Raw genomic sequence first — 71,471 nt, forward strand, 5'->3', positions numbered from 1 at the left:
CAGATTCTTACATTCAGGATTTCTCTGGACACATCATACCTCTTAGTGGTACCCTGATTTCCCAGAGTCCCCAGTTGTGTGTTCAGATTAGGTCCCTACAGTTACTCCCAGACACTTGGAAACTGGGAGTGAAGACTGGGTTGCGACCAGCCTTTCTTGGACCTGGTGCTGAGACTGAGTGGGGGAAGGCGAAAGAAGGAGCATGGATGGGGTGCTTCTCCTCCAGAGGACAGATCCACTGAGCAAAAATAGAGGGGTGTGGCTTTGGGGGAGTCACAGGGATCTGAGAGCATGGAGGTGGGGGGTGGAGATACTCTAGTTCCAGTATCAACCCCTACAACTTCTCTGTAAACTGGGGTGCTCTCCATCAGCCAATCAGAGACCTCTCCCTCTGCCCTTGCCAACGGCCCCTCCTCCTCCTTGTTCATGTCCCTCTTCTTAGAACTGCAAATAAATCAATGACTGGGGTAGTTCCCTCTCTTCCCTTCCCTGCCTCCTGGTATAGGTGAAGGTCCACCTCAGAGAGCATCCAGTATAACCTCCCTCATTCTGCAGGTGAGGAGACTGTGGAAAGGACCCTCACGGTACAAAATGAGTCAGCACAGAACAAAGACTAGGTCCAGCAGTCCTGTTTCCAAGGCAGCTGCACTGCACAACTGCAGGGGGTCCCAGTGGCCTTTCTACTTACAGTGTGAACAGCCTGTGTGTCCACATGCAGGGCCCTGTCTCCTGGCCAGGCTGCTTCCCCGTCAGTCAGAGGTGGGATGGACCTCCTTCAACACAGCAGACCTGGGGACCTTCCTGGCCTAGGTGGTCCCACACCCCTCACAAGGCACAAGGAAGAAGATAGACTGCCTAGGGGCAGAGCCAGCCCAGAGGTTCAGAAAACCCACACAGTTCCAGGCACTGATTCTGGGTGGCAGCTGGTGTGAGGGGCAGGTCCTCCTTAAGTGCACTGCACTTTGCAGCTTCTCCTCCAGAGGACAGAGCCGCTGAGCAAAAATTATGTGAGATTGGTGTGATTATCCCCATTTTCCATGTGAGAAAACTGAGGTCCAGAGAGGTTAAGTCATTTCTCTAAAGGCACCCAGTGATGGAGCCTGGATTTAAGCCTAGGTCTGTGGGGTTCCAGTGACTAGGCTCTTGCCACTGTCTCATAATCTCCCCTCTGTCTGTTCCCAAGGCTACCACCATGCCCTCCTCCAGGCAAAGACTGACAGTCTGCCCTGGCTGGTAAGTTCTGACGTGAGTGCCTTGGGCTCACTCAGTTCTAAACTCACTTACCAGGTGTGGGACATGGGACTGTAGGCAAGTCATGTCCTCTCTATGAACCTCATTTTTCCCCCTCTGTAAAATGGGCATAATACTATCTACCTGGTAGGGTTGCTTTGTGGTTTAGCTATGCTGATGTATGTATGCTGCCTGGGCCAGGATAGATGGGCCTCTGTGTGTGTCAAAATGAATGGAACTGACCGCTCACAGCCTGTAACTTTAATTTAATACAAATTCATCATAACTCACAAAATGGGCAACATTTAAAATAAAAACACTGCTGGGGGTGGCCCAGATTCTGGTAGCTGAATGGGTGGGGTGAGACAGAGGAATCCTCCCGCCCAAGGGAGGCCCCAGTGGGCAGCAGTTGTGAGGTGGGAGCCCCCCAAGTTCAGCTAGTCTGGCTCCTTTGAGGTGGGTGTGGTCAGAGACCCCAAGTTCAGAATCTAGGCCCCAGGACTAGAAGGAAAAGCTAAGGCCTGGGAGACATTTCAGCTTGGTCCTGCAGGCCCGCTCCTGGGGCTCCTGTCCCGAACAAGGACAAAGCCACGGAGCAGGACACCTAGAGGCTCTGCTGCTTCAAAGCCAAGGCCTAGACGTGGATTCCAACGGCAAAAACTGAAGGTGGGCTTGTTCAACATCCATTCTAACTTTCTTCTATTGTGCCTTTTTTGTATGGATGAGGCTGGAAAGAAGAAAAGTACATTTCCCAGACTCCCTTGCAGCCCAGGTTCTGGATCTGACTTAAGTTTCCCCACACAGAATCCCTCGTAGACATTTGGATCCGGAAATTGAATTGAATGTGGGGAGGCAGCCCTCAGGACATCCACTGACTGGCGTGGACAGTAGCAAAGTCAGCGTAGTTCTGCAGCCAGCGGCTTCTTGATGCAGGGGCTTCCTGCAGATGGGAGCAGTGTTCCTGGTCACAACAGACATGATGAATTTGGCGGCTGGGAGCTGTTCCTGGAAATTCAGCAGAGTCGGCTCCTCCAGCCCTTCCAGTGATTTTACAAAGCCACTAGGGACCTGGTAATAAATCCTTGTCTAAAGCTAAAGCAGCTCTTGTTTTCTGCAACAGGATCCCAACTGAGACAGATGCCAAGATTGATGAGGGGGGTCCAGCTGACACCCACCCCAGTGCTCAGGGCCTGACTAAAATAACTGGTCCCCACAGCCTCGCTACACCCTAGCCTGGTCACAGAGGCCTGGCTGGACCCTTGTTTGGAGCTGCTGGGGACCTCCACCATCCAGTGATGTTTGTCCTAAGTCGGGGTGTGCCATTATCTGGCCTTAAGAGCTGTGGGCAGGAAGGTGGTGGCACAGTGACTGTAACATGTGGGCTTAACCACTGGGTGCCTTCCACAGGCCACAACATCACTTCTACCCGCAGATAAGTGGGAAAATCATGAAGCTCTTGGTACAGGGATGGAAGGAGAAGGTGGTTCTCAGGCAACCCTGGGACTAGCTACCGCCTGTGTCCACTGTGGGCTGGGATTGAGGATAAAACGGCCCATCACTAGCTTGATCGGGGCAAGTTTTAGGCCTGGAAGCATAAGAGGGTTCTGTGTCTCTTTCAGGCAGCCAAGTGCTGGCAACAACTGACACATCCTGAGCTTAGGGCATGTGGGCAGGAGGGAGACATAAGGACGCAGTCCCCTGCCCCTGAGAGGAGGGGGATGAGGGTTGGGCAGGGGCTGCCCTGAGGAGAAGCCATGTCACATCCTTGGACCAAAGCTGCATCCCCATTAAGGTCAGAGCTACAGAACGTCAATGCTGGAAGAGCTTCGGAATCGTGGAGCACAACCCCCATTTTACAGACAGGGAAATGAGGGTAAACAACTGGCCTGAGATCTCAGGTTGGCCCGGCTGGGCTGGAGTCCCGGCCTCCGCTGTCCGGGGCAGGGCTCTCGCTGGTGGCCATGCTCAGGCCTGCGGTCTCCCTCCGCAACACTAGATGCGTACCGTGTTGATCCGCAGCGGCTGCACGTTCTTGCCATTGGCGTGGCTCTGCCCGGGGCTGAAGTAGGAGCAGAGCTTGCCGGGGAACTTCTCGCGGAAAGTGTACAGCCAAGACATGTCATCGGCGTTATAGAAGATGAGCAGGCCTTGGTCGTAGTCCAGGAAGACGCCCACCTTGTCGAGCTTGTCGCGGACATTGAGCCGCGTCCAGGGCTCGGTGCAGGCGCTGTACTGGTTGCCGTCGTGCATGACGATGCAGTAGAAGCCGCGGCTAGGCTGGATCTGGATGCTGCCCTTACGGCTCGCGGCTTCGTGTGCCAGCCCGATCACCCACTGGGTCTTCTCCGCCACCACCACCTCCCAGTAGTGGACGCCGCCACTGAAGGCCTCAGAGCCCAGCACCGACACCTCCACGTCGAAGCGCTTCGGTGAGTCCTGCAGCGGCTGTGGGTGCAGGTTGCCGTAGGCCACGATGGTGCAGTCGTCGGACAGGATGAGGCGCTGGTGGGCGGTGCCCGGGTCCAGGGTCAGGGCGGCTGGCACTGCCGGGGATGGAGGAGGAAGAGAAGATGAGTGGGGAGAAGGCGGTGGACCCACTCTATGGCGCCTCCCTGAGGACGGGTTCTGGTTGGCCCCCAGGAGGTTGTGTGGTGCTGAATACAAGCCTGCCCTCTCTGGGCCTCAGCTTCCTCCTCTGTAAAATGGAAGGGTGACAGCTAAGGTCCTTTCAGATTTTAACCTGGCTGCAGGGGACAGGAGCTATGGCTGCTTGTTCACTGATGGTGTCCTGGGGCAAGGCACACAGTGGGCACTCCACAAGATTTGTTGAATAAATATGAATGTGGTCCAGAATTGGGTAATTTCAGAGCTGGGAGGGAGCTTAAAGATTATTCGGGGGTTGGATAATCACCCTATGGGGTGCTTTGGAAATTTGTTGGGGTGTTTGGGTTGTCTCAATAGGTGGGATCCAGGGATGCTAAATGCCCTGTATGAAATGCACAGGGCGGTCCCATGCCCCCACTGATGAATTTCAGATGCTCCACCAGATATTCATGTGGATGAAAAATCTTCACAATGACCTGAAGCTACAGCTTAACTCCATTTTACATATAAACATGAAATAACTTTTTGTACAGTTTTAATATATACTGAATGTTTTGAAATGCAATTACCATATAAACTGGGGGAAGACTGAAATTTTTTGTCTGGAATGTCACTGAGAATTGTTCACTTTTTTGGAAAATACATCTCTAAGAAGAACACCATTGACCAATAAAACCTACCTATTTAAGACTGCATTTGAGGCAGAATGGTGTTTTAGCCATGGTGTGAGCACCTGACTCATTCATTATGTTTTCTAGGGTGGTTGTGAGTGAGCATCTACATACTGACATATACAATATTTTATTATAAATAATTTCCTTCTATTTTTCCTTTATATCATAGAGTATATACACTCATATACATATATATGTATATGTGTATATATACTTGAACTTGTGAAAAGGTCATACTATCTTTGAGACATTACAAATTATTTGTTATGAAAAGTAGATGATGGGTCTGAAAAAGTTGAAAACCACTGATTCTAGGCCAACTCTCCCATTTGACAGATGGGGAAACTGAGACCCAGAGAGGAGATGTGACTAGTCTCAGGTCACCAGGCAAACACTGGCAGAGCCAGGACTAATCAAGACCGGGTGGAATCCAGCCCCAGCCCTCTCTTCCTGCCTGCCTCTCACTCAACACCCGCCACCCCACTCAGGCCCAAAGCCTTCGCCCAGACTGTTCCCTCTACCGCCTCATCTCTGCTTGTTGTAATCACACCCCATGAGGCTCAGTCCCAGGGCCCATCCTCAGGGAAGCCTTCCTGGTTGCCCAGCAGGTATGCTCACTCCTTCCTCTGAAATTCCTTAACTTTGTTTGTGCCCCTCTCCTGATACGTGGGGTAGTCTTCTGTGCCCATATCTTACTCCCATGTACACAAGGAGGGCAAGGACTGTGTACTCTCCTACCAGGCTCTCCCTGGTGGGCCCAGTGCCCAGCACACGGCCTGGCATGCGGAATGTTTCCAGAAAGGCTCACCAAATTAAACTTGTGTTGGTCTTTGGGCAGGCAGCACAGGCTGGGGCACCCGGCTCTGGGCCGGCCACACTGGCTTAGCAGGTCTGGCTCTCAAAGTCTCATGAACTCTTGTCAAGGACTCTGTTTACTCTTGCCTCCCTGAGGGAGCTGATGCCCAGCCAGAAGGAGAAACCTAGAATTGGCTCTCATTCGCCTGGATGAGCATTTCCAGGGCAGAGTGAGGCAGAGGGGAGAAAAGGAGAAGGAATCCTGTCACTAGTTCCTTGGAGCAAAGAAAGGACTCCTCCAGCTGGCTCTCTGGTGCTTTCCTCATCTGGCGGAGTGGAGGAGGCACGAGCGCACGTGGCAGAAGAATCATCACCTCCTACTTGAGCCACCTCTGCTGGCTGCACATATGCAGAGAAAGAAAATGCCTCAGTGATGGCAATCATCTCTAACAGGGGGTGACAGCCAGTCCCTGAACTGTGCTCCTGTTCACAGCCCACTGACAAAACTGGCCATTGACTTACAGCAAGCTGCTTCCATGAGCTCTGTCAGGGATAAATTTAGTCTTGAGTTTTACACTCTTCTTTCCTGTTCTTAGAAGTCAGAGGGCTGTATGGAAACAATGAGCCCTGTGACTAGAGGGGTCAATGGAAACACAATTTTCTATCCAGGGACACAGAAGAGGGGAGCCATGAGAAGGAGGACACTGAGGCAGGGTGTGAACGTTTCGCCCTGTCATCTGGTCACAGCGCAGCCTGTCAGACCAGAAGGCTCCTGCCATGTGGAATGTGGGTGTTCCCACAGTGGGGTCCAGAGGTAGGTGGTGGAGGGGATGTAGGAAGTATGTGTGAGGGGGAGCTCGGGAGAGAAGAATCATCTAATCAGACACACATGGGGCCACTCCTACTGGCTGTGGAATGTGGGTCATACTCAGGTGTCTATGGCAGAGGGGCAAGAGGGACAAAGCGGGCACATTGCCAAGGTGTGGGCAGCTGCGGTTGAGTGCCCCACGGTAAACTGGGCCTTATGTCTGAGGTGCCCAGGATGATTTGAGGAGACCAGCGACAGGCAGAAACCGAGGTTAGAAGGACCAGTGGGGAGACTAGCACGCAGGCAAAGGGCTCAGCCCCATACTCTTAAGCCTAAGGAGGGCAACGTGGGCCCTTCCAGTGCCACTGATGAGTGGGGAGGACACCCTAGGAGGCAGGCAAGTGGGCTTTCAGTGGTTCTGAGATTGGGCCTGTAGGACGGAGGAAATCCTCACTGCACTGAGGGCTAACTCCTTGGCGCGGACCCACATGCTTGAAGCCCAGGGGACTTGCCGGAGATAGGACCTGCCACTCATTGGGTGTGCTTAGGGGCGGGGTCTGCCGTTCATTGGTCAGTTCAGGCAACAGAGGCGGGGCTGGGGGGGGTTGGGACCTGATCCACAGGGGGCAGGGCCCAACAGCCCATAGGGTGAGGCTAGGGGCAGGGCCTGGCATTCTTATTAGGCAAAGGGTGTGGCTTGATTCTTAGGGGGCTTTTACACCCCAAAGGGTGGGCTGAGGTCCACCTCCTCATAAACAGAGGTCCTGTCTTCGGGCCTCTCTCAAGTCCTCCCGGAAGCTAGGGCTGACAGGAGTAACAGCCTTTAGACCAGAGAGGTACCCAGCTGGGGACATGGCAATAGCTTTTCCCCCTCTGAGAAGTCAGTCCCTGTGCGGGGAGTGGCAATCCTTCCACCCATCCTTTATTCTCAGGAGAGGTGACAGACTCTCAGACAGATGCAAAACAAATCCCGTCCCCTGGGGTTCACAATTTTACAGGTCAGAGCTCTTTTCTAGGTCCTGGGACACTTTTATAAAAACAGAAAGCAGGCGCTGAGGCAGTCCATCTGGTCTCCAGGTGTGTTCTCCATCCATTTAAGCCTCTCTGAGACCTCAAGGTCAAAAGGCAAGGAGCGTGGACTGCGGGGGGCCCAGGAACTGTCTCCTGGCCACCATCAGCCACATACCGCAGTGGCCCAAGCGGCAGAGAAGCCCCAAAGTCCAGCACCATCACTTGGCAGCGAGTGGCTTGTGCCTCTTTGTTCTCAAGGACAATCAGCTCTTTCCTCTGGCCAGGCCTTCAAGAAGTCTGTCCCCTCAGTCCTCCTGCCTACTCAGGCCCTCAGCTGCACAGTACGGGCATTCGAAAAACATTTTCACACCGTCTAGCTCATGGGACCAGTACAGCAGCTCCAGGAGCACAAATTACTATACCCATTTTTCAGAAGAGGAAACTGAGGCTCCAAGGAGATTTCTCTGAGTTAAGTGGCTTGCTCAAGTTGCCACTTTGGGTGGAAGCAGAGCTGGAACTTGAGCTAAGATCTTTCACACCATGTCCTTTCCTTTATGTGGCTCTAGAAAGCCTGTTCAGCAAGACTGAGGAACCATCTGATGATTCATGATAATCATAAGAAACAGGTATCAAGCATTTACTAAGCTCCAGGATTATTATCACAAATAAATAATCTTATTTAATTCTCCTACCTACCCTGGGAGACAAATCACACCTTCCGCATCCTTGTTTTGCAGATGAGGAAACAGGCTCAGAGAAGACAGACATTTGCCCTGCGTCACACAGCCAGGCAGTGAACATGCTGGGACCCAAAATGATTGGATTCAGATATGCAGGAGGAGGAGAGAGCAGCCCAGGAGAGGGAGGTGGCAGGAGCAAAGGAAGTAGTGTCTGGTGTCCTCTGGACAATGGTCACCTGGCCTGGGTGGGGAGGAAGTTTGTGCCTGGGAGCTGGGGCAATCAGGCCAGGCAGTTGGAGGAGAGTTTCCAATGTCAGCTGAGAGGTGGGGCAGGGGTGTGGGTGGTGGTGGAGAGTGGAGGTTCCAGATCACGGGAGTGACAGGTGCTATATGGAGTTCTCAGGTGACCCAATAGGAAGGCTGAACTGGAAGGGGGGCAGGCAGGAAGCTGTTAGAATCCAGGGCTAGGTCCCTGGGGGCACCTGCCCCTCCCAACTGGACAAAAAGAGCCTTGGTTTTGGTAGAGGAGCCAGAGTGACTTCACAGGCCCTACAGACAAAGGAAGGGGCCCAGCTAACCAGGTCACTGTTCTGTGAACCTCCAGGGGCCGCTGTCCTTGGCAGGATGTTCAGGGCACACCCTACTGCTCCCTCAGCCCCTCTCCTACAGGCAGCTTTCCCTGGGGCAACGGTTCTTAACTGGGGCGGATTTGCCCCATAGGGGACATTGGGCAATGTCTGGAGACAAATTTGGTTGTCACAACTGGAGGGGGTGTGTGCGGCATCTAGTTGGGTAGAGACCAGGGATGCTGTTAAATGTCCTACCATGCACAGGACAGCCCCCAAGACAAGGAATTATCCAGCCCCAAATGTCAATAGTGCTGAGGCTGAGAAACCCTGCCCTGGGGCAATCAGCAAATTCCCACATCCATTTGTTCACTTGTGAGGGAGTCAAGAAGGGAACACTAGCACCCTTATAATACAGATGAGGAAACTGAGGTTCAGAGGGAGGAAGTGACTTGTCCAAGGATGTGCAGCAAGTTCCTTCATTCACCAAATAATTATTGAGCACATACTTAATGCCAGGCCCTATTCTATTGGGTTGGCAAAAAAGTTCATTCAGATTTTTCCATATGTAACAGAAAAACCTGAACGAACTTTTTGGCCAACCCAATAGTAACAGAACTGAGAGCAGGACTCATTCATTTCTTTATTCATTCATCCACAAACATTTACTGTGCTGGCTGCTGGGGATACATAGTGATGAATCAGACTCAGCCCCTGACCCCTCAGAGCTCATGGTCTAGTAAGAGAGACAGCCATGCAGACATTAACAAAACAGTGAGACCAGGAAAGCCCAGGGCTACCTGGAGAAATCCAGGAAGGCTTCCCAGAGGAGGTGTTTATAAACGAAGATGTGAAGGAGAGTAGGAGTTAGTCATCAAAGATTAAGGTTTGTGTTGAGTGTTCTTGGCAAAGGGAATAGCATGTGCAAAAGTGTGGAGGAGAGGGAATATGGCTCATGTAAAACCTGAAGATGGTTCAGTGTGGCTGAGTGTGATACAGAGGGGAGAATGAGGGAATGGCTGGGCCCAGATCTCATATGGCCTTGACTGTCAGGCTGAGGCGCCTGGGTTGCCTCTCTGAGCTGTGGCAGCTGAGATAAATAGAGCTCCTGAGACCATCTGCCTGAGGGGCTTCCCTGGGTCAGGGGAGGGGACAGGACCCTTGGAGGGGCTTCTTGCCTCCTTCAGTTATGCTGCTTCACCCATGTGTGGCCCTCACCCTGCTGGGTCCCAGTGTGCAGGTCTCTCCAAGGCCGGGAGCACACAGAGACCCACAACCCCAGGAGGAGAGCCAAGAGCCCCACCCAGTTGGCTGGAGAGTGGGCCCTTCCCCCAACTACTGCCCCCTTTGTCAATGAGGGCACAGATCCAGATTTAAGGGTTCTAGGAGATGTCCCTTCACTTTTGTGCAATTGGTCATGATGCATCCATCCAATGAGGTCTTCAGTCACCTGGAGGGGAGCCCCATCCCTGTCCAGCATTCACACCCTCAGTGATTGTCGTCAGTCCTTCTCCATCTGTACCTGAAGGCCAATCGTGAACATCCTGGGATCATTCATGCCCCTGCCCTCCCCACCGCCTTTGCCTACACAGTTCCCAATGCCGGGGATTATCTGGAGGCACCTCCAGGCCCCACCCTTTCCTGAGTGGGAAAGCCCTCAGTTTTCAGCACTCAGTTCAAACATCATCTACTCAGTGTTCCCCTGGCTCCTCCCTCACCCCATCCAGAGCCTCCTGTTGTCCCTCTGGGCTCCCATGACCCAGTGTAAGTCCCTCATCATGGCCCTGGTCCCACTGGACTACCAGGGTCTGTTGTCCCATCTGTCTCCCCTGATCCTGAAAGTGCCTCGAAGGACTTTCAGTGTTTGTAGATCGAAAGAATGAATCCAGATAGGTGGAAAGAGCACTGATTGCTGTGTGACCTTGGGAAATCAGTGAGCCTCTCTGAGCCTCAGTCTCCCCAGCAGTCTTCCTGGGTTGGTAGTATGAGGCCAGAGAATGCCTGGTTAGTTTAGTAGGTAAGGGCACAGGCTCTGGGGTCTGACATGTCTGGGTTTAAATCCTGGCTGTACCATTTACAGGTTGTGACCACGACAAGTTCCTAACAGCTCTGTGCCTCAGTTTCCTCATCTAAAAAATGATAATAACAGTGTCTACCTCTTAGGGAGAAGTCTCCTCTATATCCTTGTCTCACCTCTAAAGGACATTGCGCCTGACTCAGGAACACAGAAGTTTCCCTGCTGCCAGTAGGTTCCACTCTGATGCCCTTGTGGGTTGTGTGATCTCGGGAAGGCGTTGACCTCCCAGTCTCAGGGTCTACTAACTCAACTAGAAACCCATTTCAGACTTTCTTCTCTCTCGGCAGATTTCCCACGACCTCCTCTAGCCCATCCTCATCTCAGAGGACGACCTTGCTTCCTGCCTTACTGGGAGAGGTGAAGAGAATTCCCAGGAGCCCCCACCACTGCCCCCTCTGCTTCGGGGCCCATTTATTCTACCTTCTCCTGGCTCCCAGCAAAGGCAGAGGCAGATCCCACTCCTGGCGGTCACCCCAGCAACTCTCTCTCCTTCACCCTCAATTCTGCCTTCTGCTACTGGATCTTTCCCATGCCCCCCACCCCCCCATATATGCTGCCATTTCTTCTATCTTAAACAAATAGCCACTGCCACATTCTCTCTCCTTCCCTTAAATAAAACTCGTTGAAAGCACTGTCTCCACTTCCTCTCTCATTTTCTCTTGGACGGCCTCCAGTCAGGCTTTTGCCTCTATTGCTCCACCAAAGCAGCTCTTGTCAAGGTCACCAAGACCCGGAGAACAGTCAGTTCTGATCCTCCCACACTTGGGGTCACAGCTTTGCCACCACTATCCACTCTCTCCTCCTCGAAACACTTTCTCCACTTGACTTCCAGGACAGACGCAGGTCTTCCTCCTATTCTCTGGCTGTTCCTTCTCGGCCTCCTTGGCTGGGTTCCCCTCCTGTCCTTGACTTCTAGGAGCGGCCTAGGGCTCCATGTGTTAGAGTGGCCCTCTCTCTTTTCTCTCTACCCCCACTTCCTAGGTGACCTCATTCAATACCATCCACATGTAGACAACGCCAGCCCTGACCCACCTCCCGTACTGCAGACGTGTCATTCCCACGACCTTCTCCATGTCTGCACTGAGACTTCTAACTGGCATCGCGAACCTCACATGATTACAACTTCATCCTCCCAGTCACCTCAGCCAAAATCGTTGTAGTCTTCCTTGTCATTTTTTTTCTCACACCTGAGATCCAATCCGTTAGCAAATCCTGTTGGCTCCCTGTTCAAAATAGATCCTAAATCCGATCACTTCTCACCACCTCCACTGCCACCACCCTGCTCCAGGCCACCATCATCTCTCACTTGCATTGTTGCAGTAGTCTCCTAACCTCCACCCTTTACCCCCTGCAGTCTATTCTTAACCCAGCCCCCAGAGGGATACTTTAAAAACTTAAGCCGGCTTATGTCACTTCACTGCCCCAAACCTTCCAATGGCTCCCATCTCACTCAGCATAAAATTTAAAGTTTTCATATGGGCCTCCAGGATCTCATGGTCTGGCTACTGCTACTGACCTGACCTCCTCACCTCCACCCTCCCTCTCACTCATTCCACTCCAGCCACGCGAGTCTCCTTACTGTCCCTTGAACATGCCAGGCTTGCTCCTGCCTCAGGGCCTTTGCACTTCCTATTCCCACTGCCAGGAACACTCTTTTCTCAGATACCTACGTGGCTCATTCTTCTCTTTCCTCCTTCAGGTCTTTACTCTACTGCCTCCTTCTCAGGGAGGTCTTCTAACTGGATCCCCTACTAAACGTTCAATCCTACCTCAACATCCCTTAGCCCCTTTCCTCATCTTTTATCATTATCTAAAAAACTATGTATTTTACTTATTTAATTTTGTTTTCTTTCTCTCTCACACCCTAGGATGTAAGTAAGATGCACAAGGGTAGGGATTTTTGCCTGTTTTGCTCACTGCTATATCTCTAGTACCTAGAATAGTGCCTGGTGTGAGGTAGGTGCTTGATATATCCTGTACTCATAGAGTGAATGAGTGAACCACCCAGGGCCTCAGTCTCTTCATCTAGAGAATGGGTACACTAGTAGAACCTATCTCCTCTTGTGCTGGTGCCCAGCACAGGCCCTGGAACATAGTAGGTGCTCAGCAAGGCACTCTTCTCATCCCTCTGCCCTGCCCCCATGTCATGTGTAGAGCAAGGGGTGGGCTGGGCTGGCCCCCATCTAGCTCCAACCCGTGATAATCCTTGCCTCTTCCTGAGCCCTACTGGAGAGTGGCAGGAAGGGCCTTACCTGGGTGGATGTCCTGGAACAGGGACTTCCAGATGGTGTACTGCAGGGGGCCTGTGTACTTGGAGGTTGGGAAGTCTTCGTAGGTCAGATTGGTCTCATGGATTTTCCCTTTGAGCCTGGAAGGAGAGCAAGAGAGCAGGCCACATTGGGGGCTGGATTCCTGTCCCAGCACCTCAGGGCAGCTGGCATAGGGCGAGGTCATGTGTGGGGAGTCTGCTGGACCCAAGCGCCGACTCAAGTGCCTGCTTGTGCCACTTCCTAATTCTCTAGCTATTGCCCTCAGTTTCCTCATCTTTAAAATGGGTACTATGATAACACCTGCTTCCTAGGCTTGTGAGGATTACATGGCATAATGTATGTAAAATGCTTAGCACGGTACTTGGCTCAAGGTCAACACTGAATACATGATGTTAGCTATCAGTATTGGTCATTAACAAACCAATAATTAAGTGTTATTATTATTAAAGGCAGCTATGGAACTAGAGAGACCTGGGCTTGAATCCTGGCTCCCCCACATACTAGACGAAGGGCCTTGGCCAATTGCTGTAGCTTCTTTGTGTCTCAGTTTCTACATGTGTGAAATGGGGATGGCAGTGGTAACTACCTCCAAGGGGCTATTAGGATTATAATAATTTACATATTATTATTTATTATATATAATATCAACATTATTATAAATAATATAATAGATAATATAAAACACATATTTGTAATATAATATAAAGCACATAAAACAAGTAATATCCTATGTGATTATAAATATTATATATAAAATAATATGAATACATAAAGTTTTTACCCTAGGCTCTGGCACATAGCAAATGTCCTGTGTATTTGATGGAGATTTGAATGAATGAATTCTCTGCTAACCACCCCATCTGCCTCCAATCCCACCATCCCACAAGGGCCAGGGAGGGTATACCCCCTGGAGAAGACCCACAGCAGGCAGGTACTTACCGCTCAGACAGCGAAGCCACTCCGGCCAGGAAGGTGTGCCGGTCAGTTTCAGCCAGCCGCTCCTGCAGGATCTGGGCCCCCTCCTGCACCTTGCGCAGCTGCTGGCTATAGCGCTGGACTTTCTGCTCAATGTCAGTCAGTGTGCGGGCCGTGTCTGCCTCTAGCTCTTCCAGCATGGCCTTCTGCCGTTCCCGCAGCAGCCGGTGCAGCTGCTCAAAGACCTCCCCAATGGTGGTCCGCAGGCTTTTGGTGGAAGACTGTGGAGACAGTCATCAGGGGTCAGTCAGGGAGAGTGGATGGGTTGGTCTCTGGGTGAGAGGAGGAAACCGAGCGTCTTGGCACGCACAGAGGAAAGGGTGGGAAAGGCATGCCGGTGAGGGGATGGCACATGCAAAAGCATGGTGGCAGGAGAGAACTGGCATAGCAGGGACAGCAGATAATTGTTCTCCGTTAGGAAACTAATGAAATGGTCCAGGTGAGACAATGAGGCTTGAACTAGGGGAGCAGCAGATGGACACGGCTTGAAAGACATTTGTAGGGGAGCCTCTTTGACCCTGGTGACCAACTGGCTGGCTGTAGGGGTACAGGAGAGACAGGTGTAAGGATGATGTCTAGATTTCTGGCTTGGGGGTGGGAGGGATGGGGAAGCTGGCAGGAGACGTGGGGGGCAGGGAGAGGATGCTGAGTTCAGTCTGGGAGACAGTGAAAATTTTATTTATTTATTTATTTGGCTGCACCACATGGCTTGTGGGATCTTAGTTCCCCAACCAGGGATCGAACTTGGGCCCACGGCAGTGAAAGCGCCGAGTCCTAACCACTGGACCGCCAGGGAATTCCCTTAAATTTCTATTTTTAAAAAAATCACTCATGGGGCCCAAGCAAAGATGATGAGATCACAGACGTTAAAGAGCTTTATACTTGGCAACGTGCTGGGCAAAGCTTGGTGGTCACTCACCCTGTCCTGCCACCCCGAGACCCTCTGGCCAGGGAACAAGAGCTGGGGGGTTAAAGCCATCGTCACAGGAGACAAGCATGGACTTCCGTGGTTCTCTCTGCCCCCAAGGGCACTGCCAGGCCCAGGAGGGGTTGAGTGGTAAAGGGCACAGCTTTGGTGCCCAATGGCCCTGGGTCTCCAGCTGTGGCAACCTTAGTTGCCTGATATCTCTGAACCTTAGTTTTCTTATCTGGGAAAAGGGTATACAACGACACTGCAGGTCTATGGTAAGTGAGGGAACATTCACAAAGTGCATGGTATTGTTTGAGGTGCAGACCCAGAGCCTGGTTATTGAAACACTGGAACAGCCACAACCTAGAAGTCTTCATGGAGAGATGACTTCTGAGCTGGGGCCTGAAGGACGGGCAGGATGTCAGCTGGGGGGTGTGGGCAGCGGGCTGAGGGGACAGCACAAGGCAGGATGACACAGGGTACACAAGTGCAGCTCGCTCAGCTGCAGCAGCAGCGTGTGGGGCCTGCCTCTGCAATTTGACTTTGTGGGATTCTGGCTGGGAGTTCACGGAGTCAGAGACCCTGCTGTGTTCAGTGCCCAGGGCTCTGTGGGAGGCTCCACAAAGGCTCAATTAGGGCCTGTTCCCTCCCAGTCGTCGCGGCTGCCGGCTGCCTGCGGCAGGAAGAGCTGCTGGCAGTGGGCCAGCCTCCCTGCGCATGCCCACCCAGCACGCAGGGCAGACAAAGGGGGTGGCGGAGAGGCTGGGGATGAAGGGCCAGGCTGCCTGTGGCCTCCCAGAGCCCCCTCACCCAGGCAGGGCCAAGGTTCCAGCAGCGGCAGGTCACGGTGGGGAAGCTGGGGCCTGACCTCCCTGCACCGTCCGCCACTGCCCTCCAAAGAGCCCCAGATCTCATGGCCGCCCCTTCCGGCTCCTCTTTGGCCAATCTGCAGCAGCGTTTGGCCCAAGGGCCACCCTCTACTGATAGAAAATTCTGGTTTGCCTCCCACCTCTGTGGCTGCTCCCTCCCTGCCACCCCTGTTCCCGAGGACTCGTCCAGGGTGGCTCCTTTTGTTCACACCCCGCAACTCCCACTGCTTTGAGGATGGCTTCCAAGTCCATTTTGAAGGTCTTACATGTCTCCTGAGCGCTACATTCATCTCTCCACCTGCCTCCTCCACGCATGCCCCTGGGTCCCACCAACTCACTGGTTCCACGTGTCAACTCTACATCTTTGCCAACAAACTTGCCGCCAGAGTGATCCTTCTAACGTGCAAACTGGGTCACAGCCGATCTCGTCTTTAGGAACCCTTCTTGGCTACTTGATGACTAGTACAGTGCTAAATTTCTTAGCCGGGAATTCAAAGTCCTTATTCTGATGCCAGCTTACCTCTCTAGTGCTGCTGCATCGTAATTCCACCTGCCTAGAGTGGACCCCTCCCCCAGCAAATGCTTTATTCAACTGACAAACTCCTACTCATCCTGCAAGACCCAGATCAAAAGCCACCTTCTCTGTGATACCTTCCTTAACTTTTCCAGGCAGTTAAATAGTTAAATGTTCCCAGAGCATTTTGTAAATATTCTGAATATACTGCCCCACATTTTATGTGGCTTCCCAGTTAGTGGATGAACCCCTCCTGGTAGGAATGACATCTTCCTTAGCCCTGCAATCCAGAGCCTGGCACAAGGCTGATGGTCAGGACCTGCTTGAGAGGTAAAGGAGGGAGGGGTCTTGCCCAAGATTGCTCTGTAGAGGTGGGTGCAGACTCCACCTTCTCTCTCATGTAGGGGCCCAGTGTCCCCAGGACAAGAGGAGAGAATGAGGCTGGGAGAGGGCAGCTCAGAAGCGGAACATCAGCCACCCCAGGGGCCCGAAATATGTCCCTGATGGGTTCTCCAGGCCTACCCGGCTTGCAGCCCACAAAGCCAGAGAGCTCGTTGAGGACATTCCAGCATGAGGCTGGAATATGCACTAGGCTCAGACAGAACTGGACAGTAAGGTCTCAATTAGCTACTTATTAGCTGTGGGGCCTTAGGCCTGTCCCTCAACCTCTCTGTGCCTCAGTTTCCTTGCCAATAAAATGGAGACGACAACTATTCCTACCTCAAAAGGTGTATCTTTTCCCCCCACTCATTTGTTCCACAACTATTTACTGTGTGCTAGACACCGTGTAGGTTCTGGGGAATCCTGCAGTCATGGAGGTGACATTCTGTGTGGTTCGGCGAGACAATGAATGGGGAACACAGTTCCCAGCACAGAGAAAGGTTCAGCTAAACTGGTGTGTCCCATTTGCTCTAGTTTTTTCTAGGGCAGAGCCAGCCCCGCCCCACACCCAATCCCTTCAGTCACGACTGGGAGAGCAGCTCCCACCCTGACCCACCACATCCCTGGGAACACACTGGGGCTTGGAAGAGCTGGGGCCATTTCAGAACAACACCCTGCCAAGAATGCGTCACTCGGTCAGGGCCGACCAAGGAAAACATTGGGCTGGGGGAGGGAGATCAGACGGGCCCTCAGGCCGGGCCACTGGAGGGGCAGGCGCCACAGGGAAGCCGAGTCAGGCACCAGGTGAAATATGACCTCCAAAGCATCCATAGGCATTTCTTGTATAAACATCCCAGTCCAGACAGGAAGCAGGGCTGGGGGAACTGGAGGGGAAGGTGGCCCCAGAGGACACCCCAGAGGTAGACAGATGGACAGGAAGGCAGGGGAGGGAAAGGTCAGTGGAGAAAAACAATGCGGGTGGGGAGTGGAGAGAAGAACAGAATGCTGGGGAGAAGAAACAGACCACAACATTCCCCTCTCATCCAGACAGAGGCTTCCATTTGCTTCTCTTCACCTGAGAGGTGTGGGATCACCGGGCAGGTGGGGCAAATGAGGCTGTGAGAAGCAAAGAGGCCAGAGTCCTGTGACTGCTTCCCATCTGTTGCCCACTGAGGGTCCGGCCCGGAGGCACTCTAGAATGTTCTCTGAAGAAATGTTTGTCATGACCTCCCTAAGACCCCACAGTGGGTTGGTGGCCAAGCTGGGGCACAGGTCTGGATCTCCAATGGCCTCTCCAGGCCCCAGGGGGACCTCTGGAGGCCCAGAGCATTCCTAAGGCTCTGCTCCAGCTGCTGCTGGCAGTGGCACCCCTGCAAATGGAGTGGAGCCACACTGAAATCACCCAAGAGCTTAGCAGCCAGGCCTGGGTCCCCATTGCTTGGTTCCAGAAGGGCAGCAGAAATCAGGGCAAGCCTTGCCCAGTTAGAGGTATCTGTGGGGGACTTGGAGGGAGCCCCTTGGAAGTGTGCTAGGATCCAGAACATCACGGCTGGAAGGAGCCTGGCAGAGTCCCTACAGCACAGATGGCTAGACTAGGGGCCCAGATAAGTATGCAGTTTACCCAAAGTCACACAGCACGGTAGTGGCTGGATCAGAACCCAGGGCCTTCCTCTCAGGTCAAGAAAAAAGGCTTTTCTTTTCAAACCACTGTGGCCAGAGCCTGCAGGGTTTGACGCTACTTTTCAGAGTCTACATCTCCACAGTCAGAGTTGAAGAGGGGAGCTGATACCAGGGCTGAGCCACAGATCATCAGGAGGGCTTCGAAGGAACATTCTCAGGATTGGCTCCTTGGGCAATGGGTGTGTTTAGCAACGGGAGAAAAAAAAAAAAAAAAGAGACTAGGTACATTCTTCCAGCCCCGCAGGACGCCAGGGTTTTCCAAAGGGTCCCTGGTCCCACCTCAACTTTCACCCAAAGCAGGAAGGGAGAAAGGATCCCACTTGCCCTCAGTCATCTGGGAGTGGGTCCCCGCCCCATTTACCTTCAGGGAAGCCCCAGCCTCCGCCCCACCCCCATGCCCCGGCCTAACACCTGGAGTTTGGACCCTCGAAGCCCCGCCCCCACAGCAGGCCCAAAGCCACGCCCCTCAACTTCCCAACTGGCTCTGCCCCCACGAAGCCCCGCCCCCACCAAGCCAGCCCCGCCCCCACGTCCAGGCCGGGCTCACCTTGGTCTCCGCCAGCTGTCGCTTGAGCAGCTGCAGCGCCTCCGTGTGCTCCCGCTCACTGTCCTGAAGGGCCTGAAGCTGCTCCTTCAGCTCCCTCTGGAACACAGACAAGATCGGGATGGGGGCGCGGGCCAGAGCCGGCCCGGGTATTCCGTGGTGATGCAGAGCCCAGGCCCGTCCACTGCGGGCGCTGGAAGCTATCCTGGCCCCGTCCGTTTCCTGCCCCAGCACCCGCCTCCCTTCACAGTTTAACAACCACCACGTTCCGCAGTCTGTCTCCTAAGTATCTCCAGAGTCTGTTCCCATCTTCCATCTGGAGTTTTGCAACAGCCTCCTCTCTGGCCATCCTAGGGGCTTCTGGTCTCCCTGTTTCCAGTCTACCTCCACATACTTTCTGACCCACCCTGATTTGCTGGCCAAGACTCCTTGCTTAGAATCCTCTGGCAGGAACCAAGGCTGTACTGCTGTCCAGGGCTACGACTGACTGCCAACATCCGCTGAGCGCTTCCGGTGGGCTAGGCACTGTTCTTAGACCTTGGCTTGTCATTTAGTCCTCTCAATAACCCTGACGTAGGCACTATTATCAGCCCCCTTTTCCGATGGAGAAACTGGTACAGAGAGGTCAAGAAACTGGCCCCGAGGCATATAGCTAAGCATGCAGGGGTAGTGCCAGAAATGGAACTCAGGAAGTCTTGTTCTGGAAACCATGATTGTGACACCAGGTGACACGTTTTCTATAGTGATGACACCCATGATGAACAACAACAAAAATCCATGATAGACAACAGGTCAAATTTTTAAATAAGGACAGGATCGGTATTACTCGTTTTTCCTTTGCATCTGGTTCCTATACGGCTCAGCATGACACTGCTAGTCATCTTTATTTAAAAATTTGATATTTTGTTCATCATGGGGGTTTTGGCATTAATTTTGATTTTTAAAAATTGCATTACATATTATCTTGATTACTGAGTTTTTGGGCGCCTGCTTCAATTTTGCACCTGAAGCAAGTGCCTCAGTCCCCTGTCCCTAGTCCCACCTCTGTCTCCACCATCCTTCCCCCATCACTCCCATCCAGCCAAAGCGGTCTTCTTCCTGTGCCTCACGCTGGGCTCGTTTCAGCCTTATGACTTTGCACTTGCTGCTTCCTCTGCCTGGTGCACTTCACTCTCAGATTTTCTCCCTGTGATTCCTTTGTAGCATTAACGTATCAACTCAGATGCTGCCTCCTCGGAGAGGTCTTGCCTGACCAGCCCACGCGCAGCAGCAGCCCTTCCACCCTCCTGTTTAGTGGTCTCCATAGCACCTCCTGCTGTCCATGACCTTGCTTATTTATTTGACATTGTGTTTACTGTTCATCTCCTCCATTGGCATGTGAGTTTTATGAGGGCAAGAATCTTGTCTGGCTTGTCCACTGTTCCATCCCCAATGCTTAGAATAGTGTCCAGCACACAGTAGGGCCTCAATAAGTATTTGCCAAATGAATGAATGGGGTATGGAGGCCGGTGGCCCCCAGTACTTCTGGACTTTTAGCCCATTGCATCACAGCTCATTGTTCTTCTGGCTGTCCATTATCCATCCTCATGCAGGGCAGGCCCTCCCTACCGTTTTCTCTCTATATCCCCTGTACCCATCAATGGCCTGGCACTGAGACGGGGCTCAAGGAAGTTTGCTTTGGGAGTGAATTTCCATGGAAACAGCCTCTGAGCAGGGCCCGGGCTCCCTAGTCAGCCTGTGCTGTGATAGATGCCAGGGAGTTGACTTCCCTGTTCACACTCACCTCCTGCCCACTCATCTCGTCAGAGCAGGGAGGGCCCTCAGAAAACATCTAGTCCAACTAATTTTACAGACTAAATAGCAGCATGAGAAAATGGTCATGATGACACACTAAGGGAAGCATGTAGAAAACAAAATGATCTGTGCTTACTATCCCTTATTCACTCAACAAGTTATCTATTGAGCAATTATGATGTACCAGGCACTGTTGAGGCACTCGGGACACAGCAGAGAACCAGACAGACACAGTCCCTACTAATAGGGATCTTCCAGTCTAGTGGGGAAGACAGATAATAACAAGGAAAATAATAAAAGAATCAGAGAGCTACCCGTTATGGTCTATGCTCTAGAGAAAAGAAAGCCGAATGGGATGGGTGGCGAATTTAGGTAGCGTGTCAGGGAAGGCTTCTCCGTGGAGGTCACACCTGAGATGACAGCTGAAAGATGAAGAGGAGCCAGTCTTGAAAATACGAGTTAGATAGAAAAATTGGAATAGCTGGTTTTGTGGGAGTAGAGAGCTTACACAGACATAATGACTGGAACTCTGGTAGCCATCTCAGGCTGTAAGGCAACCAGAAAGATGGGTGTGACAGGCTGAAACCAGAGAAATAGAAGGAAGATGCAGCCTGGGTCCCTGATGGGGTAGCCACACCATCACTGCACTCAGTGATGTGCTAGGAAGCTTGCCCTCCGGAAAAAAGAAAAACAGCCCCGATTTATAGTGTTGGCCAATTTCCTTGGTGTAAAGGCTCCCCTCACAGCCAATTTGAAACTCTCCATGTGAGGTCACCGGATGCAGAGCTGGGAAGAGATTTGCACAACTAGTTCTGAGGAACTGGGACAAGCTGGCTCTGGCACACCACTGCCTGGGGTCCCGTCCTATAGACCTGTTTTACGTGGGAGAGAAATACACCCCTATCTAATTTCAGCTACTCTGGGCAGCTCTCTATTACTAACAACTGGAAGTCATTCCTAATAGATTCACATGCATCAGAGCCACTGGAACAGACGAATCGTGTTCACCTAAGAGTACAGAATGACTACTCCTCCCTGACGGCCTGGGGTCTGTCCAGCTTGGGACATAGTCTGCTCGAGACACAGATTTTGAGGAGATGAACCAAATGCTACAACCCTTCCCCTTGGTGGTCCTCATAGACCCAGCCACCCAGGCAGCTCTTCAGATTCTCTGAGAAAACTGCCCTGGAGGCCATGTTCCTCACATCACTCAGGGCACCCCAGGGACACGGTCAAATTCCTCCCTGCTTTCAGGGCCAGGGAACAACGGGATCCCGGGAGTAATGGAACACTCATTCGTCCATTCCGCAAACATGTGCTGAATGAGGCCTCCTTGGGCCCCACACGCTGCTGTGTCAGCGACAGGGAGAGGGATGGGGTACGAGTCCCAACCCATGATGCCTCAGGAGGTGTGCAGATTGGCTGGGGGAGACAGGGACATAGACACTCACATAACAGTGGACGCTGGAATAGTGGTACGGGACCCCAAAACTGCCCCTCCTCCACGTTCCCCATCGCAGTGAAGGGCACCCCCACCGCCGCTGCCATCCAAGCCAGAAATCTGGGGGTCACCCTTGACATGGCCCACGCCCCCAATCCAATCAGTCATCAAGCTTGCCCTGGAATTTGTTCTCTCCTCTCTATACCCACCACCCCGGTTCAGTTTTCATCACTTCTTTTCTGGACTGTGGCCCCAGGCTCCTCCCTGCCCCACAAAGCAGCTGGGGTAATCGTTTGACAGGACAGATGTGTCCCTGCCTCTCCTCCCCGGGCCACTCTGCAGGGTTTCTACATTGTCTGGGAAGAAGGGCATGAAGCCTGAGTGTGGCATTCAAGGCCCTTCACTACTGGCCCCAAATTTCTTCTCCAGCCTTTTCTTTTCATCCAGACCTGTACTGTTCAATACAGTAGCCACTAGCCACATGTAGCTATTTAAATGTAAATGAATTTAAATGAAATACAATTGAAATTCAGTTCCTCGGTTGCACCAGGTTGCACATTTCAAGTGCTCAATAGCTACAAGTGACCAGTGGCTACGGTATCAGCACAGATGCAGAACACTTCCATTATCCCAGAAAGTTCTACTGGACAGCGCTGCTCTAGATGCACTGAACAACTTGCCATGCTCTCTGCCAGGTCTTTGCACATGCTGTTCCCTCTGTCTGGAATGCTCACCCACATGGTCTTCTCCACTTGTTAGGCTCATGCTCATCTCGTAAGATCTAGATCAGACATCACCTCCACTGAGAAGCCATACCCCAAACTCCATTCTGTCCTCAGACAATCCTCTGTGTACAGAGCCTTCCCTCACACTATCTGGCACACACTGCATTTTAACAGCAAGGTGACCTGTCAGTCTTCTCCATGAGATATGGGTTCTTAGGCCAGGGACTGTGTCAGATAGATTTTCACACTATCAGTACCTAGGACAGGGCCAGGCACAGAGTTTGCAGAATGAATCTGCCCACAGAAGAGGCTGGGCTGGGTCAGAGCTCACCTCCAAAAGGGTAGGAGGAGACCCCAGGGAGGCAGCTCTCCTCAGGTGGGCTAGTGAGCCTGAGGGAACAGCTAACTTAGGAAAAACAAAACCTAGAACCCACAGAGCAAGACTAGGAGGCAGCCTGTGCTTTGTCACTTCCTCTGCCTTCCCTCCTTCCAGGCCTGGGACCAGACCTGATTCCCTGGGTTAGGAGACAGGCTTTGCCACCCACTAGCTGTGTGACATTGGGCAGGTACCCTAACCTCTCTGTGCCCCAGTCCCTCGTCTGTGAAATGGGGATAACAATACCTCCTAGGGTTGGGAGGGTGAAATGAGATAACAGTAAGAAGTGTTTAACCACAGTGGAGAGCCTGGCCATACTGGCTGCTCGGGAGACAGAGAGGTCGCCATGTCCCACATGAGGCTCCTGGGTCACTTCTCCATGTCCCCACTGTTCACTATGTCCAGGCCCCTTCTTTCCTCCTCAGATGGCCAGAGCAGAAAGGAGCCCCAGGGACCATCTGGTCCAACCATCTGGATTTCTTGAACAAGAAACTCAGGTCCAAGAAAAGTGACTGAGTGGCCCATGGCCACACAGCTTTACAGAGAACCAACTGGAAAATTTCCTCCCAGCAAAGATCAGACAGGAAACAGGAAGCTGTTGATAAACTCCTAAGCAATAGAGCTAACTGTGAGGAAGGACGCTGGCCATGCCAGAGGCTCAGAACCATGTCTGGAGGTGGCATGGTTTGGGTTTGAATTTCACAGGCATCATGTCGCTTAATTCTCACAACAGCCTCATGAGGTTAGTGCCTTTATCACTTCAGTCTCACAGAGAGGGAAATGGAGGCTCAGAGAGGTCAGGCAGGTTGCCTAAGGTCACCCAGCTCATAAGAGTCAGAAGTGCGGATCTGAGTGACTCCAAAATCCATGCTGGAAACCGCTCGGCCTCTCTGCCTCCCGCTCAGTTCAATACAGCCATCACGTCCGGGCACCCACGGTCAGGCGGTGTGCCAGCCGCTCCGAGTCTGCAGTTTCCAGGGGAGGCAGAAATGCAGATAGGTAGACTGTAAGGGAGAGCAGGACAACACGGAGGGAACACCAGGAAGCCGGCTGTGTGTGTGACACCCTCCCTCCCACCTCAGCTTCCAAACCTGAGAAGTGCAGCTAATGACAGGGCCGGCTCTGTGGTTGCTGTGAGGATTAGGTGACTTAATACCTGACCTGAAGTGAGGCACAGGAAACGCTCAGTCACTCGTAGTCATTGTCATTATCATCACCATAATTATAATTGTATGTGAGGGCTTCCCTTGTGGCGCAGTGGTTAAGGATCCGCCTGCCAGTGCAGGGGACACGGGTTCGAGCCCTGGCCGGGAAGATCCCACATGCCGCGGAGCCACTAAGCCCGCCTGCGCGCCACAACTACTGAAGTCCGCGCGTCTAGAGCCTTAGGCGCGCAACAAGCTCCGCAACAAGGGAAGCCACCGCAGTGAGAAGCACCTGCATCTCAATGAAGAGTAGCCCCCGCTCGCCACAACTAGAGAAACCCCGCGGGCAGCAACGAAGGCTCAACGCAGCCAAAAATTAAAAATTAAAAAAAAAAATTGTATGTGCAATAGGGACTCAGAACTGTGGGAGTTTCTTGGAGAGAGTTTATTTCTGACAGGAGGATCAGGGAAGATGGATGGATGGATGGATGGATGGATGGGCAGGGTCCCTTCAAGTCTCCAGGGCAGGGCCAGAGCATTCCAGGTGGAGCGAACAGGGGCACACCTGGCGCGTGCAGGAAGTAGGGGGCAGTTGGGGATGGCGGGAGCCAGGTATGCGGGTAGAGTCACAAGCTGGAAAGGCCAGTGGGGCTAGCAGGGGTGAGGACACTGTGGGTGGGGTGGAGGATGCCTTGGAAGTCAGCCTGGGGAAGCCGGACTCATCAGGCCCCATCAACTCTGGGGCAGGGCAGGAATCAGGGATGGGAGGAGTGCCCTTCTGAGGGCAGAGCCATAGCTCTGTACCCCTCCCTCTGGAGAGAGGGCAGAGTCAGGGCTGGTGCAGACCTAAGCATACAATTATGCAAATATGTCAGCTGAGAGGCTCTGGGGCTCCCACAGGCATGGACAGGCCAGGACTCGGGCAGCCACTGAGGGGGAGAACAGAGAGCCAGGGCTCACATGCCCCGAAGGCCAGACCTCCCCTCCTACAAGGCCATCCCTCTCCCGGCCCAGAGGAAAAAGCTGTTGCCGGAAGCCATCTCCCCTGGCTTCAGGGACCGACACCCCCTCCCCCTGACCCCCGGTCACCAAGCAGTGCTGCCCAGTGGAAATAGCATGAACTTGGGTGTGAGAAGAACCTGGGTTTGAATCCTGCCTGTGTGCCCTTGGGTAGATCATTTCTTCCCCTCTCAGTGTTCCCCTCTCAGAGCCTTATCTGTAAAATGAGGACCGGAGCCACTCGTGGGGATGTGATGAGGATTAAATGAGATGACACCCTTGAAAGGCCCAGCATGACGCGGCACACAGTAGGTGCTAAAGGCCCCCCCCCCACCTTCTCCGTGCCCAGTTACTGCCTTCTCTTCCCCTCTCTGACCAAGGATACGCCAAATTGTCACATGGCAAACGGAACTTGCCTCTTTTCTCCTTTCCCCCCTTTTCTCTCTTCTACTCGCAGCCCTCCGACGCTCCTGCCCCTCCCGACAGACCTGAACTCTCACACATCTTCTCTGCCTCTGAGCCCCAACCCTGTCCACACACCTCTGAGCCTCGCAGTCTCTGGCAGACAGCACCTCATGGCTGCTCCCCCTCCTCCAGGCTGCCCCCCACCCGTCCCACCTGCACGCTGCCCCTTAATGCACACCGACCTGGCCAGCCTTGCCTGCTCCAACCTGTTCCCGGCTCCCCCTAATCTCCAGGATCAAGTCCAAGCTCCTTGGGTAGGGGTGACACATTCAAGGCCCTTTATGAGCTGGTCAAGCCTCACTTTCCCACCCCTTCCCCTGCAGCTACGACAAACCACTGGCTCACCTCCATGTTTGCCCCTGGCTGACTCAGATCATCTGAGTCTGAATTCTAGCTTCAGCGACACTTATTGGTTGTGTGGTCTTAGGCACAGTTTCTGAGCCTCAGTTTCCTTATGTATAAAAGGGGGCAATGAGACCCATCTCCTAGGGCTGCTGTGAGGATTAAACGAGAAAGGGTGCCTGCCCCTGGCACTCTCTGCACCCAGGCAGTGGGGCTGTGGATGTAGTTATTCCCTCTGTCTGTAACGTCTCCTTTCTCTGCTCTCAGGATTCAGCTCAGTTGTCAGCTCCAGGGGGACCTGGGCAACCCTCAGTTATGGCCAGAGTAGCCTAGGACACGACCTTGCAGCTTCTGGGCCTATCCCCCAAGAACCACTGCAGGGCCAAGCTTGTCCTGCTCTCTCCTGGGCCCAGGACCTGGCCCTCAGTTAGCTATAGCAGGAGTGTCGACTGAAGAAATTATTGAATGAATCCCTGAATCCAAGATAGAACCATCTCCAAATCCTCCACACCTGCCCCAGTGTTCAAGCAGAATTCAAGGTCTGGAAGGTAAATGATGCTGTGAAAATAGCACTGGACTGAGATTCCAGGGAGCTGGGCTCTGGACCAACCACGGGCAAGTCAGTTTCCCCATCTGTAAAGTGGGGAGAGGATGGAAGTGGATGGTTTCTGAGGTCCCTCCCCACTTGGATGCTCCCTGAGGCAGTTAGCGTTTTGGTGAGGTTGAGTTCTGAGCCAGACAGACCTGAGTCTGAATCCCAGCTCTCCCTCCTGCTTGCAGTGTGATCTTCGGCAAGTTACTGAGCCTCTGAGCCTCAACGTCTTCTTCTGTGAAATGGGGCTGATGCTAGTCCCACTGGGGGAGTAGGGAAAGGAAAAACGGCCGCTGTGAGGATTCAATGCCCGTAACAGCACCTGGCACATAACAAGTGTCCAATACCCTCTGACTAGTGTTTTTTTACATAGGGTTGTTACTGTTCCTGTTGTCACTTCCTACCAGATCCTTTTCTCTCTAGAAAATAAACATCCTGGGGCCCCAACTTCAATTCTGAGTTTTGACACCGTGGCCTGTGCTTAGCCAAGGTGTCCTGGATGAACAGGCTTTCCTGGCTGCTGGCTGACACACCTGTGAAGAGGGAAGTAGAGATGCTAACAGCAGCCCAGGGTCTGACTCACTGCCAGCCTCGCCCCCATGAAGGCTGCTCTTTGCACACAAATCCTGCCCTCTCTTGGGAAAAGTAACGTCAGAGGCCACTTCCCCAGGACGCAGACAACCTGGCTGCCTCCCTGTCCACAGTACAAAATAAAGCGCCTTGGCATCAGTTGTCTCTGGATAGGCAGCAACTCTCCCTCTTTATACATTAAGTGGACGGTTTTGTTCTTATTTCCACTTCCCAGGTTGGGAAAGGGTGCAGAGAAGGCAGCACCTTCCACTCAGCTGGAAGAAGCCAGTGCCATGATTTGAATCCGGTCCCCCAGCTCTGTTCTTTCCCCGTGTGGCTGCCTCGGCATCTCTGGAGCCTCATGCCCAACTCCTCAGGGCTCCCATCCCAGGCTGATCCACTGCTGTCTCCCTTGGCATGAAGGAGGCCTTGGGAAGGGCTCCAGTGGTCACATGAGACCTGGAGGGGGTGGCTGGGACTGCATCCAATCCCTCCTCTGGAGGTTAGGAAGCTGAGATGGCCAGAGAGCCGGATGGCATGCCTGAGCAAGATGACATCCAGCACCTGCCCTCGGTGCATCAGCTGGCACAGGCAGACTGTGTCCTTAGCCTGACCCTGTGCTGAGTACACTTAAAATACAAAGACAGGCAGGGTGCGGGGGAGACAACTACCCAGCCCTCAGAGGCAGCTCGGAGGCCATGTGTGGCCAGTTAGCTAAGCCTCAAATCCTGTCCCCATGTTATCCCCATGTTCTAGACGAGCAGGTGGAGGCTTAGAGAAGTGAAGTGATCTGACCAAGGACACACAGATTATCAGTGACGATGAAAGGATCTGACCCCAGTATTGGAATCTGGGGTACAAAGCGATTCTGCCTGGCAGGTCAGGGAAAGCTTCATGAAGGAGGTGATATCTGCGCTGAGCCTGGAAAGCTGAGTAGGACTTCTGTAGGCCTGGGTTCTCAGCCAGGGGTGATTCTGACCGTAGAGGACATTTGATGAAGCCTGGAGACATTCTTGGTTGTCAGAGCTTGGGGTGGGTGGTGCTACTGGCATCCAGTGGGTGGAGGTCAGGGATGCAGCTAAACATCCTACGATGCATAGGATTGCCTTGCATAACAAAGACTTATCTGGCCCCAAATGTCAGTAGTGCCAAGTATGATGTAACATACTAGAGCTGTCATTTATCGAGTGCTTACTATGTGTCAAGTTCTGTACCAAGTTCTTGCAAATGTCATCTTACTTAATTCAACCCCATTATTCCCATGCTGTGAACGAGGGACCTGAGGCTCAGAGATGATAAGGAACTTCCCAAAGGTCACACAGCCAGAAAATAGGAGTGCAAGGTTTGAGCTGCCTGAATACAAAGCCAGAGCCTTTAACCTTTCTGCTCTGCTGCCTCCAGGATTTATAATAAATGAAAAAAGCTCCAGGCCAATTGCTAAGCAGCGGGGTGTAAGGAGACTCCGGCTGAGCCAGGAGTCTCCTCTGGCCTCAAGGCCTTGGGAAAGTTTCCCCCCCACCCTGGGGCATTTCCCCATCTGTCAAATGAAGTTTGCATCAGGCGATCTCCAAGGCCCTGCCGGCTCTGAGTCTGTTATTCTCCAGGAGAGGGGTCCAAGCCCAGGCTCCAGGAGCCCTGGGGACAAACCACCAGCTGCTGGGAGAGGAAGGGGTGTGATGGGCAGGCTCAGCCTCATTTCCAGTGCATAACTAGCTAATGAGCCCCACTTCCCCATGAAGAGAGGGCGTGGGGTGCTGAGGGTGGGGAGTGGCTTGAACCTCACCCAGGAGCTTACTTCTCCAGGGGGAGGCATGTTTCTCTGCTACTTTCTTGCCAAGCCCAAAGGAGGCACCAAAGCAAGGCCTCCTGCTCAGGTGAGAGGCAGGTCTGGGCATTTGCCCAGCTGGGCACATGAGTTCTCAGAGGTAGAAGGAGAAAGAATGGGAGCACTTGCTGATCCAGCCCCTACCAAGTGCCAGGCATCTCAGTAGCAGGTTCATCTCAGGTCAGCCTCATGAAAATCCTGGTAGGAAAGAATCATCCTGACCCCGGTTTACAGGCGAGAGCATCAAGGCTTCCATGAAGAGATGTGTTGATTACACAGACAGTGCTAAAGGAAGGTTTGGAACCCAAGTGTGATTGACCCCAGGACAGTACACTAGAGGGTAAGTGAGTGGCAGTCCTCTTTTTCTTTTCACCCAAGAATGACAGTGTTTCAATAACGTTGGGGGAAAATATATGTTCAATTTATCCTGCCTGCCCCAGGTCATGGAATGGACTGAAAAAAACCACAACACAATAATTTGGATTTGCTGGTTTGCAGACAGGGGAACCAAGCCTTGGAACACAGAGTTCTTTCCAGCTAGCAAGTCAGACAGGGAGAGGAGGGGGTGAGCAGCAGGGGCGGGATCCAGCCGGGGTCAGGCTGAGCTTTCTTGGCCGGCGCTCTCACTGTCTGGCAGCGTGGCTTTGGCTAAGTCACATCACCTCTCTGGACCTCAGTCTCCACATCTACATAATGAAGAGGTTGGGCAGATGGTTTCAGACGGAGTCCCTTCAAACTCACGACCTGCACCTAGTCCTGTCCAAGCTTCTCTCCTCCTCCCTGTTTATGTGATTTCATAGACGGGGAGATGGGTATACCAGTGCCTGGCACAAGGGGCTCTGGGGGTGGACGGTCAATGCCAACCTTGTGCAAGCTCCCAGAGCCCCCAGCTCTTGCTCTCCATCCTCAAACAGCCAAACTGGAAGGGAGTCAGTGGTGGTTGGGGATTAAAGGGACAAGGAGTGGGTAAGGTGAACATGGAGTCATTTCTCCTAGGGCCAGGGCATCAGCTGGTGCAGGCTGGCTCACAGAGACTCATGTATAAGGGGGGGAGGTGACCCCCTACAACAGGGAAAATAGTTATTTAGCTCCTGCTTAAGGAGTCAAAAACCTTCTTCTTCCGAAGGCTCCACAGTCTGGGCCAGCTCAGGTCAGGACTAGTCATTCATTCAGCCTTTACTGATGTTCACTGTGGGCCAGGCCTTGTGGCAGGCTTTGGGGCCATAGATATGATGACTAAGAGACTTCTCTTGGGGACTGTGTGCTAGCCTGGTATCCCAAGGCCAAACACACTGCTGCTAGATTTAAATGGTTTAGCTGCTAGATTTAAATGGGCTGCTAGATTTAAATGGTTTAGCTTGAGAAAAAGATTCCAGGCTCAAATAACCTTGGGAATCATTTTATTAAACACAGCAAAATGGGTTTCTTTGCTACAAGATTTCTCCAAGCCTTTAATATGCAAATGTACACTGAGAATCCTCCAAGGAGGGTATAGAGAATATACTATATTTCCCAAATATAGCTAATCTTGGAACACTATTTTTTTTTAAAACATTATACTTGTTAACAGAGATTGGGAAGATGCAGCTCTAATGCTATTGTTTTGGCCAGTGGAGCTTAGAGAAGGCTTACACGGAGAGGGCATTTGAGCAGGGCTTTGAGAGTTGAGTAGGAGTTAGTCCGTGAGGACAGGAAGGCTTAAGGGAGACCAATTACAGTCCTAGGCTGACTATGTTCAGGTTACCCTGCATGTACTGTTTCATTTAGTCCTCAAGGTCCTGATGCGGGTGACAGAGCTAAGGAGGTCACCAAAAGTCCCTGGAGACTTCTAGAGGTCCACCTCCCTCGCTTTTCTTGAATCACCTCACCTCGGGGCCTTATTCTCCAAATCTTGAGTCTTTAAGTCCTGTCCTCACTCTCAGCCTGGCCTCTACCGTGATTTAAACCCAGAATGGTCTTTACAGTATCTGAACTTGATCCCAGCCTTAGCCCCTCATACACCTCGGCCTAGCCCCTGGCACCCAAACCTGCTCTCTCAGCAGTTTGCTGACACTCATTTAGACCCTCTCTTAGATTTAACCCTGACCTGCCCAGAGCGATCTAGCCCAGGTACTGCTCCCCAGGCCCTGATGCATACCTGATTGAATCCCGGGTCATCGTGCCCCAAAGCCTGCAGCTCAGCTACTCCGTATAGTCCAGACTCATCCTCGGATGGCGGCCCCACCTCCTGTCTAGCCCCGACTTTGTCCCATTCCCCATCTGTGTCTTTGTCTCCAACTCAGTCCTGAACCCTTCTTACGTGGGTCCTGTCTCCAGGTCCAGCCCCATGACCCCTTACAGTGGCCCTGCCCTTGCCCAGCTCTGATTTGGCTCCGTCCCTAACCTTGTCCAGGCGGTACCTGGTTCAGCTCTGATCTCATCTGTCCCTGCCGTTCCACTCCATTGGTGATCTCTCCCCAACCATGGACCCACCCACCCCCCACTTCAGGTCTCTCTGAGACCCCGCCTGGTGAGCACGGCCCAAGGCCCCACCCTCAACACCGCCTCCTCGCCGCGGCCCCGCCCCGTCCTAATTCTGATAGGGCCCTGACCCTGCCGGCGGCCCCGCCCCATGGCAATTCTGACTGGGCCCTGCCTGCGGTCCAACCCTGACCCCGCCCCCGGGCCGGCCCCGCCCCCGCCCCAGGCCCGCCAAGCGGCTCACCTGCAACTCCTCGAAGGCGTCATCGATGCCCGTGACCTGGTGCTGCTCGTGCAGCGCGGGTTCATCGCAGAAAAAGCAGAGCAGCGCGCGGTCCGTGAGGCAGAAGAGCTTGACCTTGTCGTGTGCCTGGCAGGGTCGCGCGGCACGGCGTGCGTTGAGGATGGCGTCCAGCGGGAAGGCGCTGTAGCGCTCCACGATGTTGGCCAGCTTGAGGCTGGGCGCGAGCGCGGGCTCGGCAAACGTGCGCCGGCACTCGGGGCAGTCGCGGGCGCCCTGAGCCTCCTGCCTCACCCAGTGCTCGGTGATGCAGCGGCGGCAGAAGTAGTGCTCGCAGCCCAGGCTCACCGGGTCCTGGTAGATGCTCAGACAGATAGAGCAGAGCAGCTCGTCCTTGAGGCTGCACGCCATGGCGCCGGGGACGGCGGAGAGGGTCCCCCGAGATGCAGGGGGCCGGCTGGAGAGCGCGACGCTGTCGGGGGCAGCACCTAGGGATGGGTGCGGGGAGCAGGCCCGGAGAAGCAGGAGCTACAGGAGAAGGAATGGGTGCTGTCTGGGAGTGGGGTAACGCCAGCAAGAGGTGCGGGGTAGAGACTACCCGGGAAGCGAGCCCAGGAGGGTGGTCTCGAGGCAGTGGGTGACCCGGAGCGATGGGTGCTGGAGGGAGGGAGCCGTGGGTGTCTGAGGGAAGGTGCTCCTAGCAAGAAGCTTCTAGGGAAAGGGGCAGTCAGAAGGGATGTGTGCTGGGAGAAGGGGATCTAGGAGGGGGGCGGAGGCCTTGGGGGGCTGTAATGGGCGCGGTGGGGGGAGGGGGAGAAGCTGGGGATGGGGAATTCAGCGGGAGGGGGGAAGCCAGGCAGAGCCTCACCTCGGCTGTGCCTGGCAGAGGAGAGGAGGGCTGTGAGCACGCTCAGCTGCCCGATCCCGGCCCCAAGACCCGGCCCCGCGCGGCCCCTTACCCCCGCCGGCTCATCGGCCACTGCTCCGGTCCGAGCGCAGCCTCTCAACCCGGAACCAGCCGAGCCTGAGTAGCCGGCGGAGGTGGCTCCCTCCCCGCCCCCGGGGGCGGGGCCTCAAGGACTCCGCCCCCGCGGCGGGCGGGGGAGAGGAGGGGCGTGGCCCGGCCTGCAGCCAGCTGACCCCCTCCCCGCCCCCACCATTCTCCAGCTCCCAGGGGTGCGAAACCCAGCTGTTCCTTCAGGGTGTGCACTTGGAACAACATCCAGATCTCGCTTGGGGTCCCTGCGGCGGATGGGGGCTGGGGAACAGCTAATTTGAGAGGATAACGAATAAAGGAGGAATATCTTGTTGGATCATCAATGTGAAGATTTGGGAAAAATATTTTGTATTAAAACAAACACGGATATGTTGTTTAATCTGCATAGAATACAACTTTTGCATAAAATATAAAGATAAAACTCAAGAAATACCCTGCTTGCTTAGAGCAATTTCAAGTCTCTCACACTCCTAAGCCCTGGGGTCCCATTTCCTCTTCACTTTCTTAAGGAGTGCTAGCTGGAGAAGTTGGAAAGCCCTGGCCCAGACTAATGTCTGACCCAAGGAGTTATCTCCACTCAGCAGACATTTCTGGAGTGCTATATGTGGCCGGTGGAGGTGGAGGGGGGAGGAGGGAGCAGGAAAGAGGGAGAAAGAGTAATAGGAGACCTTGACTCGTATGCCAGATGGAGAGGGGATAAGGGATTTCTAGGCAGAGGGGGCAGCATGTGCAAGAGCATGGAGGCGTGAAAGGGGAAGGCACATTTGGGGAAGTGCAAGTGGTTCTCTACTGTTGGGGGTGGGGTGGGAAAGGGGCTAGGGTGAGGTGGAGGGCATTGAGGGTCATGGTGATGGATTTCCTGAAGGCATTGGGCTTTCAAGCAGGGGACCGACCTGGTCAGATGTGGGTTTCAGGAAGCAAGGAGATGCTCATTATCCCATCAGCAAGATGAAGGCGGGGACGCTTTCTGATGTGTCTGCATATGTGCAGCGCTCTTTGAACAGTGAAGGTGTGTCACTGAATAACAGTAGCAAAGATGTGGATTTCAGGAAGACTTCGCACCAGTAGATTACCATTGTCATAGTGCCTGCAGGAGATGAGACCTGAACTGGGGCCATGACAGTGCATAAGGAGAGAAAACCAGGGCACTGAAAATATAGACACTACGAAATTTTGTAATGGATTGAATATGGAGTGAGAAAGAAAGAGGCAAGAGGGTGGCTCCCCCAAGTTTCTGGCTCCTCCAGCAATACCTTCACTGGAGTTAAACTTTATTGAGGCACAATTTAAGAAAAAGCTTGAGGTTTATGCCTCTGCTATTTGTGTGTCCTCCATCACATCATTACCTGGTCCATGTCTCCATCATTGCCAGAAACAAGTTGGTAGCTCATGCAGCAACCATTCATTGACTTTTCTTTGCAGTCAGAGCCTTGATTTTGTTCAGGTGGCCCCCTTCCCCATGTGACCAAGGAATGGCTAACCTCAGCCCAGCTCTAGCGGTAAATCCCGTTTGGTCCAAGTCCATCATGGTGGTTGCATTCCTCTTACCAGTGATGGTTTGCGTTTAGACCTGTGATGCAAGTCTGGCCTGAAAAACCAGAGGGGAAGCCTGTGGCAGGGAGGTGGCTTTTGCAAAGGGTCTCTTCCCTTTCAAATACAGTCTGCCCCCTTGGCTGGATGTGGATGTGTTTGGTGGTGATACTTGGAATTGCTCCCAGTCTGAGGATGCAGCCAACACGTGACAGAGGTGGGGAGAATCCTGGGGAAGAGGAGCTAGTGCACTGATGCAGAGCCTAGACTTCTGGATATATGAGATGGTCCATCTTATTGCTTAAGCAGGTTTAATAGCAGTGTGCTGTCTCTTGGCAAACATAAGAATCCCAAATGATGCACTGATATGCACGCCCAATTTTTTTTTTTTTTGTAAAGAAGGCAGGGTCTAAATTATTGAAGCATCTGGAATGAAATGAAAAAAGGCTTGATGATGGATGAAACAGTGGGTTTCATTTAACTCAACATGTAATCCATCCTCCTCTTCTATAGCAATATAGTACCTGGAGAACTGGCTAGTCCACCAGACACTGCATTTTCCAGCTACTCTTGCAGTTCAGTGTGGCTTTGTGACTAAATCTTTTCCAATAAAAAGTAAATAGAAATAGTCCTTAAGGCTTTTGCTCTTCCGTGCTCCATTTCCTCTTGCCTCGAGTTGAAACACAGATGTGTAAGGAACCCAGCTTCAATAATGCTTCAAAGAGGCTGACAGAGCAAAGATAAGGAAGGAACCTGGGTTCCTGAATGACTGCATGGAGTGGAGCCACCCACCAACGTGGACTAGAGAATGAGAAATAAACTTCCATTTTCTAGAAGCCATTGTATTTGGGGGCTCTGTTGCTGCAGCTTAGTCTACCCCATGCTACTCTACAGCTGTTTTTAGAAGAGGCTTTGGTACTATTTTATGCTATTGTCTAAATCCTTTCAGTAGCTAAGTTCCTCTTACTATCTAGCACCAATATCTTCTGAAGTGTAGAGCACGGTTTTCTCTGGCTGAAAGTCACAGTCTCTTGGACCCTTCACAATACTTTCCAGCTTTTAGTCTTTTCACCCTTCTAGCTGTTGCTCTTCTAAACTTACCCCATCTCCATTAAGATGCTGAACGCTACACTCCCGCAGACTATTGGTTATACTTAAGTTTGGCAAGTCATTGCCCTTTCTGGATCTGTTTCCCCAACCTGACGCGGTTGAGGGGTCTGAACCAAGACTTCATGACCCTGACTGCAGTGTATGCCACCCACTTCTATTCATCTCTAAAAAAAAACATCAGGGGTTTTAAAAAAGTTTTTTTCACAGCTATCCAAGAGATGTTGTTGAGTGAAAAGAAAAAGGGAGACCCAAATACACACAGATACACAGACATGTACACACGCAGTCCTACCCATGCTCACAGGCATTATTGTGTATAGCAAAAATCTTTAGAACACTATAGCAATCCTAAGCGTGTTTATCTGTGGGCTAGGGTAGGGGGAGGACTTTAATTATGACACTGTATAGCTCTGTTTGTTTATTATTTAATTTTATAATCAGAAAAAAATATTTGCTGTACAGCAGAGACTGGCACAACATTGTAAATCAACTATACTTCAACTAAAAAAAAAAAGAAAAAAGAAAGACACAGTTGATTCTCATTATTCATGCACTCTGTATTCGCAAGTTTGCCTACCTCTCAAATTTACTTGTAACCCCCAATCAATACTTGAGGTGTTTTCACTGTCATCTGTGGACATACACAGGCCCAGGGTGGCAAAAATTTAGATTGCCCAACACGCATGTTCCCAGGAGAGGTGGAACCAGGGGACGTTCTCCCTTCTTCTTTCAGTTCTCACATTGTCAACTTTTTGTGGTCTGTTCCATGCCACGTTTTTCTCACTTTGGGGCTTTTTTATTGGTGATTTTGCTGTTTTAAAATAACCCCCAAGCATGGCACTGAAGTACTGTCTAGTGTTCCCAAGTGCACGAAGGCCGTGATGGGCACTGGGGAGAAAATATGTGTGTTTGATAAGCTTCATTCAGGCGTGAGTTATAGTGCTGTTGGCTGTGAGTTCAACGTTAATGAATCAACAACATATATTAAATAAGGCATCTTTAAACAGAAACACACATAAAACAAGGTTATGTATTGATCGGTTGACGAAAATGTGGCCAGAGGCTCGCAGGAACCTAACGCTGTATTTCCTCAAGGGGCAATGATTCAGTATTCCCTATTTCAGTCTCTGCAGCAACTTAGTAGAACATAACTACATGAATGTCGAGAGTCACCTGTATTTAAAGTTGTGTCTAACAGCAGCCATCAATATGAGGTACCAACCCCCATGCCTCCTTCTGTCCAGGTAACATTGATTCAGTCCCGTCCAAGGGGGAGGGGCAAGAGAATGAACATGGATTGAGCCACTCCTGTGTGCCAGACACTGCACTAGGTGCTTGGTGTCCGTGGCTTTATTTAATCCTCACAGCAGCCCTCCAGAATTGTCATTTTTCTCCCCCTTTGCAGATGAGGAAACTGCAGCTCAGAGGAGTGACATGACTTGCCTAAAGCCAAAGCAAGTAAGAGGCACGGGCTTCTCCACCCCCAGCTGCTGGAGAAGATCCCACAGTTGTGGACCTTGGAGCTGGGCCAAATCTGGGTCCTTGGCTCCATCCAATGGTCTTTATAAACCATCCAGCTAGCCCCCCTTCCTCTGTCCCTTCCCCATCATGCCAAACCTTTGCCTGTCTCCTCAAGCCCCATAGACACACCCCTGCTTCTTTCTCAGTGGGGGACCTTGCGTCCCACACCAGGAAGAAAGTCCCTCCAAGGGGACTTCTCAATGGCCACTCCCCTTCAACCTGTCAATCCTTTGTGAAATGACGCTGAGTGTAAAATAAACAAATGGATGAAGTCAGTGCAGTTATAACTTTATTCCTCCTCACCTCCCTTCCTCTGGTTTGAGGATGAAGTTGACTTCTGTTCAAAACGAATTCCTCCACCTGGGTCTGGGTCTAATCCTCTCAGGCCTCCTCTGGGACCTGACTTCTTCAGTTCTCCCCCTCTCCACTCTGTATTTTTGTTTCCTTCCTTGGCACTGGCTACTTGCCCTCAGCCTATAAAGAGGCTCGAGTTTCTCCTAAAACAGCCCTCCCTCCACTTCCCCCCCCTTCAGCGACCACCTCATTGCCTTTCTCTAGCCCAGCCTCTTGAAAGAATCGTCTACACACCCTCCCCTGCCATTCATCAACCACGGCAGCCTGGCCCTGCTCCCCACCACGCCACTGAACTCATTAGTAATCTCCTAATTGCCAATTAAATATAGCGGCTAATACATAGTGGTCGCTGCAGAAAAACGAAACACGGAGACAAATTAAAAGGAACTTTGAAATATTCATGATTACACCACCCAGAAAGAACTAGTGTTAATACTTGGTTTATATCCTTATAGGCCCTTTTCATGTATTATCCATGCTTGTGCGCGTGTCACACACACAAGGGAGGAGGGGAGAAGGGAGGGGGAGGAGGGAAGGGGAGGGGGAGAAGGGAGGGGGTGGGGAGGGGGAGAAGGAGAGGAACACGCAGAGGGAGAGGGAGAGAGATTTTTTAAAAATAGAAATGAGTTCACTCTCGAAATCATTGCTCCTTTTGAACCACATGTGTCTTTAGCATAGGTCCTTCCAGGAGCTGACCTGGAGAAAATAGTGTATTTGGGAGGTGTAAGTAACACTGCAGAGAAGTGGGAAAGTGATACAGGGAAGGGGGAGGCAGCCCCCTAAGGCTGCACTATTAAGCCAGCTAGCACAGAGGGCAAGTGACGATTTCTCCCACAGGGAAGCCCTAGGAAGTGGGATAAAACACATGCCTCAGAAGGATCGCAGCCAAAGGATAAGGGAGCTGGGCATTTACACATCCCCTCTGAGTGCTGAGGCTGCTCCCCAGCACTTGTGACCTGTGATGTATGCAGTCAGCTTCCTGCAGTTCTGGGGAAAAGATCCCTCAGCCATGATGCAGATGCTGGCAGCTGGAAGTCTTGGGGGCACACTGATGGGTTTGAAGGATAAGGGCAGGGCAATGACAGTATCTGTTTCAGTCCTCCCTTGTACCTGCTCAGATCAACTTGCACCCCACATTGAGTTTCATGTCCTTCCACTGCTCCTTCAAGGTGGTGGCCACTCACTACTTTTTAAAAAGGAAGACCATAGTAGGGTTAGTGGAACAAGCCAAGATGCCACTGCTGTAGTTGGTCCTGAGACTAAGTGATGTTCACCATCTTCCTTCTCTACCACCCGTTCTAGATGCCCCTCACCTGGGCCAGCTGGGATCACTTACCCCTGCCAGTTCTTTTTTTTTTTTTTTTTTTTAATTTTATTTATTTATTTATTTTTGGCTGTGTTGGGTCTTTGTTTCTGCGCGAGGGCCTTCTCCAGTTGCGGCAAGCGGGGGCCACTCCTCATCGCGGTGCGCGGGCCTCTCACTATCGCGGCCTCTCTTGTTGTGGAGCACAGGGTCCAGACGCGCAGGCTCAGTAGTTGTGGCGCACGGACCTAGTTGCTCCGCGGCATGTGGGATCTTCCCGGACCAGGGTTCGAACCCGTGTCCCCTGCATTGGCAGGCAGACTCTCAACCACTGCGCCACCAGGGAAGCCCCCCGCCTGCCAGTTCTGTAACCCCTTTCTATGCCTGCTGGTCTCCTGGCATGAGAAGCTCAAAGTTGCCAGGAGGCATGTATAATTTTAGATTTAGTAAAACCATTACTGTGTCCTCTGGTAGCAGTGTTCTCCCCTTACCCTCTGAGAACTAGGATCTCTAGTCTAACAGAGCCTAAGGATTTGGGGAGAGGAAGCATAAATTTACCAAGTGGGACACTGGGATTAATGGTGAGAGGGGCCACTTCCATGGTTCCCAGAGCTGTATAGTCTACTGATCAGGAACACAGCATGTATATATATAATGGCTATTGGCTGAAGGTATATAAATATATCTTAAGGACAGCACCTCGACCTTACCTTCTAGCTGATGCCTTAGTTCTACCTTCAAGTGATTATTCCAAGATTTTCTCAGGATGGCAGCTTCTGGTTGCTATGGCATATAGGAGGACCGGTGGATAATACGGTCACGCCCACATCCTCCATGGTCATATTATTGGGGGAATCCCATGATGAGAAATTAGACACTCTAGGAGCCTTCAGATAGTAGTGCTAGCCAAGACCTTATGAATTGAGAACACAAACCTGTATCAATCCTATGAAGTCATAGAAGAATCATGGCCCCTCTGGAACGGTTGGGTTCTTTGTAATCAACCTGTCACCCTGTGGTTGGGTGCTCTCCTTCAGGGGTGGTACCGTATCAAGAGCTTGGCATCAGTCTTTGCTCTTACAGACTGGACACTGAGTAGTAGTAATGCCTAGATCAGCTTTGGTGAGGGGAGCCTGTGCAGTTGGGCCACGCATGGCTTCCATCCTTGCCGCCATGGCTGCTTGGTCCACCCGCCCATTGTGCATGCTCTGAGATGAGAGGATGGCTCATTTCGGTGGGATGAACCATGCTATCTAACTGGCTGTTCGGTGCCTCCTCTGCAGTGAGCACTGTCTGGTAGACATTGAAATGAGACCGAGATCCACACACTTTGTACCTACCCTCAGAGGTCAATCCACAAGCTTCTTCTCCAGATTTCCTTAACTCCAAGTTTTCAGTCTTGCCCTTTGCAGGTTCCTGATTAATCAACCAAACCATCACCACGGCCCAGAAGTGTCCTTTACTCAGGTCTCTTCTCCTTTTGAACCAAGATCAGAACTCCAAGGTTTATTAGCGAAGCTTCGGATCCCTGGGTAAAGGCCCTTTGGTAGACTTTCCATCCACCTTGCCTCTGATGGTTAAGTGTTGCCGCCTGGCCTCTGCAGTTCTGGAATCCCACTGTCACACCATTAACAGACACGAGGGGGTCCATGCGCATAGCAGCCTCGCCTACTATCCTCTTAGCTTAGAAAGGACAGCCGCCACTGGGCTGCTCCATGATGACTTCACGCGCTCATTTCTTATTGCTCCAGTGAAAGGAGCTTGCTGAGAACGTCTCAGCTGGAGGGTCCTCTGGTTTCAGGTAATACTTTTCTTCTAGAGAGCCGACTTCTCTGAGCCTTTTGACTGCTTCCTCCAGTCCTGGCAGTTCACGTGTTGCTACATCATTGATTGTAGCTATTCTTTCTGTCTGTTGTTAAGCTATTGCCTAAGCACTGTAACCCGTTGTTTAGTACTGGAGCCAGGACTCAGAAAATCATATCTCAGCATCCCCAGTTGCTCCCCATTATGTCCTGCCAATAAGGAGCGCAGAAGGGAGTTGATAAGGCTAAAGCACGAAGGAGGGACTTGCTTCTTCCTATTGGCTTCCTGTCGGCTTCCTGTTCCCACGAGCACCACCCTAGTGAAGCTTCTTCACCCTGGCACAGCAGTGACTTCCCTTCATGGCAGCTGAATCCATTCTGCAGTTTTCCCAGTACTCTGCAGCACCAGTTTCCAACACTTTGGTGCCCCTCCTCAGAGATCGGAGTTTTAGTTTCTTGGAATCTCTCCTCTAAGCTTTTCAATTTTGGTAATTCCACCCTCTTACCTTATTTCACCAGCCCTGGGTATGGCATCTGCTCCTGTAATTGCTGCCTTTGTGATAACTTAGCGATCACTCCTTTTACCTTTTCAGTTACCTAGTTAATATCGTTATACCTCCTTAATACTTTACATTAGAGTCTATTTAAATTAGTATTGTGGTTTCTGTCTCCTGATTGAACCCTGATCTTGTTTTTTTCTTTTTCTCCAAGTTTCAAGGAGTCATCCCAGCTCCAGGTGCCCTTGCCGGGATGATAAACCGAGAGACCCAGGAAAGTACCTCCATCTCAACAAACTTCTCTAATCCAGCCCCATGTTCCATTCCTCTCTTCACTCAACACCCTCAATATACATTCCCAGGTATGTTCTCCAGATTTCTCTTGCTACTTATTAGTCAGATCCTGCGGTTCTTTTTGTAAAAATTCAATTTCTCTAAGCACAGATAGTACCTTCTCAGGGGTGCCATACTGGGACCTGACCTTAGTGATTAGCCTAGAAGTCACAAGAGAACGTAGTAGCAGGCCTTGAAGAGAGCAAGTATCCTCTCACAAGGTATCTGCCTTAGGTGAGGACTCTGCCTGTTCTCCAGGCAAGGAGGGGGAGCCTCTTACCCGCCAACAAAGCTGAGCGGGACACTTCTGCCACTCTAATCGCTGGGTCCTGGACCTGGTTTTCAGCCCTTTCTTCCCTCCAGCTGCAGGAGATTAGGAGATTTTTAAATGCTGTAATAGAAGTCTTCTGGTTTTCATGCCATGACTTAGATTGGTAGTTGGCTAGTTAGTTACAGCATATCATTTTCTTCATTCACCACATCAATGGTACTTAACAACAACCAACAAACTCCACAAGTTCTTTTAAGTACCATTGCCTCCGTATCTCTCAGATGTTAGAGAGGCTACATAAACCGTCACATCCCCTTACACTTGTATCCTAACCCCCATTCACCACAAGTGTCCTTATAACAGAGCTTCTATGACATGTCAAGGACTGTCAACAACGGGGTCTTGTTGCCATTGACTGGCAAGTGACCCAACTCTAGAATTCCATCGTAAGGACCTGCTTCCTAACACCACTTCTGGTACAAGCTGTCCAGATTTGACAAGGATTTGAGTTCACTTCGTTTATTTGAGAAGTGTCAGTTACTTTGGGAGAGAAGTGGGAGGTGATGAAGGAAAGGAAGACAACCAAGGAGAGTGTACTATTAAGCCAGCTACCGGGACTTCCTTGGTGGCGCAGTGGTTAAGAATCCGCCTGCCAATGCAGGGGACATGTGTTCGAGCCCTGGTCCGGGAAGATCCACATGCCGTGGAGCAACTAAGCCCGTGCACCACAACTACTGAGCCCACGTGCTGCAACTACTGAAGCCCACGCGCCTAGAGCCTGTGTTCTGCAACAAGAGAAACCACTGCAATGAGAAGCCCGCCTGCTGCAACGAAGAGTAGCCCCTGCTAGCCGCAACTAGAGAAAGTCCGCGCACAGCAACAAAGACCCAATGCAGCTGAAGAAAAAAAGCCAGCTACCACAGTTGGTAATCAAAGCTTCATCCATCAGGGAATCTCTAGGAAATGGTACCAAACACATGCTTCAGAAATAACCCATGTGAGGGGTGAGGGAGCTGGGATGTTTATATTACCAACTCTGAGCATCATTGGTTAGGTGTGGAACTGGCAGCATCTACATCTGAGCCATCTGATTACTTGGTTAAAATGCAGATTCCTGATTGGGGGAAACTATGAAGAGCATTCGAGACTTCTCTGCAACTTCTTGAGAATCTATAATTATTTCAAAATTAAAAGTTAAAAAGATAGATAGGATGACCAGAGAAACCAGTTATATGGAAAACCAGTTATATGCAATTAACAGACTACATATACTTAATGTGTGTTTGGGGATTTCCTTTCAGTAAGTATGGGATACTACGGTGAAGAAGAAGCCCCTTTCATATCCTGCTGTAAATAAATAGATACGGTGGATAAAATATAACAAATGTCTTTTTAAATATATAGCTGAGATCAAAAGCTGTAGATAGAAAAGAGTCACCTGAGAATAATTGTAATCACAGTTTGTAATAGTGTGGGTATGAGGGTTAAGTTTGTAATAAAAATACAGTGGTGGTGGTGTTGGTGTTTGGGGGAAACCTTAGCCAAGAAATTGAAAGAAAATTTGTCATGGAACAGGTTAAGCAAATGGAGCTTCTTGTGAAACTACCCATGGCACTCCTCTGCAACTTAGGGCACATGGAACTTCTTTAGAAACAACTCCCACTAGTAAAATATTACAAAGTATGAGAAGAGAAAGACTTCTAGGAGATAAAGTCAGAAGATGAAACAACTTGGATAATTCACATGCTGTGTTAGTTGGGTCCTCCAGAAAATAAATGCAGGGATGGAGTTAGGAGTGCAAGGGGTTTATTGAGGGGTAATGCTTGTGAAGGATAAGAGAAGAGGAAGCAAGATTGGGCAGTGAGAGCCTTGGACATGACGCAGATCTGACAAAGTCTTAGCTGACCCAAAGGGGAATTACAGAGCAAATATTGCCCATTAGAGAAGTCCCATGTTGAGCAAAAATGGCGAGACTCTAGTACCCCGTTTGTAACCAGTCATTGCTTGGAGACTGTCAAGGAAGAGCATGGCCTCAACTCAAAAGCCAAGGCAGATCCTGAAGGTACTAACATCCCTAGGTTGTCAGCTAACTGCACCCCTTGTGGCTGAATGGCAAGTTTTTTAATGAAGGGAGATCTGAATGGTGCACAAGCCAAAAATTAGGGTAACAGAATAATCTTAAAGACTTTAATAGAAGTATGTTTAAAGAGATAAAATTAGGAATAGAAGGCATATGGCTTATGAAAAAAAGAACCAAATAGACATAGTAGAAATAAACTATCAAAAACTCATATGATGTTTTGAAAAGTAGACTATACACAGGCTGGAGTGAGAATTAATAAACTCAAATTGGTCTGAAGACATCACCCAGATTGCAGCACATAAAGCAGCACAAAAAGATGAAATTATGACAGCTAGTATAGAATATTAGCGGAGTGCATGGGCTCTGAAGCCATGCACCTAGGATTAAATTTCAACTCTATTACTTACTAATTATAAGGCCTTAGGTGTGTTTTTAAACCTCTTTGAGTCTCAGTTTTTCCAAAGGTAAAATGAAGATATACTAGTACCTACTTCATGGTATTGCCATTAGGATTAAATGAGTTTATAGCTCCTATCAACAAGTTATAGTTCTTATAGCACATAGTAAGTGCTCAGTAAACATTATCTAACATTATAGGGGAATGGAAAATATGAAAGATAAATTAAAAGTCATGGTGGAGAAAACGAGAAGTTCCAACACTTATCTAGTCAGTCCCAGAAGGAGACAGTAGGGAAGAAGCAGCATTTGAACAAATGATGGTGGAGAATTTTCTATACATGAAGAAAAATTAGCCCCTAAAATGAAAAACACTGAGTTCTGAATAGGTTTTAAAAATGTCATCCCTAGAGATGTTGTAGAGAAATTTAAAAATCATAAAGATAAAGAAATAAATCTGAAAAGCTGCTATAGAGGAAGCAGATTATCCACAAATGAATGACATTTGCCTGAAGCCAATTTCTCATCAGCAACAATAGATGCCAATGGAATAGTAGCCTCAGAGTGATGAGAAAAACAATTAGAATCCTACATTCAGCTAACTAGCATGTAGGCATGAGTGTAAAATAAAGAAATATTCAGATACACGGACGGAGAGATAAGGGAATCTTATCTCAGACTTTTGCTCCAAAAATGTATGAAGGATGAACTTCAGCAAGAAGAAAATTAAACTCAGAGGAAAAGACTCCTCTACCAGTCAAGATGGAATAACAAGAACCAGACTTACGTTCCTACCTGGAACAACTAAAAAAGAAAAGAAAAGAAAAGAAGAAGGACAAAATATATGAAACAGTGGTTCTCAAGGCATTGGACATCAGACAACAAAGGGCAGTGATCTCTGAGAGATGGGAAGCAAACAAAGTGAGCCCTATAATTGCCCTAGCTTACTGCCTAGAGAAAGTTTCCAGGTCACAGTGCAGGGAAAGGGAACTCAGACAGACCCTGGAGGTCTTCCTGAGATAAGGAGACAGAGCTGGGAGTCCAAGGAGGCCAAAGAAGTTAGAGTTTGCAGGACAAATTACCAGGTGGGGAAGAGACGCACAGTACTGCATATGAGGAAATGAGCCAAGGCTGGGGAAAGAACCTCCCAGAAGGATTAGAGGAAAAAATTCTCAGAGTTCACATATAGCCAGGAATTGTGTCATTCCCAACAGCTAGAGTGGAAAATATCACTGAGTAGAGTAGTCAAAAGGGTTTTGCCTCAGTAGTGGGGAAAATTATCTCTAGACTAAATGCTACTCCGGTCCTGCCAAAAAAGTTTTAAAGCAAGACTTTTGAAAGGGTCAAATTAGTCCTAAGTAACTTAACCATGTCCAGAACAAAGCTAAAGAATATTTATAGGAATACAAAAATTATTCAGCATCCAACAAGGTAAAATTCACAACATCTGACATCCAATAAGAAAGTACCAGGCGTGTAAATAAGCAGGAAAATTCTACGTATAAGGAAGAGAAAAATCCATCCACCAGAAGGACTTCCCTGGTGGTCCAGTGGTTAAGACTCCACACTTTCAATGCAGGGGTTGCAGGTTTGATCTCTGGTTGGGGAACTAAGATCCCACAAGCCATGCGGTGAGGCCAAAAAAAACAAAAACAAAACCACCCAGAAACGACACATGATAGAAGTAAGAGACAAAGACATTAAAACACTTACTATAACTGAATCCCATATGTTCAAGAAGCTAGAAGAAAGATTAAGCATGTTCAGTAGAGTCATGGAAGATATAAAAAAGACCCAAATCAAATTTCTAGAGATGAGTACTATATGTCAATTATATCTCGATAAAACTGGAAGAAAAAAAAGTTTCTAGAGATGAAAATTACAATGTTTGAGATGAAAAATACACTGAACGGGATTAATGACAGTTTTGATATTGCAGAAGAAAAGCTTTGTGAACTTAAAGACATAGCTATAGAAACTAACCAAAATAAAACATAGAAAGAAAAAAAAAGGACTGTAACAAATGAAATGAGCATAAATAAGCTGTGGGATAAATTTAAAGCAGCCTAAGGTATGTATATTAGGAGGGAAAAGAGAGGAGGAGGGACAGAAAACAATTTGAAGAAATGTCTGAAAACTTTCCAAATCTGATGAAAACTATAAACTCACAGATCCAAGAAACTCAATAAAACACAAACATAAGAAACATAAAGAAAATTACACCAAGACACATCATATCAAACTGCTTAAGACAAGTGATAAAGAGAAAATCTTAATAGCAGCCGGAGTAAGAAGACGCGCTGCATGCAGAGGAAAAAGAATAATGACAGCCAGTTTTGTATCTGGCAACAGTGCAAACTAAAAGACAATGGATCTTCAAAGATATTTAAGGTACTGAAAGAAAACTCTGCCAATCTAAGTTTGATAACTTAGATAAAATGGACAAATTCCTTGAAAGATATAAACTACCAAAGTCCACTCAAGAAGTAATAGATAACCTGAACAACTCTACAAGTTTTAAATAAATGGAATTTGTAGTTACAAACCTTCCCACAAAGAAAACTCCAGATCCAAATGGCTTCACTGAGGGATTCTTCCAAACATATAAAGAAGAAATAATACAAATTCTACACAAAATCTTCCATAATATTGAAGAGGAGGGAATACTTCCCGATTCATTTTATGAGGCCAGCAAATTGAATTCAACAATATATAAACAGGATACTACATGATGGCCAAAAGAATAATACATCCCAGGAATGTAATCAATATAATTCATCATATTAACAGACTGAGAAAGAAAAGCCGTGTGATCATCTTAATATGCAGAAAAAAAAAAAAAACATTTTCCAAATCCAACATCCATTCTTGATTAAAACTCTCAATGCTCTAGAAATAGTAGGGTAGTTCCTCAACTTGATAAAGGGCATTTATGAAAAACCTACAATTTCTATCATACTTCATGGTAGAAGATTGAATGCTTTCCCCTAAGATCAGAATCAAAGTAGAGATGTTAGCACGCATCACTTTTATTGAACATTATACTAGAGATTCTTGCCAGTGCTCCTGGAAAAAACAACTGAGTTTAGTAAGGTTTGACACAAGGTTAATATGAAAGAATCCATTTTATTTCTGTTTATTAGCAACAAATAATCATAAATTAAAACTTAAAACATTATTTACAATATAATAAAATATATGAAGTACTTGGAGATGAATCTGACAAAAGATGCATAAGACCTATACACTAAATGCTGCAACGCATTGCTAAGAGGAATTAAAGAAGACCTAAATAAATGGGAAGCTATGCCATGGTCTTAGATTACAGGACTCAATATTGTTAAATGTCAGTTCACCCAAAAGTCATCTATAGACTCAACACAATCCTAATGAAAACCCTAGCAGGTTGTGTGTGTGTGTAGAAATTGACAAGCTAATTCTGAAGTTTATATAAAAATACAGAGGACATAAAATAGCAAAAACAACTTTGAAAAAGAAGAGGAATGTTGGAGGACTAACTACAAAGCTACAGTAACTAGACAGTGTGGTATTGGTTTCAAGACAGATGAATAGATCAGTGGGACAGAATAGAGATTCCAGAAATAGAGCCACACTTAGCCAATTGGTTTTTGAAAAGATATGAAGGCAATTCAGTTGAGAAAGGATTATCTTTTCAAGAAATAGTACTAGAACAACTGGATGTCCATAGGCAAAAAACAAGAACAAAAATAAGACTCAAAATGAATCACAGACTTAAATGTAAGACATAAAACTATAAAACTTCTAGAAGAAAACATAGAAGAAATATTTTGTGTGTCTTGGATTAGGCAATGATTTCCTGCATACAATACCGAAATTTAAAAAAATTGGATACAACACACAAGAAAAAATTGATAAATTGGATTTCATCAAAATTAAGAAAAATCTATTCTTTGAAAGACACTGTTACAATAATGAAAAGACAAGCCACAGACTGGGAGAAAGTATCTGCAAATCACATATCTAATAAAGGACTTTTATCCAGAATATAAAGAACTCTGAAAACTCAATGATAAAAAAAAACATAGCTCCCCACCAAATGGGTAAACGATTTGCACAGACACTTCACCAAAGAATACATGTGGATGGCCAACAAGCGTGTAAAAAGATGTTCGACATCGTTAGTCATCATTAAAATACAAATTAAAACCACAGTAAGATACTATAGTGCACCTATTGTAACATCTAAGGCCATTCAGAGTGCTGGTGAGGATGTGGAGCAAATAAACCTTTCTTATGTTGCTGGGGAAATTGCCAAACGTACAACTATTTTGGAAAACAGTTTAGCAGTTTCTTAAAAAGTTAAACATACACCTACCACATAACTCAGCCATTCCACTCCAAGGTACTTAAGAGAAATAAAACCATCGTTGCATAAAGATTTGTACCCACATGTTCGTTGCTGCTTTATTTATAATAGCCCAAATTGGAAATAACTCAAAGGTCCCAAATCAACAGGTAAATGGATAAACAAAATGTAGTATATCTCTACAATGGAATACTACACAGCAATAAAAAGAATAAGCTATTTATATATGCAGCAACATAGCTGAATCTCAAAATAATTATGCTGAGTGAAAGAAGATAGACAAAAAAAGAGTACTTACTGTTATGATTCCACTCAAATAAAATTCTAGAAAATGAAACTAATCTATAGTGACAGAAAGCAGATCAGTGCTTTCCTGAGGATGGGGTGGGGCAGGGAGTGGAGGGAAGGAGGGAGAAATTACAAAGAGGCACAGGGAAACTTTTGGGGTGATGTTCATTATCTTGACAGTGGTGATGATTTCACAGGTGTATATATATGTCAAAACTTATCAAAATTGCTCACTTTAATTTTTTTTTTAATATAAATTTATTTATTTTTGGCTGTATTGGGTCTTCGTTGATGCGCGCGGGCTTTCTCTAGTTGCGACGAGCGGGGGCTACTCTTCGTTGTGGTGCGTGGGCTTCTCACTGTGGTGGCTTCCCTTGTTGTGGAGCTCGCGCTCTAGGCGCGCGGACTTCAGTAGTTGTGGCACATGGGCTCTAGAGCGCAGGCTCAGTAGTTGTGGCGCACAGGCTTAGTTGCTCCGCAGCACGTAGGATCTTCCGGGACCAGGGCTCGAACCCATGTCCCCTGCAATGGCAGGCGGATTCTTAACCACTGCGTCACCAGGGAAGCCCAAAATTGCTCACTTTAAATATGAGCGGTTTATTACATGCCAATTATACTTCGATAAAGCTGTTAAAAAAAAATCCCAGAAGGAAAGCGTGGGAAGCAAGAGGTAATGATGAACAAAGAAACTGGCAAACGTGTTAGTGAATCTAAATAAGCAATAATGATAATAATTATAAAATGGATTGAAAACATCTGATTTTGAATTGGTTGGTAGAAGTAAGGCAAGGGATTTTTACTCAACTCTCAATTTTAAGTGTGCATTATGTATGCTTCACTTCCATGCTAGCTGAGAGAACAAAGAAAGGGGATTTTTGAAAAATCAATTCAAAAGAAGATGTGAAATAAGAAAAATGAAGTAAAGAAAAAGCAGGAAGTAACTGAAGTCACAGGAAAGGTGGTAGGAATAGTTTAACGCACTTCCTTAAAAATTCTTGTGGGAGTCCAGGAAGGCTTCCTGGAAAGGGGGACATTTATTTAAGATGGTGTTTTAAAGAATGAGCAGAAATATTATAATACATAGAAGGGGTTGCATAGCAAATGCACGGGGAGGTAAAAAGACATGCTAGAGGGACTGAAAAAAAAAAAAAATTCTAGAGTCAGCACGTAGGCTGTGACCCCGGGGGAGGTCTGGAGGGGATGGGCAGGAGGCTGCAAACATGGTTTGGGGCCACTCACTGAAGGCCTTGAATGAGGGCAGTGGGGAACCACAGAAAGATTTTCCAATCAGAGGTGACTCTGGTTGGAGGGGTGTTTTTGATGTATCCCTTGAGGGCGGTATAGAAAATGAACTATCGCGGCAGTACTGGAGGCAGGGAGGGCGGTGAGGACAGTTGAGGGGAGGCCATGGGGACAGAGGGAAGAGGCCATTTCTTATTCCCCTACAACTCAGCTTCCTGGTCACCATCAGTGACAGGTCTTTCGGTACAAAGATGTCCCCAGGGAGCTGTGACTTCCAGGCTCACAGATGAGACTAAGTTGGAGAGGATTGTTCTCCCAGCAAATCAGTGGCAGCACCAAATCTGTGGAAACATGCTGTTTAAAAGTGACCTAACTTCTGGGAATTCCCTGGCTGTCCAGTGGTTAGGACTCAGCGCTTTCACTGCTGTGGCCTGGGTTCAATCCCTTGTCAGGGAACTAAGATCCCACAAGCCACGTGGTGTGGCCAGAAAAAAAAAGGTGACCTAACTTCTGACCTCCAGATCTGCCTTATGAAGTGAGCACAGCCAGCAAAGAGCCCTGGCCTTGAGTCTGAAGGCCTGCATTCTGGTGTCTGAGTCAGCACTGGCTCACTGTCTAACCTCGGCCAAGTCCCTTGCCCTCTCTGAACACCACCTAATCGATCAACTCCTGCCTCAAAGTGAGGGTGTTAGACCAGCAGGCCCTCCTTTGACCTTCACAGTCGGCCAGCAGAGCTGGCCCCGGTTCTCTCCCTCCTTAATGTCCCAACCCAGTAGCATGCCCTCCTAGTAGGGTCACCCCCAGCCCTACCACTGGGCTCCACCTCTTGGAGAAGCAAGACCCTCTGATTTCTTCCTTTCCTAAAATGAAAATAGCATTACTCTTTTCATTATAACAATAACATGGGTTCATTGTTAAAAATTTAAGCCATAAGAGAAGTATAAAGGAGAAAGTAAAATTCAAGTGCAATTCTATTATGCAAAGGTAGTCACCATTAAGATTTTGACAGCAATCTTGCAGACAATTTCCTCTGTTCTCACACACACACACACACACACACACACATACTTTAAACACCCACACACATAACTTTGTGTAAATGAGATCATAGTATTGATATTTTAACTATGTGGCAATCTAAAATATCTAATTTTTTTCACTTAATAATATGTCATGAATCTATGTAAAAAATATTTTGTTATTAAAGTTTTTAAAAATGTTGATTACATACTCACATACAAATATACCATTATATTTATGCAAATGCATAAATGTGATCAGCCCGAACATGGGCAAACCCTAGTCACCTCTTTATTTTATGTGGCTCCCTATTTTTCTCTATTTTTCTCAACGAATGGACCATGAACACTACTACAATGAATATCTTTAAACATATGTCCTTTTGCATTTTTAGGAGAAATATTCAGATGTGGAATTGTTGGGTCCAAAATGTGAACATTAAAGTTTTTTACGTATATTGCTCATCTATCCTCCAAAAATTAGTACCAGTTCTCACTTCTACCAACAATATGAGTGCCCATTTCTCAACACTCATTTTTTTTTGGTAGGTGGCAGTTTTCGTAAGCAATGGAACTTACATACGAGGCTTGCCTTGGTCAAAACCCTTTTTTAGCAGAAGGCATTATCCATTTCTAATCTAATAGGTGAACATGTCACTTCATTGTTTTTATTTTCATGTCTTGGGTTATTAGTGAAGTTGATCATCAGCTTATTAACTATTTGGATGGTTTCTTTTGTGAAATGGCCTGTTTATGTCCTTTATCCATTTTTCTGTTGGGTTTGTCTCATTGCTTTTTAAGAGCTCTTTATATATTAGGGATTTAACCTCAGACCACCTGGTTTTTCAGGGTCCCTAGAGTTCGGCAACATGGTCCCCTGCAGTCAGATTCCCAAGAGACTGGAGCAATTCTGCCTCTGGTCAGCGGAGGGCAGCAGTGGGCAAGATTCACTTCCAGGCTGGACACACACATACACACACACACACTCTCACACACCACGAAGACCCTTCCAGAGAGCTTCTTGGTCCACTGACTCTTAAGGGCCCCCCAACACAGATTATTTCCCCTCAGTCTCTGGAGACAGCTGTGAACACTGAAGAGAATCAGGCTCTAAAGACTGGAGTTCCAAATCCATCTCTGTCACCTCCCAGCTGTAGGTTGGGCGCAACCTTTGCGACCTCCCTACCTCGGTTTCCTCATCTGTAAAATGGGTCCAGTGATACCCACCTTCCCAGGGTGTGGTGAAGGAACAGTGAACAGAGGAATGTTGTAGTCTGGCACGTGTAGGTGCTGGGAGATTACAGCCCAGCCCGCCCAGCCCACTCCCCCCACCCACACGCCAGGCCCATTCACTCTCTGGCTGAACAAAGGGAATCACTGCCTCCTGCTGTCACAGCTGGGTTTGCTTCTTCCCAAGCCTGCCCCATGTTTGATCAGTTCTGTGTCTAAGGAAGATCCCCCGTGGGCTGGCTGTGTGGAGAGAGACTGCAGGAGAGGAGACCAGTGAGGAGGGGGAGAGCTAATGAGGACCCACCCCAGGGCAGTGGGGAAAGACTTGTGGGCAGGAGGGACCAGTGAGAGAGAGGCAGAAAAGGTCAGTGCCTGGCAACCCGTGAGATGCGCAGGCCAGAGGAGGGGTGGGGTGGCGGCTCCCAGGTGTTCTACCTGAGGGACTGCAGCGACAGCTGGGGGGGGTACGGTTTGGTCATAGAGGAGAAGAGTTCTGCTTGCACTGTGCTGAGTTTGAGGTCCTAGAGAGGCTTCCAGGACCACCCCCCCAAGCAGTGGGAAATCATGGCTCTAGCCTCTCCCCTCCTCCCTGCCTTACCTCCCGACCCCTCAGGCTTGCAAAATCTGGGTTCATCCCTGTTCTAGATCTAATTCAGGCCAAGGGAGGGGATCATTTCCTTCCTTGCTTCCTTTCCCATCGCTCCCCTCCCCGTGCTCTCCCAACTCTCTCTAGGTCCCAGGTCTGGGGAGAGGGACGAGAGGGAGACCTTTATATGACTCAGGGTCCCCTACCACACTCCCTTATGCTAGGAGCTAGGCCGGGCCCAAGGGGCCCCCGACTCAGGAGGGGAAACCGGAAAAATGGGTTTCTGATGGGAACAACTATGGCCTGGAGCTGGGATGAATCATCAGAGTCATTAGGCAAAGAAGGCAGTGAGCTGGAGGAGAGGGCTGGACACAGACCCCTAAGCTGCAGGCTTTTGGGGGAAGAGAGGTGGGCAGGTAAGAGGCAATGAGGTCCTGGGACTCTACAACAGCGGCAGGGTTGGAGGGGGTCTCTTCAATCTCCAACCTGGTCCCACGGCTGAGACAGGAATTATAGACTCTTATTCCTTTGTTTCTATTAATGATGATGGCAGTAACATCATTTATAGATTGCTTACTATGTGCCCAGCCTCCTTAAACTCTTTACAAACGTTACTTTATTTAGTCCTTGCTTACCTCATTGTCAATCTCCATTTTACAGATGAGGTCACCGGAGCTCAGAGAGGTTAAACCATTTGCCCCAGGTGACAAGTGCAGAGTCAGGGAGTTAGGGCACAGCCCTCTGTTTGACCCCAGAGGCAAAGAACTCCTCTCCTCTTTCCCCACCACCCTCCACAGTCATGGTTGGACTGTGTCCTGCACCCATCAAGATCAGTGGGTTCCCACCTGGGTCCCGGGCCCGCAGAGTCCTCAGAGCTTTCATCAAGGTGAAGATGCCCAGAGGGTGATGGGTACATTTGTCCACCATTAGGTCACCCTAGGCACGGTTTCCCTAAAGCCAAAGGATTCTGAGCATGTTTTTAAAATATGTGGACTTGGAGCGGAGGAAAGGAAGGATGAAGGTGGTTGGAGCTACCTGGGGAATGTGGTGAGGCCCCGCCACCAGATTGGCAGCACCAGGGTCATCTGAAGAAGGGTGCTGGGGGCTCCTTGGGGCTCCTTAAAGCTGCACTGTCTGTGGTTCTGGGAGGAAGAGGCAGGGGCGTGTGCATGTGGAGGGGGGTCCTGGCCGGCAGCCCCTGCCATGTGGAGGGGGAAGGCCTGTGCTCATCTCCTATCCAGCCTGAGGTAGGCAGTGGGTGGTGGGCGTGGCTTCCAGAATCATATCAATGCCTCAGGAATGCATGTGGCTTTAGCAAACCCCAGCCACAGGCAGAGGAGCGGGGTACAAGCCAGGGCCTGTCCTGGCTTAGGGTGGGGACCCTGGAGAGTGTCCCCACCAGGCAGGCTTGGCCTGAGGCCAGGTTTGGGGTGGGGCTGACCAAGGAAACTGCGTGGTGAGCATCAGGCATCCCTGCCTGCTGCCCCTAGCTGGCTTCCCTCCCCTGCTGCCAGGCTCCACTCCAGCTTCACATCTCCCCACCCATTTCTCTAACAACAAACCCAGGGTGGGTGCTACAGCCTTTGTTTTGTCCTCATTTATCAAAGCACAGAGTACCTGAACTGTACCAGGCATTTCTCTTCAAGATCTTATTTAATCCTCATAACCTATCCAATTATACATTTTTAATCATTAGATGAGGAAAAATAAGCCTCAGAGAGGTTAAGTGACTTGTCCAAGGCCATACAGCTACTAAATGTCAGAGCCTTGTGGAGTCCAGGTGTCTGACTCCAAAGCCGATTCACTTTTCATTTTACGAAGCTAGGGGTTCAGAGGGAATAAGATGTGGTCCTTACCCTTGAGGGGTGTCTAGTTTGTTCCTAGAGGGATAAACAGGTAGGTAAGTAATCTCACACAGTGTGAGTGATCGGGCAGTAGAATACAGTGATAGGAGCACAGGCGGTGTGATGGCTGCATTTTCTCCTGCTATAGACAGTTTCCTCAGTGAGAGGGGCATGGCTGCAGTCACTCAAAGCTTAAATCATCCCTCAAAAGGAGGGGGAGGAAGAGGGAAAGGAGAAGGAGGAGGAGGAGGAGGTAATAGAAAGATAGAAAGTGTGTGTGTGTAGTGATGACAGAGTGTCTGGATCCAGCTGTTCATGAGGGTATATTTCCCAAGAGGGTCAGCCAATGATTTCCTATTTTTGCTTAAGCCAGGTTGATACTTGCAACCAAAAGACATCAACTTAATGCCACTTGTATAGCATGTAAATGGCTTCAAAATGGAACTCTTGACTTTTATCCCCCAAACCTATGCCTTTCCTGTACTTCCCCATCTTGGTATATGGCACCACCATCCACCCAAGCCCTTGTCCTCCCACCCCATACCTAACCCAGCAACAAGCCCTGTCAATCCTACCTCCAACATATATCTCAGGTCCATCTATTTCTCTTTATTTGCACTGCCACCCTAGTCCAGGCCACCATCATCTGTCACTTGGATCACTGCAAATAGTCTTATCAATGGTCTCTCTGCTTCAGTTCTTGTTCCCTCATAAATAGCAGCCAGGGTAATCTTTCAAAAACATGAGTGATCATGTCACTCCCTTGTGTAAAACTCTTCAATAATTTCCCATCGCACTTGGAATGAAATCCACGCTCTTTGCCAGGGCTGCTAATATCTGACACTTATCTACCTTGTAATGTCATCCTGCCTTCTTTCTATTTCACAAAGCTGCCAAGTTCATTTCTATCTCAGGGAACTTGCATTTGCTTCTCACTCCGTCTGAAAGGACCTACGTCTTCACATGGCTGTTTCCTTCTCATCATTCAGGTTGGGCCTCAACATCACCTCTCACAGAGGCCTTCCTTGAGTACCCTAGCTAAGGAAACATCTACCTCTCACTCCAATCCCAAATTGCTCTCTATCATTCAGTTTACCTCCTTCATGGCATTTTTCATGTAATTTTGAGTGAATCAGAAATAGACTAGGCATCATAAGCACTGTAGACCAGCTTTGGGTAAGCTCAATCCCTGATTGCATTAAGGTGATCTGCCTCTACTACTTGTCAAAATTGAAAGTATATTCTTTCTTGAGGAAGGCAACATGAGCCAGAGGTTCAAATTATCTCTACATTTTTTATACATGATGTCAAATTTTAATAAAAAGTTTCCAAACATACAAAGAGGTATGAATTGACCAACAAAATCAAGAGAAAAAAATGTATATTAGAAAGAGACCCACAGGAGACCCAGTTATTAGCATTATCAGACTTTTCAATAACAGTGATTAATATGATCAACAAATTAAATGAAAAGATAGAGATATTCAGCAGAGAAATGGAAAATTATTAAAAATAAATTCTATAACTTAAAAATATAAAAACTGAAATTGAGAACTCAACAGATGGGTTTGATAGCAGATTAGACACAACTGAAGTGAGAATTAGTGGGCTAGAAATAGGCAAAAAGAAAACATCGAGACTAAAGTAAGGAGAGACTAAAGGATGAAAAAATACAGAAAAGAATGTAAGAGACATATGAAACACAGTGAAAATGTCTGAGTTATGTGTAATTAAAATCTCATGAAAGGAAAGAGAAAATAGGTCAGATGCAATTTTCAAAGAAATGATGGTTGAGAATTTCCAAAACCAAAGAAAGACATCAAGTCATAGGTTGCATGAAGCACTATGAACTCTAGACGAATTAATACAAAGAAAACTGAATTCAGACACACAATAGCAAAACTTCTGAAAACTAAAGACAAAGAGAGAATGTTAAAAACAGCCAGAGGAAAAAATATTTATCTTCAAAGAATATGCAATAAGACTTGTAGCAGACGTCTACACAGAAACTATGGAAGCTGGAAGACAGTGAAATGAATGAGAATCTCAAATTGCTGAAGGAAAAAACTGCCAATCTAGAATTCTATATCCATTACTACTATGACCTCATCTTCTACTCTCCCCTATACTTATTTAGTTCCAGTCATACTGGCTTCTTTGTTATTCCTTGTATATTCCAGACATGTTCACACCATAGATTCTTTGCATTGGCTGTTTCCTCTACTTGAGTCATTCTTCCATTAGATATTCATATGGCTATTGCCCTTATCACTTTCAAGTCTTTTCTCAAATATCACCATTTCAATGAGGCCTACCTTGAACACCCTACTTAAAACTGTAATCCACTTATTCCTGATCTTTCTGCCCTGAATTATTTTCTCTCTATATTATTACCTTCTGATAGATTATATACTTTATGATTTTTTGTCTCCCTTGACTTAAATATAAGCTGACAAATGTAATTGATTGGTTTAAAAATATATTTAAAATAACTCTAGCTTTTTTTAAAATCAGGAGGGTCATTAAGGATATTTAGTATGCCATGATGTCAGAAACAGAAGTCTCCGTTCATTGCTTGTTTACCCTTGTTCTGATTTTTCCATGTGTCTTTTATTGTAAGATAAGACTAATCCTCTCTGGAAGTAGATGGGAGAGATAGATAGACAGATGGATAGAAACTGATAGGTGTTTAAGTATGGATTTTTTCAGTTGCATGTTACAGGAAAACTATGACCTTAAAGAAAAAGGATATTTATTATCTTACAGAAGAAGTCATCCAGAGGCAAGCTTTCTCCTGTGTTAGTTCAAGACTGACATCAATTTGCTTTCCATTTTCACGTTTGATCACACTCAGCAGGCTGGTTGCTACAGTTTCACAAGAAGACATGAAAATATCTTGCTAAAGAGGGATAGTTTCTTCTGCTCCATCTCTTTTTAAGGGCTAAGAAACTCATCTTCTGCAGGGCTCTCAGCAGGCCTCTTTCCTTTTTCACTGACCAGGACTGCATCACTAGGCCATTCCGAAACCATTTACAGGGAAGGACAATGAATTATTGTGATTGGCTTAGACTGATCATGATTCGTCTGCTATGGTAGGAGGGGTCCAGACCCATGAGGCAGATGGCTGCTTTGATACCTGACGAAAATCAAGGTTCTGTCACCAAGAAAGGGAGTGCAGTTGGATGGGCAACCCATAGGATTCCTTACATAGCATCTCTCAGATTATCATTTTAATAGTCACTTTTCATCCTTGTGCTCACTCATCCTCACCAGTCCAGGGGTATTTTATCATTGTATTTTGCAGATGAAGGTCAGAGATGTTGGGTGACTTGCTGAAGATCATAAAGCTAAGACATATCAAGATCCTGTTTGAGGTCCGCCCATGGATGTCCTGTCTGTAGGTCTGTGATGGTTTAAAAAATTGGCCACAAAACTCATGAGTGAATGTTCATGGCAGTATTATGCATAAGAGTCAAAGGTAGAAACGACCTAAATGTCCATCGGCTGATAAATGGATAAACAAAATATGGTATATACATATAATGAAATATCATTTGGTCATAAAAAGAAATGAAGTTCTGATACGTGCTTCAACACAGATGAACCTTGAAAACAATTATGCTGAGTAAAAGAGATGTCACAAAACACAATGTATGTGATTCCACTTATGTGAAATGTCCAGAAAAAGCAAATCCACTGAGACAGGAAGTAGATTAGTGGTTGCCAGGGGCTGGGTAGAGGGGTGGGAATATTGGGTAAAGTGAAAACTGAAGGATATAGGGTTTATTTTTGCAGTGATGAAAATATTCTAAAATTGGTTGTGGTGATGGGTTGAACATATACTCAAAGCCAATGAATTTTATACTTTAAATGAGTGAATTGTATGACATGTGAATTTTATCTCAAACTGTTACTAAAGAAACTGGCTGCAAATTGTTTGAAAAAATCCTCCTATGGAAAGGTGGGGTCTATGTCACCTACCCTTGTGACTGCTTTGACCGATAGAGTATGAGGGAAATGACAACACGTGACTTCTGAGGCTCCACCTTGTAGCAGTTTCCACCTGGCTCTCTCTAGACTCTGGTTCTTGAGATGTTCCCTCTCAGAACCCAATTGCCATGCTGTGAGAAGCCCAAGTCACATTGAGAGGCCACATATCAGCCCTCCAGGTGGCATTCTCAGTTAAGACCAGCCTTCAGCCATCCAAGGCCAGGAGCCAGACATGTGAGTGGAGGAGCCTCCAAATGATTCCAGTCCCCAGCCACTGAGTCTCCCCAGTTGAGGCCTCAGACATCCTGGAGCAGGGACAAACCCTTCCCACTTGCTCTGTCCAAACTCCTGCCCCCGGAATCCATTAGCGTAGTAAACATGTGGTTTTATCCTACCAAGTTGGGGTGGTTTATTATGCAGCAATAGAAAACCAGAGAGCCACCTTCCTCCTCCCAACTCTACAAGCCCCATCTCTGTCCCATCTGGTTCCTTCTAGGTCCCTCAAGAGTCCCTCATTCAGGTGTCCTGGAGAAGCAGATGGTGCTCAGAACTGGGGAGGGCAAGGGTCCTTCTTTTCCCCGCACCCAGTTCTTTTCTGAGAGCGTTTGCCTCACATTATATATGGTTGACGGCTTCACCTGTGGGTTCAAATTCCTGTTTTAATCCCCGAAACACCTGCATTGACACCTGTTTGCCCTGGCTCTGGGAATTGGGAAACAGGCTCAGGTTTGTATAGATTTGCATTATTTTAATGTAAATTTACTGGGCTTCAGTTACCCTCTGTCTCTGTCTCTTACCCAGACCTCTCTCCTGAGCTCATGACCTCAAGACCCGACTGCCTGCCAGGCCACTCCCCATTCCTCGTGATGTCCTAGAGCCCCTCGGACTCAGTGTGTCCATAGAGAACACATCATCTTCCCTTCAAAATCTGTTCCTCCTCCCATGTTTCTCCATCTCTGAAAAAGGAAAACCATCCATCCAGCAACCCAAGCCTGAAACCCAGTAATCATCTTCTCTATACTCACTCTTGGACCTTCTCACCCAGTACTTGGGCTTTAAACATCACCTGCACATTGACAACTCCTATATTTTTGCCTCCAGCCCTGACCTCTCCTCTGAACTTCTTTCCAGCATGTTCACCTGTCTCCTTGACATCTCCACATGGATGTCTGAAAGGTATCACAAACTTAATGTGTCCAACAGCTGCTCCTGGTTTGCCTTCCACAAATCGGGTTCTCTGGCAATGTCAACTCTATTCTCCCAATTGCATGGGCCACAAATTTGGACTTACCCTTGACTCCTCTTCTGCACCGCACATCCAGTAAGTCAGGAAATGCTGTTGGCTCTAATCAAAGTATATTCAGAATCCAACACTGCCCGGTGTGGCTCTACCACCCTAGAAGCCAATGTCATCTCTCCTCTGGATTATTGCAAAGGCGTCCTAACAGGTCCCCTGCTTCCAACTTTGCCGACATCCATTTCCCACATAGCCGCCTCATGATCCTTCTGATGAAGGCCAAGCCGGTCACTCCTCTGCTGGAAACCTCCACTGGCTTCCCATCTCACTCAGAATAGGAGTCCAAGTCCTGACGATGGCTGACATCATTTGGGCCCCTTATCTCTCCCTCCCATCACCTACTGCTGTTTTCCTCCCTCTTTCCAGCCACCCTGGCCTCCTTGCTTTTCCATGACACCCAAGACGCTCCTGTCACCAAGTCTTTGTGACTGCTGCTCCCTGTGCAAGAATGGGTTTCCTCAAGATACGTGTAAGGCTTCTTCTCTCGTTTTTCTTTCATTTCTGCTCAACTCTTTCTAAAAGAGAATCCTTCCCTAGCTGCCCTGCACCCCACCTTGGCACTCTCTGTCCCCCTCGCCTGGCTTTGCTTTTCTCCGTAACACTTAACACCTGACTTCTCAGGCCCTGCTTGTTTATTACCTTCCTTCTCACAGTTGAACGGAAGCTCCATGAGCTTAGGGTTTTATCTGTCCTGTGCAAGCTGGGTCCTAGAACAGCTCCTAGATCACTAGTAGGCGCCTTCTTAATAGTCATCTGTGGAATGAAGGAATGATCCCACCAGCTCCCTCACCCATATCCAGTCAGCCACAAAGTCGTTTCTATTCTCCTGGACCCACCATTTCCTTCACACTCCCGAGTCAACGCCCTGGTTCTCCCCCGTCAACTACTGCAACTGTCTATTAACCAGTGTCCCTCCCTCTGCGCCCCATCCATTTAGGCTCTTGCTGCAGCCGCTTAAAACATTAATTTTGATTATTTTCCCCCAATATAAAAATAATACATGTTGCCAATGGAAAACTTAGAAGACACCTATCAATGAAAAAAGAGGGGAAAAAACCCACCCATATCCCTACCATTTAGAGATAAGCACTATTTACATTTTGAAGTGTTTTCCTGCCAGTCTTTTTTTGTGTGCACAAGCGATTACATTTTGTACGTATAGCTGTGCTTCTGCTGATTCTTCAGATTAATACTCTTTGAAAAAACCTATCATCATGGCAGCTAACTTAAATTTATTGTGTAACTTTAAGCATGTTATTTCACCTTTCTATGCCTCAGTTTCCTCACCTGTAAAATGGGAATGATATTAATACCTACCTTCTTGGTGGGTTGTGAGGATTAAATCTGGAAAGTGAAACTGGTAAGTGCTCAGTAAGCATTAGCTATTATTATTGTTGTTTCTGAGTGCTTATGCTGGACCAGGCACCTTTCCAAACATGCTGCAGGCACAAACTCATATAATCCTTACTCTCACCCTATGAAGTAGGTGTGGTTATAACATAACACAATTAACTAAAGAGGCTTCAGTGGCTTCACAAAGGGAAGGGAAAGCAAAGCTGGTGAGGGTTCTCTCCAGCTTACAGGAAAGTCTGATGCTCCCACCATCTGGAGGGTATGTAATATCAAAAACAATAGCTGGCGTTCCCTGAACAGTTAACGTCCACTGGGCCCAGTGCTAAGTGTTTGCATGAGCAAGCATTCCTCCACAGCACTGGTTTTCATAACCTGAGCTGCGTGTAGCTTGGTGGATCAATTAGGGAACACAATTTGCATCCCGCAGCTTGCGATTGGTTATACACCACTGCAAGCTGGAAGCAGCCCGGAAGCTGCAGCTGCGTCTGGCTGCTGGCTGGGTCTTGCTTTGTTTATCCTAACAATGGTTGCTTCTCAAGGTGCGTTACTGATGGTGCTGGAGGTGATAGAAATAGGAAGGCCAGTACTCAGGAGGAATATCTAGATGTAATCAAACCCACAGATGCTCAGGGATGTTTAACATTCATAGCCGTACACATACTGCTAGGACAAACACCTTTATCGTTAAACTATCAGTAAGAAAAATGACTTGGCATTGCTAGACTGAAAGTCTCTAATCCGTCCATGTTTTCACATTCGTTTTTATGAGTAATTTCAAAACAACAACACAATAATAATAATGATAATAATAACCTTCATCAACATTTCCTGAGCGTACTATGTGCCAGGCCCTGTGCTAAGAGCTTTATATACATGATCTATTTAATCTTTACAACAACTCTATTTGTTATTGCTATTTTCCAGACGGGGAAACTGAGGCACCAAGAGACGTGGCAGTTGCTCAATGTCACACAACTAGAAGAAGGAGGCAGAGCCGGGTTTCAAACGCGTGCGGTCTGAATTGAGCTGGACGCCTCAACCACTGCTGTACTGCCGGATAGTTGATAGCATGAGGTTTCTGCATTATTGCTGGATGGTCGAAAGAGGCCACAGCATCCCATTTAGTTTTCCTACCCATCCCAGGGGATGGTTACCATTATTTCTGCTGTTTCCCAATGAAGACCAAGGCCTAGGGATGTCAAGCAAATTGCCTTTGAAAGTCACACTGCCAGTAAGTGGCTGAGCCTGGGCTCAAAATGACACCAGCTGAAGCCAAAGCCCTTGACCTCCCTGCCTGGGTCAGGTCCTCCTGCTATGTCCTCTCTAGCATCATGTGCCTGAAACAGCTCACAACTGGATCATGGTTCTCATTTTACACACACCTGTGTGGTTATTTGATTGTCCCCCCATCTAGAGGGTAAGCTCTGCAAGGGCAGGGTCTCTATTGAGTTTTGCTCATTATTTGTCCCACCACAAAGCAGGTGCCCAATTAATATTTGTGTATTGAATGAATGAGTGATGGATTCTGGAAGAGGCACTGAGCTGGATGCAGGGGGCACAGACCCACTGAGGCTGTTTCTAAGACTCAGGGCATTGGGCTCAGCCTATCCTGACTTCAGGAGTCATAAAATGATCGCGGCACCTGAGCCCACCAGCAAGTGTGGCCTGGAATTAACTTTTTGGCCCAGAGCTTAGACCCAGGTCCTTGGAGTCATGTTAATGCTCATGGCCTAGCCAAAACCATCCCTACTTCTTTCTTGCTGGAAAGGGCTGTTTTGTTTGGGTGCCACCCTCTTGAGGCCAAGCACTCAGGAGACAGGCCCCTCCTCAGCCCTGGGGCATGAATCACGATTGGCCTAAGCCAGTCGCGGTGATTATATTCCCTTTGCCAGTATTGGCTTAATGAAAATTATGTGATCTAATCCTGGCCAATGGGAACTGAGGGGAAGTCTAATGGGGGGCTTCAAATAGAGGTTTTCTTCTTTTAAAAATGCATAGGAGGAAACACCTTGTTCATCTAACACTGTCATGTCTGCAGGTGATGACAGGCACTGCTGCATCCATTTTGCAACCATGAGGCAAGCCATTGCCAACAGGGGAAGGAGGCTGATGCATCTTTGAAGGCATCACTGAGCCACTGAATTTCCAAACTCTAGAATGTCTCTCCCTTGTTATGTAAGAAAATGAACTCCTATGGGTTAAATCATATTTAGTTGGAGTTTCTGTTCCTTGCTGTTCAAAGCCTCCTGACTGGCACTCAGGGAGCCTCTGGCTCCTGTGGCATTTGCCTAGTTGTTCAGCTGGATGTCTGCACATTGAGTCTTCCTTTAGGGGGCGGAAACTAACATTTGTGAGGTTCCTACTACAAATGCATTGTCTCATTTATTCCACTGCAAAGTAGATTCTTTTACTTCTAACTTACTGATAAGGAAACAACTGCTGTCTGGTAAAATGACTTGTCCAGGACCACACAGCCAGGCTTCCTACTGCCCATGGGATAAAACCCAAACTTCTTACCCTGGCACTCAGTGCCCGTCAGGATCCTTGGTCCCTCCACCCTCTTCAGCTTCAAGTCTCACTATTCTGCACTCCCCACCTCACTCCAAACTCTAGCAAGCCGAACGTCCTTTAGCTTCCCTGGTGTGCCCTTTGCCCATGTTGCTCCATCTGCCCAGGATAATCTATTTCCTTTCTGAATCTTTACTCTTTGGGCATTAGTTTTGCTGTCAGAAGCCTTTCTTGACCACCTGAACTGGCTTTGGCCTGCCCTTTCTCTGCATGCCTGCAATGCCCTCACCCACCTCTCCTCACACTTTATAGAATTGCCTGGAGTCATGTTTGTCTTCCCATGAGACTGTGAGCTTCTAGAGGCCTAACAGGGCAGTGCTGTGCAATTGTCATGAGCACTGACTTTGGCACCCGAGTTTGACTGCCAGCTCCATCACTTCCTAGTTATGGGACTATGGTACATCCCTTCATCTCTCTGTGCCTTAATTTCACTCCCCATAAGATGGGGATATTTAATAGAGTCTACCTTGCACCATTGTGAGGATTAAATGAGTTCATTCATGTAAAATACTTAGAGCAGTGCCTGGCACATAGCAAGTTCCCAATAAATCTTGTCTATTTTCATTACCTCTGTACTCAAAGCACTTGGCACCTACCAGACATTCAGCAAGTATTTGTTAAATGAACGAATGGAGCAGTTGTGATGGTGTTTTGTGTCAGCTTGACTAGGGATGCCCAGGTATATGTTTAGACAATATTTCTGAGTGTGTCTGTGAGGGTGTTTCCAGAAGAGATTAGCATTTGAATCAGTAGACTGAGTAAAGCAGATCACCCTCCCCAGTGTGGGTGGGCATCACCAAATCTGAGGAGGACCTGAAAAAAAAAAAAAAAAAAGGCAGAGGAAGAAGCAAATTTGCTCTCAGCCTGAATGCTTGAGCTGAAACTGCGGTCTTCTCCTGCACTCAGGCTAGGACTGATGTGATTGGCTCTCCTGGATCTTGGACCTTTGTGCTTGGACTGGAAATGCACCATCAGCTTTCCTGGGTCTTCAGCCTACTGGGGAACTTCTCAGCCTCCATAATCCCATAATGAGCCAACTCCTTATAATAAATATCGTCTATCTATTATCTATCTATCTATCTATCTATCTATCTATCTATCTATCTATCTATCTACCAGTTCTGTTCCTCTAGAGAACCCTAATACAGAGGTGAAACTCCGGATACCCAGAACACAACTCTTTGGGCACTGATGTGGCCTGAAGTTAAACAATGCTAAGGCTCTTGCATCAGACGCACTTGGGCTCCAATCCTAGCTGTGTGACCTCAAGCAAGTTACTTCACCTCTCTGGGCTCCATGTCCTCATCCGTAAAATGCGGAAATCAATCCCTACCTTGAAAGGCTGTTATGTCTATGAAAGATTTGCCTGGCACAGAACCCAGAATATAGTGGTGGCTCAAATACCTGAAGTTTCCTTGCCTCCACCCCATGTCATAACTTTTGCCAAGGGCCACATCAGAAGAAAGGATGTTAGGAAGTTGGCTCCGGGCCACTCAAAATCTCAGAGGATACAGTAGTCTTTGTGACTTAAAGACCCACTCCCCACCCTGTGCTGTCCAGGCCCCCCCCAGCACCATTCCAGGAGCCTTTGAACTTCCTCAGCTTTGACGGGAAATGGACGCCCACAGCAGAGACTGGAAAGAGCAGGCCCTCCCTGCTTGCTTCCCGCTGGGTTAGAGGAAGCAGGAGGAGCTTTGAGGAGCTGAGGCCGCCCTGGGTGAGCACTGTGTGACCTTGACCAGGGCCTGCACCTCTCAGGGCTCCACTGGACCCATCTGTCCAATGGGGTTGGGCTCCGTGACCTCTGAGGTCCCTTCCAGAGCAGGCATTCTGGGACGCAGGAAGTGGGACCCCTCGGCTGCCAGGGAGATCAAAGGGTGGCTCTCCAGAGGAGGCCTCCCAGCTGCTTGCCCTCTGGAGCAGCTCCTGGCTTCCTGCTCTGCACGGAGCCTGCAGTGCAGCCCTGGGAACTGCGGAGGCCTCCGCCTGAACATTGGGCTTCCTCACCCCCCTCCCACCTCCACTCTTGAGTCATGGGTTTGAGATACTTGACTCCATTTTCCTCTGTTAGCCACCTGTGATGGAGGCACCGTGCTGTGTATTCTTCAAGTATAATTCATAGGAAATGTCTGTCTGTTCCTTAGGACACTGGGGAACTTCCCACTTCATCCTTTCAGAACCTCCCAAGACTCTGCATGGGTAATGGATCCCATCCACACCCCTCATCTGGCCTTTGAGGCCCGTGACACCTGCCGTGCCTGGCCTCCCATCCTCTGGTTCCGGCTGGTTGATTTCACCTTACTCTGCTCAGTGTCACCTCTGTACCTTTACAGATGCTGTCCCTGCCCTGCACCACCCCATACCTCCCTCCCCAGGTACTCACAGCTAAGCACAGTATTGGTGCTTTCCTAGGTCACCTCATTTCTTCCTGGCAAAAGCCTCTGAGGGAGACATTATTGCCATCTTTGTTTTCCAGTAGGATGCAACAGAGACTCGGGAAGGTGAAATGCCCTGCTGAAGGTCTCTGGGCAGCTCCAGGCTGAGCCCAGTCTAGGACCCCACCTCCTTTCTCCACATCCAGTGCTCTGTCCATGCTCTCTCCTCTCTGCTTCCATTGGTCAGGGCTCTTGGCTTTGCATAGCACCGAAATCCAACTTGAAGAAGCTTAAGCCAAAAGGGAAGTCATCAGCTTCTCAGAAGGATATTAGGGGAATTCCCTGGCCGGCTAGTAGTTAGGGATCCATGCTTCCACTGCAGGGGGCATGGGCTCGATCCCTGGTTGGGGAACTAGGATCCCGCATGCCATATGGTGCGGCCAAAAAATAAAATAAAAATTTAAAAAAAAGAAGGATATTAAGGTACATTTTAGAGTGAGACCAGGAGCCAAACTGCGGGGGTACAAATATTGACTATGCCACTTCCTAACAATGCAGCCTACAGCGAGTGAGGTTACTTCTTGGTGCTTCAGTTTCCCCATCTATAGGATGGAGTTTATAATAATACCTCCTTCAGTGGGTTGTTGCGAAGGGTCAATGAATTAGAGGAGTAATTAGACTGCAACCCACAGTAAGAAAGATATTTTATATCATGACCCAGTATACACATACTATGAAACAAGTCTGTAAAACAATATTTTCTGTTGTAGTTTAGTCTAGTTCCAGTTCTAGTTTAGTCTAGTCTGTTTTGTTTATTGAAAAAATACTGGTACCAACTCCTTAAAATGATTTCATGACCCCTCCCCTTGCCATGGGTTGTGGTTTGAGTTTGAAAATTATTAACATCTATTAAGAACTTCGCAAAACATCTGGCACATAATAAGGCCTCAATAAATGTTAGCTTCCTATTATTGTTGATATTCATTGCAGACGAGCAAGACTGGAGAAGGACAGGTTTGACTGCAGCAGCACTTTAGTACAATCAGGGTTCCCTCTCTGGCCTCTGTCTCTCACCTTGGCTTCTCTTTCTGTGTGTCGGCATCTCTTCCTCACTCTGGCTTTCCCATTCAGTAGGGGCCATGGCTGCAGCTGCTCTAAGATGACATCAGTGTGGCTTTACTACAAGTAATCATAGCTGACATTTATTGAGTGCTTTTGAGAGTCAGACACTGTTCTAAGGCTTTAAGGTTTTCTCTAACTCAGTCCTTATCATAACCTGGAGTCCAGAGCAGAGATTGGCTGGATACTCATCAGATCCAGTTTCTCTTCCTTGACCCACAAGTGAACTACATTTCCCAGAACCCCTGCATCTAGGTGGGGCCACGTGACTAGTTCTTGCCAATGGAATATTAGTAGAAGTGACCTGTGGTCCAAGGCAGTTAAGAGTGAATACTCTTCTGTGCTCTCTCTTCCTTTAGTCTGACAACTGACTGAAGACAGGGCAGCGCTGAAACCAGGTTAAAGATGGTGGGGGACCGGGGCTTCCCTGGTGGCGCAGTGGTTGAGAGTCTGCCTGCCAATGCAGGGGACGCGGGTTCGAGCCCTGGTCTGGGAGGATCCCACATGCCACGGAGCGACTGGGCCCGTGAGCCACAACTACTGAGCCTGCGCGTCTGGAGCCTGTGCTCCACAACAAGAGAGGCCGCGATAGTGAGAGGCCCGCGCACCGCGATGAAGAGTGGCCCCCGCTTGCCGCAACTAGAGAAAGCCCTCGCACAGAAACGAAGACCCAACACAGCCAAAAATAAATAAATTAATTAATTAATTTAAAAAAGAAAAGATGACTAATATCTTAAAAAAAAAAAAAAAAAGATGGTGGGACCACATGGTAGAATGAGTGTGGGTCTCCGAATGACTTCACAGAGCAGAGCTGATACTCACTGTGTCACCCGTCTCTGACCATCAGCAGTGGACTCTGAACAGCTTAAGAAATAACTTCTTTGTTGTGCTAAACCACTGAGATACTGGGGTTGTTTATTACAGCAGCTGGCATTGCCCAGTCTGATTAATACAAAATTGTGTTTTTTTGGTCCATATTTTACAGATGAGGAAACTGATACACCAAGATGATAAATAATATATATAGTTTTGCAAAGATAGCAGATGATGAAGTCAGGATTTGAACGGAGAAACCACATCATGAGCCCACATTTTATCCATCATTCTATGCTGTAGATCAGAAGTCAGCAAACTCCAGCCCACCATGGGCCAAATCCAGCCAGGACTGTTCCTTTACATATTGTCTTTGGCTGCTTTCACCTGCAAGGACAGGGTTTAGCACAGATTTAATAGTTCTGAAAGCAACCATATCTCCCCTTCCCCCAAAGCTGAAAATATTTACTCTCTAGCCTTTTATTGAAAAATCGGGATCCCAGATCCAAATTGTAAAATAAATTCCCTTGTAAAGCCAGTTTGAGTCATGTGCCTATGGATGGACCAATCATCATAGCTGAGGAGAACAAGGCACTGTGATTGGCCAAGCTTGGATCAGGTGCTTGCCCCTCAGCCAGTTGATGCAGCCAGGAAGGCAGGGTTGTATAAAAAGTTATATAGCCAGAGCAAAAGGAGGTGTTATGGACTGAAATGTGTCCCCCTAAAATTCACATGTTGAAATTCTAACCCCGTATGTGACTGCTTTTGGAGATAGAGCCTTTAACGAGGTAATTATGGTTAAGTAAGGACATATGGGTGGGGCCCTAATTCCATAGAACTGGTATCCTTACAAGAGGAAGAGACAATAGAACTCACTCTCTCTTTCCATATGAAGTCACAGTGAGAAGGTGCTGTCTGCAAACTGAGGAGAGAGGTCTCACCAGAAGGCAACCCTTCTGGCACCTTGATCTTGGACTTCCATCTAGCCTCCTGAAGCAGGAGAAAATAAATTTCTGCTGTTTGAGCCACCCAGTCTTTTTTGTTGTTTTGCTGTGGTAGTCTGAGTAGACAAATACAGGAGGAGTGGTTTTCCAAATGGTGTGTGTTGGTTGGGGGCTTGGGAACACAAACATGGTGAATTAGCACTGGGAGAACCATTGTGAGCCAAGTAACACCCACCCCATCCCCCAGTCTGTATCTGTTGCATTATTATCAAATACTATTAACAATAGAGTATTATAAATGGTGGATAATTATACCACTGGGCAGAACAATGGCAGCAAACTCACTCTGGTGGGGACTTGCAGAAAAAAATTGAAAGGAGATCTCAGACTTGCTCTCTCCTGCTCCAATATCCTTGGCAAGACCCAACACATGGGCCCCAGTAGGGGTCCCCAACATTCTCTCCGGAGCCCCTTAGGTCATTTTCCTAGTACTCATACACATATTGGTACATAGACACATAATGGTATACATACACATATTGGTATGCATTATACATATTGTTACACAGAAAGTAAGGAAGTGCTACAAAGAATGAGGAGACATATCAAAAAGGACACAGGAGCTAACTTGAAGAGGTTCCCACTGGCCAAATCAGGGACAATCTGAAAATCAAAATAATAAATGATAGTAATGGATTATACATCATCGAATAAAATAGCAATCTATGAGTCTCTAGTGATATAAATGAATGAATGGATGAATGAATGAATGGGAAGGAAATTTTTTTTCTTATCCAGAATGTCAACTACTAAATATAGAAAGAATGAGAGTTAGAAAATCATCAAGGGATGGTAGAACTAGCGGGTGAAAGCCTGATGAGGAACAGAAAACTAGTGGGGTCTCGGAGTATTTCCCCCATGTTATTTATTAGTTACAAAAGGAAACATGGTAACTTTACGGTTACTTTATGGTGGCCTCTATCTTCACCTAGTGATTGAGGTAAACTTCACCAATATTGGGGTAAGATGACATGGTATGCTTTCTGATATGATGCCCTGGATCAGTTGTATACCAAGGGTGGGGCTGTGTGGTGGAGTCAACTGCCCAGGGTGCAGGCAATAAAGGAATGAACCGTATTTCTAAAGAATTTAAAAATAGGAAAACTGATTAAAATTGATTCGCTCTTTGTGATGACCACGTGCCAGCAATTTGGTGATGAAACACCTGAAAATACCTAAGCTATTGCTGCCATTACTTTTGAGTTTTAATTATATATTTATTACACACACACACACACACACACACACACACACACGGGTTTCATGTGAGCATATTTTAATTACTAATCTTTTAATAAATGTTGGGTTCAAAGCAGAAGCGTATTTGGAGAATTCCCGGTTATACAGTTGATCCTGGCATATGTGGCCTCTGAAAAATGTGGGGTTTTTTCCACTTTTTTTTTTTTTTAGAGTAAGTCAATTTCAGTTCTTAACCATTCAAGCTAACTCTGGAGCAGTTTGTGCCTCCAACCTCTATATTTCCCTGTATTTAAATAGTGGACTCAGAATAAGCAATAACAGAGTGATGGCAAAGAAAGAGATCCTGAGTTAGTTTAATTCTGACATTCTATGTGACTACCTGGAGTTTTCCCCCCATGTGTGACATTTTTTTTGAACTTTAGAAAAAAATGTAGTCATCCTTTTCAGGCTCACTTCATTGATGGAAAACGCTGCAGAATGAGGAACAGTGAAAAGGCTTTCCCAGACAAAAACGATTGCTCTACATGAAGCTGTGCATGCAGTAGAAACAACGATGGAAAAGTTAACCTCAACCTTTGAAGAACTGCGCGATCCAAAGGAGAACCAGTTCAGATTTTGCTCTCTGCTATGTGTGACAATTTTCCCCTGAGTTATCTTTGATCAGTGTGAAGTTCTTGATGAGGTCCATCAGACACAAAAATATTTTAATCAGCTGGAATCAGCTTTCATCCCTGTATAGTAAAACATCAAGCTTTAAAATTGCTTCTTGAAGGTTGGTGGACAGAAATTGTGGAGAAACTCATTAACTATGTAACAACAGATGTAAGGAAGTGAACATTTACATAGAAGTTATCATCAGATTTCTAAAAAGAGAGCGGGAGAAACAACAGAAGGTCTTCTTACCCTACCAGAAGTTATAAAAGGGAAATGTTTGAATGCCGCAATTGTTTTCACCAAGAATTGGATAGTTTTGAAAAACAATGTATCATATAATGTCAATTTTCAGCCATTTTGTCTGTTTTTGCGAAAGAAGAAAAACTTTGGAAGTTGTTTTTTAACCAAGTATAATAGAAATATTTGATGAATTTTCTGGTGAATATATTTTAGTGGAAATTTTTTGATTGTGGAACTTTTAGAATCAGTATCAATCTGAAAGAAACAAAGCCACGAGGAGCAGTGAAATTTGTTGGATTTATCGTGAAAGGGGATTTTTATGAGTGTCTTCAAAACTTCCCTGTTTTTCTATTTATTTATTTGTTTGTTTGTTTGTTTACCTTATTTTTTGGCTGCGTCGGGTCTTAGTTGCAGCACACAGGATCTTCCTTGAGGCGTGCGGTCTCTTTGTTGTAGCGCTCCGGCTTCTATCTAGTTGTGGCGTGCGGGCTTAGTTGCCCCGCGGCATGTGGGATCTTAGTTCCCCAACCAGGGATCAAGC

At 48.3% G+C, this 71,471-nt stretch overlaps 1 protein-coding gene across 3 annotated transcripts; it reads right to left on the reverse strand.

The window, feature by feature from the left end:
* Positions 1-1,481: 1,481 nt before the first annotated feature.
* Positions 1,482-32,577, reverse strand: TRIM62 (tripartite motif containing 62). 3 transcript variants are annotated; one of them, XM_068537853.1, is made up of 7 exons: positions 32,523-32,577; positions 31,567-32,091; positions 18,592-18,687; positions 13,655-13,911; positions 12,698-12,813; positions 9,819-9,890; positions 1,482-3,773 (listed from the first exon to the last, which is right to left on the reverse strand). In XM_068537853.1, the coding sequence occupies exons 2-7, from the start codon at positions 31,972-31,974 to the stop codon at positions 3,223-3,225; spliced, it is 1,500 nt and encodes a 499-aa protein (XP_068393954.1). In that variant the 5' UTR covers positions 31,975-32,091; positions 32,523-32,577; the 3' UTR covers positions 1,482-3,222. The 3 variants fall into 3 exon arrangements, with proteins under 3 accessions (XP_068393954.1, XP_068393955.1, XP_068393956.1); XM_068537854.1 differs by lacking the exon at positions 32,523-32,577 and adding an exon at positions 32,432-32,505; XM_068537855.1 differs by lacking the exon at positions 9,819-9,890.
* Between the last annotated feature and the right edge of the window lie 38,894 nt (positions 32,578-71,471).

The sequence above is a fragment of the Eschrichtius robustus genome, chromosome 3, assembly GCF_028021215.1.
Source record: "Eschrichtius robustus isolate mEscRob2 chromosome 3, mEscRob2.pri, whole genome shotgun sequence".
Taxonomy (NCBI): domain Eukaryota; kingdom Metazoa; phylum Chordata; class Mammalia; order Artiodactyla; family Eschrichtiidae; genus Eschrichtius; species Eschrichtius robustus.

Excerpts from the sequence above, each read along its gene's own strand:
- TRIM62 (XM_068537853.1), bottom strand. The coding sequence starts at position 31,974 with ATGGCGTGCAGCCTCAAGGACGAGCTGCTCTGCTCTATCTGTCTGAGC. Across the intron at positions 18,688-31,566 it reads ACGCCTTCGAGGAGTTGCAG|AGGGAGCTGAAGGAGCAGCT; the intron begins GTGAGCCGCTTG and ends TCTGTGTTCCAG. Across the intron at positions 13,912-18,591 it reads GACAGCTGGCGGAGACCAAG|TCTTCCACCAAAAGCCTGCG; the intron begins GTGAGCCCGGCC and ends CTGTCTCCACAG.